The 72,089-nt window shown below is 41.8% G+C and overlaps 4 pseudogenes; 2 read left to right on the top strand and 2 right to left on the bottom strand.

Annotated features, from left to right (window-relative positions):
* Positions 1-12,841: 12,841 nt before the first annotated feature.
* LOC133754453 (histone acetyltransferase KAT2B-like) lies at positions 12,842-16,756 on the bottom strand (annotated as a pseudogene).
* A 521-nt stretch (positions 16,757-17,277) lies between these two features.
* LOC133754452 (SERPINE1 mRNA-binding protein 1-like) lies at positions 17,278-30,475 on the top strand (annotated as a pseudogene).
* Positions 30,476-32,762: 2,287 nt separating this feature from the next.
* Positions 32,763-61,640, bottom strand: LOC133754450 (serine/arginine-rich splicing factor 10-like; annotated as a pseudogene).
* A 1,087-nt stretch (positions 61,641-62,727) lies between these two features.
* On the top strand, positions 62,728-64,881 carry LOC133754449 (ubiquitin-conjugating enzyme E2 D3-like; annotated as a pseudogene).
* Positions 64,882-72,089: the final 7,208 nt, after the last annotated feature.

Genomic DNA, 72,089 nt, shown 5'->3' with positions numbered 1-72,089 from the left:
ATTTATATTATAGGTATTTCTGAAGCAGAAGGGAAGAGAAAAGATGTTTAAAGCCTCCCAAATCAAACAATAATTGAAAATTTTCCAGGTCTTGAAAGGGACATCAGGGCCAGCACTGTGATGTAGTAGGCTAAACCTCGCTTGCAGTGCCAGCATCCCATATGGGTGCCAGTTCAGGTACCAGCTGCTTCACTTCTGATACAGCTCCTTCTAATGGCATGGAAAAGCAGTAGAAGATGGCCCAAGTGCTTGGGCCCCTGAAATAGCTGGAAGAAGCTCCTCCTTATCTGTTTTGGATCTGTTGAACTCTAACCTTTGTGGCCATTTGGGGAGTGAACTAGCAGATGTAAGACCTCTCTTTCTGTCTCTTTCTCTCTCTGTAACTCTGCTTCTCAAATAAATAAATCTTTCTTTTTTTTACAGGCAGAGTGGACAGTGAGAGAGAGAGAGACAGAGAGAAAGGTCTTCCTTTTCCATTGGCTCACCCCCCAATGGCCACTGCAGCTGGCACGCTGCGCCCGGCACACTGCGCTGATCCAAAGCCAGGCGCCAGGTGCTTCTCCTAGTCTCCCATGGGGTGCAGGGCCCAAGCACTTGGGCCATCCTCCACTGCACTCCCAGGCCACATCAAAGAGCTTGCCTGGAAGAGGGGCAACTGGGACAGAATCCGGCATCCTGACTGGGACTAGAATCCGGTGTGCCGGTGCCGCAGGTGGAGGATTAGCCTAGTGAGCTGTGGCACCGGCCTTCAAATAGATAAATCTTTAAAAAGGAGAAAGAAATGTGGCTATCCAGATACAAGAAGCTCAAAGAACTTCAAGCAGACTGAACCAAAAAATATCATCTACAAGGCATATTGTTGTCAAACTGACAAAAGTTAAGGATGAGGAGAAAATACTAAAGCAATAAGGTTAAAATAAAAGTATCAAGTTATATATAAAAACTAATTTGGTTGACATCAGACTTTTCAGAAGAAATCAAACAGGTGAGAAAAGAGTGGGATGATATATTCAATGTCGTCAAGGAAAAGAACTTTCCACCGGGAAGATTGTATTGAGAGACGGTATCCTTAAAATGGAGGGAGAAATAAGCTATTTTTCAAATAAGAAAAACTGAAGGAAATCACCACTACCAGACAAGTCTTATAAGAAATTCTGAAATGAGTCCTGCATTAGAAGTAAACATCCTGAAAACATATGATACCACCAAATTCACTAACAGAGCAGGTAAAATCAGTACCCAATCAACCAAATGACAGGTGTTAATTCTTATTCATCAATACTATCATTTAATATAGATGGATTAAATTCAACAACCAAAGGACTTACGTTGGCTGGATAGTTAAAAAAAAATCAAGACCCCACTACATGTTGGCTACAAGAAACTCACTTCACGAATAAAGACACACATAGACTGAAAGTGAAGGACTAGAAAAAGATATACCAGGAAAATGGATACAAAAAATGAACAGGAGTGGCTATTCATATACGATAAAACAGACTTTAAATAAAAAGTGGTAAAGAGAGACAAAGAAGGACATTGTACTTTGATAGAAGGCTTGAATCTGCAAGAAGATATAGCAATCATAAACATTTATGCACCCAAAACAAGACCACCCAGATATATACAGCAAATAACATTAGACTTAAAGGAAAGAGACCCCAATACAATAATAGTGGGTGATTACAACACCCCACTCTCTTCAATGGACAAATCAAGCAGACAGAAAATCAATAAAGATAAATCAGAGTTGAAACATACTGTTGAGCAAGTGGACATAACAGATATTTACAGGACATTTCACCCACCAACTATAGAATAACCTTCTTTTCATTAGCGCATTGAGTATTGTCATAGTTGGCCACCTATTAGGCTACAAGTAAAGTTTCAGTAATTTAAAAAGACTGAAATCATACCATGAATCCTCTCAGACCACAAAGGAATAAAAATTAGAAACCAACAAGAAGATGCAGCACTCAAAAAGACACAGAAATAAAACATTTTGAATGATCAATGAGTCATTGAAGAAGTTAAAAAGAAAATATAAAACTTTCTTGAAATAAATTAAAATGAAAACACACCATATCAAAATCTGTGAGATAAAGCAAAAGAAGTTTTAAGAGAGAAGTTTATAATATCAAGTCCTTACATTTAAAAGAGAAAGTCTCAAATAAGTGATCTAATGATACATCTCAAAGATTTAGAGGGGCTGGCATTGTGGCATAGATGGTTAAGCTGCTGCTTGCAATGTGGGCATCTGTATGGATGCCAGTTTGAGTCATGGCTGCTCCACTTCTTTTTTTTTTTTTTTTTTTTGACAGGCAGAGTGGACAGTAGAGGGAGACAGAGAGAAAGGTCTTCCTTTTTGCCATTGGTTCACCCTCCAATGGCCGCCGCGGTAGGCGCGCTGCAGCCGGTGCACCGCGCCGTTCCGATGGCAGGAGCCAGGTGCTTCTCCTGGTCTCCCATGGGGTGCAGGGCCCAAGAACTTGGGCCATCCTCCACTGCACTCCCTGGCCACAGCAGAGAGCTGGCCTGGAAGAGGGGCAACCGGGACAGGATCAGTGCCCCGACCGGGACTAGAACCCAGTGTGCCAGTGCCGCAAGGCGGAGGATTAGCCTGTTAAGCCACGGCGCCGGCCCTCCACTTCTTTTTTTTTTTTTTTAAGATTTATTTATTTATTTGAAAGAGTTACAGAGAGAAAGGAGAAGCAGAGATAAAGAGAGAGGGCTGGCACTGCGGCTCAGTAGGCTAACCCTCCGTCTGCGGCGCCAGCACCCCGGGTTCTAGTCCTGGTCAGAGTGCCGGATTCTGTCCCAGTTGCTCCTCTTCCAGTCCAGCTCTCTGCTATGGCCTGGGAGTGCAGTGGAGGATGGCCCAAGTGCTTGGGCCCTGCACCCGCATGGGAGACCAGGAAAAGCACCTGGCTCCTGGCTTTGGATCAGCGCAGTGCGCCGGCCACACTGTGCCAGCCACAGTGGCCATTTGGGGGTGAACCAATGGAAAAGGAAGACCTTTCTCTCTCTCTCTCTCACTGTCCACTATGCCTGTCCAAAAAAAAAAAAATAAGACAGAAAGAGAGGTCTTCCATCTGATGGTTCACTCCCCAATTGGCCACAATGTCCGGAGCTGTGCCAATCCAAAGCCAGGAGCCAGGAGCTTCTTCCAGGTCTCCCATGAAGGGGCAGGGGCCCAAGGACTTGGACCATCTTCTTACTGCTTTCCCAGGCCATAGCAGAGAGCTGGATCGGAAGTGGAGCAGCCAGGTCTTGCATTGGTGCCCATATGAGATGCCAGTGCTTTGAGCCAGGGCATTAACCCTCTCCTCCACAGCGCCGGCCCTTGCTCCACTTCTGATCAGACTCCCCGCTAATGCCCCAGGAAAGCATCAGAAGGTAGCCTAAGTCCTTGGTCCGTGCACTCATGTGGGAGATATGGATGGAGCTCCTGGCTCCTGGCTTCAGCCTGGCCACAGCCCAGGCTTTGTGGTCATTTTGGGAATGTGGCAAATGAAACAGTGGGTAGAAGATCTCTCTCCCTCTCTTCCTTTTTCTTTCTCTCTCTCTCTCTCTCCTTCCCTTTATCTCTGTATCTCTTTCAAATAAATGAATAAATCTTTAAATCTTAAAAAAATGTATTTGTCTATTTGAAAGTCAAAGTTACACAGAGAGAGAAGGAGAGGCAGAGAGAGAGAGAGGTCTTCCATCAGCTGGTTCACTCCCTATCTGGCCACAATGGCTGAAGATGCGCCGATCCAAAGTCAAGAGCCAGGAGCCTCCTCTGATTCCCCCACATGAGTGCAGGGGCCCAAGGACTTGGGCCATTCTCCACTGCTTTTCCAGGCCATGGCAGAGAGCTGGTTCAGAAGTGGAGCAACCAGGACTCGAACCAGCACCCATATGGGATGCCGGTACTGCAGGCAGTGGCCTTAGCTGCTATGTCACAGTGCTGGCCCCAATTAATATTTTAAAATTAGAAAAGCAAAAACAAATTACACTCCAAATCAGCAGTAGGTAAGAAATAATAAGAGATAGGGCAGAAACAAATGAAATTGAAAATAAGAAAACAATACAATAAACAAAATGAGAAGTTGGTTTTTTGAGAAGATAAATGAAATAGACAAACCTTTAGCCAGACTAATGAAGAAAAAAGAGAAAAAAAACTCAAATAAATAAAATTAGAGATAAAAAAGGAGATATTACAACTGACACCACTAAAATACAAAGGATTTTAAGAAACTACTATAAAAACTGTATTCATAAACTGGAAAACTTCAAATAAATGGATAAATTCCTAGAAACACATGACTTAATATCAAGATTAAATCAATAAGATACAGATAATGTAAGCAGAACCATAGCAATCAATGAGATAAAGAATTAGTTAAAAGTTTTCCATGAGGGAAAATCTCAGAATCTGATGGATTTACTACTGAATTCTATAAAACATTTAAAAATGAACTAACTCCAATTGTCTTCAAACTATTCCAAAATATTGAACAGGACAGAACTCTGCCAAATTTTTTTCTATGAGGTCAACATCACTCTGATACCCAAACCAAAGACAAAATATGAAATGAAAAGTATACTAGATCTTTGATGAACATAGATTTAAAAATTCTAAAAAAAAAAAAACCCTAGCAGATTAACATCAAAAAGATCATACAACATGATCAAGTGGGATTTATCTCAGCAATGCAAAGTTGGTTCAATATTTACAAATCAATAGATGTCATAAGTCATATTAACAGAAAAAAGAACAAAAACCATATAGTCATCTCAGTCAAGGCAGAGAAAGCATTTGATAAGATTCAACACCCCTTCATGGTAAAAGCCCTCCACAAATTAGATTTAGAGAGAATATATTTCAAAATTATAAAGGCTATTTATGATAATTCAACATGCAATAAAATACTGAGTGGGGAAAATCTGAAAGCATCTTCCATTCAGATCTGGAAGAAGACAAAAAATATCTATTTTCACTACTTTTATTCAATATAGTACTCACAGTATTAGCAAAAGCAATTGGGAGGAGAAAGAAATAAAGGGCATCAAAATAGAAAGGAGGAAGTTAAAATATCCATGTTTGAATGTGACATAGAAAAACCCACATCCCTCACTAAAAAGCTCTTATAACTAATAAACCAGTTCAGTAAAGTTCAGGTTATAAAATAAACATACAGGGGCCTGTGCTGTGGTGCAGCAGGTTAAAGCTCTAGCCTGCAGCACTAGCATTCCATATGGGCACCAATTCAAGCCCTGGCTGCTTCATTTCTGATCCAGCACCTAGGAAAGCAGTGGGGGATGACCCAATTATTTGTGCTCCTGCACCCACATGGGGGATCTGAAAGAAGCTCTTGGCTCCTAGCTTCAGATAGACTAAGCTCTGGCCATTGCAGCTAACTGGGGAGTGAACCTGCAGATGGAAGAACTTTCTCTTCCTCTGTCTCTCTCTGTCTGTAACCCTACCTCTCAAATAAACAAATAAAACTTTAAAAAAGAATTATTTATTTGAAAGTCAAAGTTACATACACAACATGCAGAGAGAGAGAGAGAGAGAGAGAGAGAGAGAAATCTTTTATTTCCTGGTTCATTCCCCAAATAGTTACAATGGCTGTGGTTGGCCAGGCCAAACTCAGGAGCCAGGAGCTTCATCAGTGTCTCCCACATGGTGGCAAGGCCCAAATACTTGGGTTATCTTCCACTACTTCCCCCAGCCCATTAGCATGGAGCTGAATTAGAAGTGAAACAGCTGGGACATGAACTAGCAGCACTCATATGGATTGCAGGCATTGCAGGTGATGACTCTATCCATTATGTTATAACACCAGCCTGAAGCTATAGTAAGTAAAACAGCATGGGAGGCCGGCACTGTGGTTCACTAGGCTAATCCTCTGCCTGTGGCGCTGGCACACCAGGTTCTAGTCCTGGTTGGGGTGCCGGATTCTGTCCCAGTTGCTCCTCTTCCAGTCCAGCTCTCTGCTGTGGCCTGGGAGTGCAGTGGAGGATGGCCCAAGTGCTTGGGCCCTGCACCCACATGAGAGACCAGGTGGAAGCACCTGGCTCCTGGCTTCAGATCGGCACAGTGCACCGGCTGTAGTGGCCATTTGAGGGGTGAACCAACGGAAGGAACACCTTTCTCTCTCTCTCTCAGTGTCTAACACTGCCTGTCCAAAACAAACAAACAAAAAACAACAGCATGGGTGCAGGTGCTGTGGTGTAGCAGGTTAATGCCCTGGCCTGAAGTGCCAGCATCCCATATGGGCAGTGGTTCCATTCCCAGCTGCTCCACTTCCGATCCGATCCAGCTCTCTGCTGTGGCCTGGGAAAGCAGTAAGAAGATGGCCCAAGTCCTTGGGCCCCTGCACCTGCGTGGGAGACCTGGATGAAGCTCCTGGCTCCTGGCTTTGCATAGGCTCAGCTCCAGCCATTGCAGCCAATTGGGGAGTGAACCATCAGATGGAAGACCTCTCTCTCTCCCTCTCTCTCTCTCTGCCTCTCTCTGTGTAGCTCTGACTTTCAAATAAATAAATAAATCTTTAAAAAAAAAACAGCATGGTACTGCCATAAAAACTGACACATAGATCACTGGAACAAAAGAGAATCCAGAAATTAATCCATCTACAGACAACTGATTTTTCACAAAAGTGCCCAGACTATACAGTGGAATAAGGATAATCTCTTCCATAAGTGGTGCTGACATAACTGGATGTATGCATGAGAAGCATGAAATTAGATACATACTTCTCACCATATACCAAAAAATCAACTCAGGATGTATTAGAGATCCAAGTTTAATGAAGTTGCTAGAAGAAAGAGAAGGGGAAACACTCCAAGATATTGGTATAGACCATGACTTCTTTTGTATAAGACCCCCAAAACAAGCAACAAAAAAATAAACTAAATAAATAGGATTATATTAAAAGCAGAAGTTTCCACAGAGCAAAGTAAATAATAGAGTGAAAAGACATACAACAGAGTGGGAAAATATTTGTGAACTACCTATTTGACAAAAGATATCCAGAATATACTAGCAACTCAATAAACCAAACAACAACAAAATCCAATCCAGCTAAGAAATGGACAACAGACCTCAAAAGTCCTCAAAAGCACAAATAAAAATGTCAACAAATACATGAAAAAATGCTCAGCATCACTAGCCTTCAAGGAAATGCAAATCAAAACCACAATGAAATATTCCCCCACCCCTGTCAGAATGGTTATTATCCAAAAGACAGAGTAACAAATGCTGCCCAGGATATGTTGTAAAGGGAGCACTTCTACACTGTTCATTGAATGCAAGCTATTGCAGCCACTATAAAAACAGTATTGAGATTTTTTTTAAAAAAACTAAAAATAGACTTGCAAAAATAATCTATCATTCCTATTACTGGATATATATAAAAAGACATGAAGATGTTGTAGCAAAGAGTTACCTGAACCACCATGTTTATGACAGCACTGTCCATAATAACCAAAATATGGAATCAACAAGCATGTTCATTATCAGATGGATGAGATACTGCTGCTCTGGGGCACAACTATCTGGACAGGTTTTGTGTCTGCCTTAGCCCTCCAGTTACTGAGGCCAACTTGGTTCTGGGCAGAAATGGGAAAAATACTGCTCATGTCTTTGATGGGGATGTCACAGCAGGCCTAGAACCTGTCCTCACAGCTGCTGTGCACTTTGTGACTTGATTTGAATCAGACCATGACTGGCGAAAACTACCAACACAGGCACAACTCATGGCTTACCGTGGAAGCAACTTCTCTTCCAAAGCTGAGGCTGCCTTACTGGATAAGCATGGACAGATCCTCTTCCTCTAGAATGACTTCAATTCCAGGGCAGTCCTCATTTCATGCAAATAGACTCAGAACCAGGCTGTCCCCACAAGTCTCCAAACTCCCAGACTGCTTGAGGATGTCTCCAGGCTGAAATTAGGACCACATTTGGCACCGGAAAATTCCTTCCAAAACCTTAGATTAACATTACAAGCAGTAGCTCCACTTTGCAGAAGATTCCTAAGATTGCTCTAACAATGACCTCTGCTAGAGCATTTATGGTATGGGGCATCTCTGTATTCTGACCTTGTGCATAGAATTAGGACTCAACTGTTGGGGAAAGTGAGGCCATGCATTCTCTCACTGTTTCTCAAGCAGAAATTGAAGTCCTCTGGGGCACAGGGGGCTTTTAATTTGACATTGTAAATGGCAGTTGACTGATGGTTTTACTTTTATTGACCTTGGGTGTTGAGCAGCATAGATCCTCTAGGTGGAGCTCTCTGTCCTGAACTTAATGAACCCTCTCCCACACATCCCCGGGATAAGCCTCTGTAATGTGGGGTTGCTTTTGCTTTCTGGAAACTGGCTTCAAAAATTTTTAATACTTGAACTTGGTGACTCAATACATCATACAGCTTTATCTTTTCAGTGGAAAGTGTGTACCTGCTCCCCACTATTCTCAATGGCACCTTTGTTAGAGCCTAGGAGTTTTCTTGGCAACCCTGGTTCCCAGCTCTGTTGAGTGTATGTGCACAAACATTCACACACACACATCCACACACACTGTGGTTTGTGCCACCTCAGCAGTAGTCCACTGGAAGGCTTACAGGAGAACACAGGCTGTAATGGCTGGTGAACCTGCTACAAATGGGAGAGGCAGATGAATGGCAGTGTATGCAGAGGAGCAAGACAAACTGGCAGCTTTGCTTCTTGTCCTACCTGTGTAGGCCTGATTGTGTCCTCAGAGTAACTACTCTGCCCTGTCAGCATCCCCCAGAATTCATGCCTAGGCATGTCTTCCTACATGTCAGGGCAGTCAGTTTATTTTTTAAAAAAGGATTTATTTATTTGAAAGGCAGAGTTACAGAGTGGGAGAGGATTCTAGCATCACAAGTAGTGCCTTAACTTGCTGCAGCACCACACTGGTCCCCACCCAATTCTTTTTTTTTTTTTAAGATTTATTTATTTATTTGAAAGTCAGAGTTACACAGAGAGAGGATATATATATGTGTGTGTGTGTGTGTGTGTGTATGTGAGAGAGAGAGAGAGAGATTTTCCATCTGATGGTTCACTCCCCAGTTGGCTGCAATGGCTGGAGCTGTGTTGATCCAAAGCCAGGAGTCAGGAGCTTCTTCCAGGTCTCCCTCATGGATGCAGGGGGCCAAGGACTTGGGACATCTTCTTACAGCTTTCCCAGGCCATAGCAGAGAGCTGGATCAGAAGTAGAGCATCCAGGTCTCTAACCAGTGCCTATATGGGATGCTGGCACTTCAGGCCAGGGCATTAACCCGCTGAGCCACAGCATTAGTCCCCCCCGTCTCCAATTCTTATCCAGCTCTCTGCACCTGGGAGAGCAGCAGAAGATGACCCAACTACTTGGGACCCTGTTACATATGTGTGAGGCTCAAATGGAGTTCCTTTCTACTGGCTTTGGCTTCATGCAGCCCCAATCATTGTGGTCATTTGAAAAGTGAATCAGTGGATGAAAGATCTCTGTATCTCTCTTTCTCTCCCTCTCCCTGTCATTCTGCTCTTCAAATAAAAAAAAATTAAACTGTAGGTTGATAATCTGTTCTCTGTCCTTGTTTTTCTACATGCTGCATTACTTCCCCCAACTGCAGTGGGCAACCTCAGACATTTTAGGAGGGGCAACAATGCCTTGGACAACTCTGTATCACTTCCTCCTGATCTCTAGGCCTAGAAGAGCGTGTTCTGATTGCAAATGTTGGGAAGTCAGCTGTTCAGAATCTGGGTGGATGATGAAAAATGGCTTTATTTATCTTGAAGGGGCCTCACTTTCCTTGCTCCCCAGGCCCGGGGAGGTCATTCAAGCTGAGTGTCAATGCAGTCTCTTCTCCATCTGTGGGAAGGCCTTCTAAACTTGAGCTGTAGGATTCTCATCACAATTTGGAGACAGTTAATTTATTGTAATCAGTTATTTAAGTCATCTTTAATTCCTCCAAATATCTCGCTTCTGAGTTCAGTGTCATGGGCAGGAGCTAAGCACACAAAGCACTCTCTGGTCCCCTCTGCTCTTCCCTCAAAATTAAGGTTCTAAGAACCCACTGGAGAACATCACATGTGACGGCAAGATATACTTGCTTGGTGATGATGTTTTTCATCTCCATTCCTTGTTTCTTATCAGATTATTTCCTAGAAATAGAATGTCTTAGTCTCTCTAAGCTAAGTCTCATGTTTAGTTTTAGCAATATGAATATATTTAGCACATTTAGTCTTCATAGTGACATAATTTTTATGAAACTCTTTTTTTAGCTTTTTAAAATATAATTTAAAACTATTTTGTACCAGTACAATATATTAATTCTACAAATGTAAAATTTTATCAGCTGTTAAAACATTTGTAAAACTATACATTCTACTTCAGCTTTATTGCACAATATCTATAAGAAAATATTAATTTTAAATTAGAAAAGATAAAAATGTTTTCAGTATAGAAAAGAATCTCATTTTAAAGACAATACTCTATAAGAATGTCTACCAAGAAAATAACAAACTTTCACAGGATACCAAGCTGGACAGATGCATTGGCAGATCTGATACAAAGCACTATTAAAACCAGTCCAAAATAACTTAATCCAAACTGTATCATCATTTTTCATAGAAATCTAGACACAACTGAAGGTAGTTTTTTATATTAAAAAAGATGAGGGGCCGGGGCTGTGGCACAGTGGGATTAACACCCTGGCCTGAAGCACCGGCATCCCATATGGGTGCCAGTTCTAGTCCCGACTGCTCCTCTTCCAAACCAGTTCTCTGCTATGGCCTGGGAAAGCAGTAGAAGATGGCCCAAGCCCTTGGGCCCCTGCACCCACATGGGAAACCCAGAAGAATCTCCTGGCTCCTGACTCCTGGCTTCAGATGGACACAGCTCCGGCCATTGCAGCCTTCTGGGGAGTGAACTAACAGACAGAAGACCTCTCTCTCTCTCTGCTTCTCCTCTCTGTGTAACTCTGACTTTCAAATAAATAAATAAATCTTTAAAAAAATTGAGGCATTTTTCCATGTGAGCATTCTGAATATCTCATTTGTATCAAAAACAACACTTTTTTTTTTTTTTACGTCTAGACTTCATTTTTCTCTACATGGTATTTGATAGTACACGTGACTTTTATAATCAGAATTTTTTTAAAGCAAATATTATTTCATTTTGAAGGCATTTAGATTCCCATTTTTCAGTTAGATCTGTTTCCTGAATGTGTTCCTATTTGCTCATTAGCTATGAAGCAGGAAGTCTTTCAGCCTCTGTTTAATTTTCATCAAAGATGGCTTGTGAAAAGACGCATTGGTGATCTGGAAGGCATTCTTACACCGAAGCCTACATCAACAAAGACTCCTGTTTAAAAAAACAACACTTTTAATTTAACTTAATAGCCATTTGTAGGGTTTTTTTTCTTCACAGACTATCACTGGCAATGGTTTTTAATGACTATTGCTGATCATTTAAATTTATTTATGCTGATAGAAAAATTAAGATAAATACACTTTTTAAGCTCCATCCTTTACATAAACCAGTTAATAAATTTGCATCATAACAATTAGTGTAGAGACTATCAGGATGGCCTTTATTTCTATGATTGTATATTAGTTGATTTTCCCAGATTTGGGATAGCAGAAGTCCCACTTTTCTTTGTAGCATAATTAGAAAATAAATTGATGATAGGTTAATAAGATTGGCTGTATAGTGTAGTTTAGTGAGATGTTACCTTAGACCTATATAGCAATATAGGTATTAAAATACTGACAGAAAATCTTGGTTGGAATTTAGTTCACCACTGACAACAAACAAAATTGAGAGATAAAAAATAAAAAATCCTCATGTATACTTTATAAATGGTGTTCTGTATACCAAAGAAATAAATCTTTATTTTAGAAAAGGATTCACCATATTGATATATGTGTAAACTATAAATCTTTTCCTATTAAAATGCGTGGATTAAATCTTAAGTGTTTTCAAGTTTATGCCTTTGTGGCCTGGGAAATTACCTTTTGGTACTTATGGCTTGCATAAGCAAAGTCAAATATATATCAAACTTTTATGTAGAGAAAAGAATTATTAAAATAATGGTTATGAACTCACAAGTTTGTTGTAGGTAGACAGAATTATCAAAACTCCAGACATAGAACATTTGACATAGAACATTTTTATTTTATGGAATAGATTTTAATCCATTTAGTACTATTAATGTAAATTTTCTATGGGATGTCCATTAGACAACCATAACAAGATGAATGGCCAAGGGTTTTCTCAAAACCTGTGTATGAGGAAATTGAACATATGAGGAAATTGCTTATAAAATGTTACATTATTTAAATTTTTTCTTAGAAATCAAAGCAGTTGCTTTTGCAAAGCTGCATTTTTCAGAACTGTTCAAAATATCTCATTTAAATGAGTGTTTTAAAAAATATATATAAGGTCTACAATGAGACTTCAAATGTATTTCACCTTTTATGGGTTTTTAAAAATCAGGTATCCTTTCTTTAAAGTTCTTCAGAATAAAAAATAAAAATAAATTCTCACATTCCATTAGAAAAATGTGGAAACATTCATGGTCTGAAATTTTCTAGACTCCCCAAATCTCCAGAAGATGTGCAATTTCCTCATATACAGGAATTATTTATATATATATATATATGTATATATATATGTTCTATGTCAATTTATATATATATATAAAGTTAAAATGAGGTTTTTTGTTTCTTTTTCAAAAGTGCTAATTATTACATGTCTCTTCAACACATTTTGTCCAATTCTTTGTCCAACTTAACCACCTTGCATTAGGCACACTGCTTGAATTTCTAAGAAGCAGAGGGGGAAACATCACTTGTCAATTAATCCAGCTTCCTTAATTTTACTGAAGAAGAATTTCTCTACAATATTGGCACATTTGCAGTGTTCACTCTCAGGGGGGTTGTACTCTTTAGAATTGGAAAAGACTCACTCTAAGTCTGCAATGAATAATTTCTTAGATATGTGGTACCAATTCTTGAGGCATTCACTCATGGTTTTCAGATCCATGGGAAACCTTATAACTTCATAATATCCCAGAGCTTCTGTTCTCTTCACCAGTTCCATGAAGGGCCAAGTGCTTTGATGGCTCTTCACCTGCTGAAGGATGTTCTTCAGCATGCTGTAAAGCTGGTCAGGGTTTTTGGGTTCCTTACTTTTATCCTTTCCACTTGGTTTCCAGCCTGTCTCTCTAATTCCAGGAATGCTTTCTATAGGAATTTGCCAAACTCTATCTTTAAAACATGAAAGTCCAGGGTAAACTTTCTGAACCTGGGCCTGCTTTCTATCAGCTTTTTTTAAAAAAATATTTTTATTTATTTATTTGAGAGGTAGAGTTACAGACAGTGAGAGGGAGAAACAGAGAGAAAGGTCTTCCGTCCATTGGTTCACTCTGCAATGGCTGCGACAGTCAGAGCTGTGCCAATCCAAAGCCAGGAGCCAGGTGTTTCTTCCCAGTGTCTCATGTGGGTGCAGGGGCCCAAGCACTTGGGCCATCTTTTACTGCTTTCCCAGGCCACAACAGAGAGCTGTATTGGAAGAGGACTAGAACCAGCACCCATATGGAATGCCGGTGCTGCAGGTAGAGAATTAACCTACTGCACCATAGTGCCAGCCCCATCTATCGGTTCTTAAATTATCTCTTTCTGCTTTTTAATTATGACAGAAAATTCTGCATATGGTATCTGAGAATTTAGCTCACATTCCATTAAAGTGGCTCCTTCCTAATCCTTAATATAGCCAACATGTTTGGCTTTAGGTATTTTAATTTCTTTGGAGAAACCGTATTTCTTAAAGTACCCAACTGCATATTCATTCGCATATGTGAAGAAGTTCAGGATGTAATGTTTTATATGATATTTTTTCAAATGATTCATCACATGTATTCCATAATCCTTGACTTGTTCATTTGAAGTTACAGCACAGAAAACAATCTCTGTGAATCCTTTGGGTTGGGAACATATGGAAACATATACCACCAATAACATGGCCATCTTTAATTCAAGTGAGGGTTTTGTGTTTCGGATCACAGACAAGTCACATGATATACTCTTTTGGCATTCGGGGCAGCTGATGGAAGAACACATTCTGCAGGCCTATCAGCCACATCAGGATCCTCTTGTTTGATTTTTGGTTCAGGGAATTGCCAACCAGGTGAAATTCAATCCTGTCCCTGTGCTCTTCCAGCCTTGCTGCCTCATCCCTGGCTGAATGGGCTGACAGAAAATTGGTCTCTGGTCCAAGCATTGCTACAGGGTCCATGATGGTGGACATCACCTCATGGATTAACTCCATCAGAATATCCCCCATTACTCAGGGTTTCTTGGCCTCCTCCAGAACATAAGAGTCATTCATTTTCCTCTTTTCTCCTGGGTTTGCCTCTAGCCCAGAAGAAGCTTTGCAGGCAGGACTGCTACTCCTGATCCCAGGGAAATGAGTGAGGATCAGAGTTTGTTTCGCAAGAAGCAGTTTGTCTTTTTCCTGTCTTGCTTGTTCCAGGAGTTGTTTCCTCATAACAGTGAAGACTGAGCAAAGCAATATTCTCCCAAACACGTGGGTGGTTTCATACTGAGGTAGACTGTCATAGAACTGTGGGACATTGTGGTAACACAGCCACCTTGTGTAGTTCTCTTCATATCCAGAAATATCAACATTGGGAAATCACAGTCTTCATTGAGATGGTGCCTCAAATGCCAATTGTTGATGTGGTTTAGGAACATTTTTGCCAACTCAACTATTGTTTGTCTTTCTTTTGATGGCAGGTGACTAACTTTATATTGTACAAAGGTATTCATAGCCTGTTCAATACTAGGCTTTTCAAATGAGGGTTTCTTCTCCAAGGAGCCTTCAACCACAGGCTTTCCTCTTTGTAAAATAAACTGTCTCAGGAGCTTAAATAGGTAGAAATAACCTTGCATGGTATCCGCATCTTTCTCCTTCTGGACACAAGTAAAGAGATGCTCCATATCCAACACTATTCTCAGGAATCTGTTCATTTCTTCCTCTGACACATTCTCCAGGTGAGAAAAATGAGCAGCTAGGGCATGGCTACCACCCTGACAGGATTCCATTAGACTGACGATTATTTGCTGCAGATGGGCTCTGAGGGGAGTGGGAGAGGGGTTGGGGTTTTTCCAGCCTGCTGTGGTCCAGCCTCGGAAGGTCCAGGAGATCCTGAAGGAGGGGAGGCATTAGCAAAGAAAGGAAATGAAGGGATGAGGTTTAGGTGGCAAGGGAAGGCATCATTTTGCCGTTCCTTCTTCTAGCTTTATCTTATACTCTTTTTACATGTACTTTTGATTAAGCCTTCTTTGTCCCAAGTCTCTCTTCTTTCTGGGAAAGAACACATCACAAGTGATCATCTATGCGTAACTTTCTCTATTAATCTTGTTTTGTTTCGTTTTCCTTTCATGGCCTCATCATAAGCTTTCCACTAATTTTTTCTCTATTCATAGTGGGTATGTTAGCTATATGAAACTTGCTTAACTTATCTAAAGGTGTTAGACAAAATGTCTAAGATTTTATATGTTAATAGATTTATTTTAAAGGGTTAAAACTGTATAGAGAAAGTTCTAATGATTATATCCTATTTTTCTAAAGGTAAACCACACCTCCAACAACTGTGTTTTTTATAAAACCTACTTCATTGCTTAATGTAAGTGTTCTTTGTTCCTTTGTTCTACATTTCCAAGCAGGGGCATAAGGTCTTAACCTTTGTAAGAATAAGGTCTTAACCTTTGTAAGAATAGTAGTGCTTGTTCATCCTTCCATTTGCTGTAATATTAACTACGTACCTCCCAATCTCATCATATACTCCTGTGTAAGGCAAAGGGGAGGTCTGTGGGAACAAGCACCTGCATGCTCTTTCTGTTCTATTTTCTCATAAAACTCATTACTCATGTTTCTAATAATATTTTACTCTATACAAATTTTAGGGGATTCTCCTCATTTCTCCAGTCACCTCCTGTAACTCATTTTTTTTTACAAGAAACAACAATTTTGCCTAGATTGATATCCATTATTCTCACACTCAAACCCAATGATTACATCATTATTAAGCCTAATAAAAACAACAGAGAAGATGGCTTCAATTCAGTCAGGGGCTTCCTGCTTTGCTGAGTTCTGCCTCCCGCAGCTGTGACTTGGTCATACAGCATGGGTGACATCGCCTCCGCCACCAGCCATTACATTTACAGGACTCCTCAGCCTTGCAGGAGGAGTACACTCCAAGCTTCTCCAGTTTCTTCGCCCGCGGAGCGGAATGCAGCTGTGCCTTTTTCTGGGCGATCTGAGCCGAGCCACGGCCTTCCGGTTCTTGGGCCGTGCCCGCCGCAGCCACAGCTGTAGCCGGACCTCAGGAGCCCGAGCCAGCGGCGGGGGCACCCGAGGAGCCCTACGGCGGCGCGGGCGGCGGCGCAGGGGCCTGCGGGAACAGCGGCCCGGGTCTGGCCCCGCCAGCCTCGGACAAGCCGCCCTCCTGCACGACAGAAGGTGCCGAGTGTCAGGCGCCGCCGCCAGGGTCTCCCGCTCGGGTTCTGGTCGTCAGGAGAGCGAGACCCTCCCCGCACGCCCGGCCGCCCCTTCGCCCACCCTTCTCCCTTCCTCCGTCCTCCGGAGCGCTGCCCGCCCGGCTCGCCCTGGCCTTGGCCCGCGCGCTGGTGGCGGTGCTGTTCCCCCAGGAGGGAGGGAACTAGCGGCTCCAATGCCAAGGCCGCTGTCGCCGCACATGCCCTCCCTCGGCTCTCCTTCCCCAGGCTCGAAATTCTTTTAACATGTTGAGCGCTCTATAATTCTGAGACATTGAGAGTTTTTATTCCTGAAGAAGACTCCACCTGGTCTGATATGAAATGCTATGAAAAAATCGAGATGGATGTAGGTTGTCAAAGAACAAAGGTTGTTTCTTCAAAATAGTGAAGCCATGTGTAACTATTTATGTGTGTGTTTGTGTGTGGCACATTACAGAGTCCTTGACTCATAGCCCTTTCATGAACAGTTCCCAAAAGGTGATTCTCTCTTAGTGTAAGGGTGACCTTAAGGGTCTTGATCGACCAGGAAGCCTGGACTGGCCATGTTGTCACTTTTCTGCCAAGCCTCTAGTTCCTCCTTCGCTGCTAGGTCTCCACAGTGCTCCATGTCTAAGCTGTAGTATTGTGATCCCAGGGACCATGGAATGAGGCCTCTGATCACTCACTAGGGTGTGATCACTCACTAGGATCATGATTCTTGAGTGCTACTTTCCTGTGGGCGAGATGGGGGAGCATGAAAGGTGGAGACAGGCGGGAAGACATGGCTAGCTTCACTAGTTGCAGCTTGGCAAGAGATCAAGATGAATGGAAATGGTTTCTTATCCCCAAAGGGTTTCTCAGAGACTTGGTGCCTGAACAGTTGCTGCAATCTGTCCCAGATTCTTCCAACAAAGAAGCCATCATAGAAATTCCTTCTCCATGTTAAGTTTCCTCATAGTGTGTCCAAGGAGACTAGTGAAAATGCCAGCTGTGTAGTCTGGGGCAGCTCAGTTGTCATGAAGACATTTGGATCCAGGGCTGTTTCTGTCTGGTATTGCATTACCACTCAGTCAGTCAATTTTCAGGTCCCACTGATCTTATTGAAAGGTTAAGAAAGGGCTTGAAGGACTGGTACTGTGGCACAGTGGGTTAAACTGATGCCTGCAATGTTGGCATCCCATATGGGTGCCAGTTTGAATGTTGGTTGCCCCACTGCTGGTCCAGCTCCCTGCTAACACACCTGGGAAAGCAGCAGAAGATGGCCCAAATCTTGGGCCCCTGCCACCCATGTGGAAGTTCTGGATGAAGCTGGTGCAGCCATTTGGGAAGTGAACCAGTAGAAGGAAGATCCCTTTCTGTCTCTCTGTCACCGCCTCCCCCCCCCATAATTCTGCCTTCCAAATAAATAATCTTTAAAAAAGAGGAAGAGGCTTGGGTTTTATGACATCTAACAAAATCATTGGCTGGATGTAGGGTTTCTCTGAATGTGGTGGAATGAGAAGGCCATGCCAAGATGGCCACTGGCAAGTGAGTGTCAGTTACTCAAGAATGATTTCAAAACCCACATGACAACAGAGCCTGCCTCACAACAGGCTGTGGTCGGTTAGGGCATAAACTGCCCCTTGACCAGATTGTCTGCCTTGGCTATATAAGCTACTTTACCAACTGAAATAAATGAGTCTGCAGGATGATCGCCTCTGGTCCACTTTCACCCAGCTCTCAGGGTCTGTGTGGTGACTCTGCCTCTTGCCCCCACTGTGCTTCTCCTCTCAGAACAAATCCACAGCAACATATGGCCCCCAATGTGACTGAGAGAGACAGCGTGTTGGACTTGGCAAGGTCCCCTCTTGATTTCGACAAGTAGGCCCTTCTGTGTTTTGTGTGCTGTTTGGTTCTGTGAGGGTGAGCACAGAACCCCCTCCTGTACCCCTTTCTTTGTCCTTGTCCTCGGTCTAAGTGACCCCAGGTTAGGCACACACTGCCCAGAAGCATAATGCCACTTCTCCGCTCCTCCTTTTACTTTTGGTTCATCTGGCAAATTTACATAATGGACTGATCATCCTAGAATTCAAAACCAAGTCATCTTCCCTCGCTTGAGAGAGGTGATGCTCTGGAGACACTGTGTGGGCATATGGCCTTGACCTAATGAATCAAGGAAGTCTCCCACTTAGCACAGGCCATACTTACGATCTGATACACCACTGTCTGTTCGTCTAACATAGGGAACCCCTTGCATAATGCCATCAGCAACTGAGGTGCTAGGATTTGTTTTGTTATGGCAGCAGTGTTGTGGGTGTCTTTCTTTTGGCTAGAATCAGTGTGGTGTGCCACTATTAAGCACTCAAACATGGGAAACATATCACCCTCTCAGAAACCCACACAGATTACCAAACATAATGAATCTGTGAGTGATAAGAGCCTGTCACTCCAGGCCTCATCCTCACAGGCAAGAGTTGACGACTTAAGGAGAGAACTCCCACAGTGAAAATGACATGACAGCAGACAATGCAATAATGCCTAGTCAGCAACCCCCCAAACATCCATGGGATGAACTTAGATGACCTCAAGGCAATAACCCATGCAAGGTCATCCCATCTGCACCTAGTGAGGATCCCCACATTTGTGGCAGTCCCCGGGCACCCCAGGCTCTCAGGGGAGCTGCTAGATCCCATCCCACCCACATGTTTTCCGTTAATGTAGGAGTGGACGCAGAATTCAGGCCTTGGATTGCAATACCCATAGATGACCTTATTATGCCAAAAAAGGCTTCTCAAGAGTAAGATTCTGACTCCCTGCTTTGAACAGGTGCTCATACAATGGGCAGCGAATCTTCAAACTCATTTTGACTGGGTTACACTGCTCAAAGCATATCTGTCAAGACCACAGTTCTTACAGTCAAAAGCCTCCTATGAGGAAGCGGCTGTAACCGTGGTGAGGAATAATGCTGCCTATGAAATAGCAGTAACCTTTGATATGCTTACAGGCAATGGTACCTACATATATTCTCATGAACAGGCCTGCATTGGAGTAGTTACCTATTTTGATCAGGTCAGAGATTTGGCACTTAGAGCCTTAAAAAATATAAATCCTCCTAATTATAGTCAGCTCTTTAGAAACCTAGTTCAAGGCCCAGGTGGATGGTTTCCCAATTTCCTTACCAGAGTCTTGGAAGCAGTAGAGAAAAGATTATTGCTTGGCCCCAATCAAGAAAATCTGGTCAAACAATTAGCTTGGGAAGGCGCTACCAGAGGCAAAAGCTGCAATTGCCCCAGTCCATAATGAAGACCTTTCTAAATGGATAGTAGCTATAAAGGAGGTAAACTCTGCTGATACACCCATACAAGCTATACAATCCCTAACTGCAGCCATTAACAGACTGAACACAAGGAAGTCTAATGACCCTCCAGTTTATTGGGGATGTCAGGAAACAGGACACCTACAGCAAAACTGCCCAAACACTGACAGACGGGGCAAGCCCAAAATGGTGTGGCCGAGATGTAAAAAAGGCTTTCATTGGACAAAAGATTGCAAGACCAAGCCTTTAAACACTCTCAGCGGGGCAGCCCTCAGCCCAGCAAATAAGAGGGAGTCCCACCATCATTAACTGGTTGATATCTTTAATCTGAGGCCAAAATGGACCCTATACTTAGATGACTTTGCCTTTGTGGGTTTAATTGATACAGGGGCAGATGCCACTGTCTTAAAAGCTAGGGACACAAGAAAAATGCAACTTTGGAAGATAGCGCCCAGGCCCGACCTCCAAGGTGTTGGAGGATTAAAATTGGCTGATCATGTCATCATGCCTATAATGTGGCAAGATAACAGCAGAGATACAGGAACCATCTTTGCACTAATTGCTGAGGTTACCATGACCTCATGGGGGAGAGATGTGCTGTCACAAATGCAAATGGTCCTTACTACAGATCACAAATCTCCACAAGCCAACCGCTTTAATGGAGAGCCTACAAGTAAGATTCACCCCCAATTCTAGCAGCCACTGCTCACCTCATACAAAAGCCAGGCCCAATCCCCATTAAATGGGAAAAAAACAGGAAACATCTGGGTAGAGAGAGCAGTGGCCAATATCACAACCCAAACTTGGCATCCTTACAGAATTGGTACAGGAACAATTGGAAAAGGGACACATAGTGCCTTCCACTAGCCCTCACAACACACCCATTTTTGTGATAGCAAAGAAACAGGGAAAATATAGGCTACTACAGGATTTGAGAGCCATCAACAAAATCATAAAAAAGATGGGAACATTCCAGGCTGGCATTCCCTATCCAGGGGCCATTCCTAACAGATTCCACATAGTTACCATTGATATCAAAGATTGCTTCTTTTCCATTCCCATCACAGAGCAGGATAAGCCCTACTTTGCCTTTACAGTATGGGAGCCCAATTTCTAGCTCCTCACAAAAAGATTTCAGTGGACAGTAATCCCACAAGGCATGAAAAGTTGCCCTGCCATTTGTCAAAGACACATTTCTCATGCAACCAGCACACCTAAAGATCAGTGGTTGGTCATACATTATGTGGATGATATGTTACTTGCTTATGAAAATGCAGCAACTCTGAAGGCCTGTCTAATTGAGACAATAAAAAATTTACAATTCCTGGGTTTGTCTATTGCCACAGAATAGGCACAACATTTTCCTCCTTTTCAATTCCTGGGTTATCAAATCTCCTCCCATATATCTCCAATGGGCCCAAATCTAAGTCAAGCATAAGTATTCTCTTAATGAACTTCAGCAACTATGTGGCCAACTCAATTGGTTGAAGCCCTTCCTTCCCTTAACACCTACAGAGCCTAGATCACTATTTGACTTACTAAGGGGGACAGCCCTTCCTCAAAAATCACATTGACATCAGCAGCCAAATCCACTATAGAAAAGATCAACACCCAGTTGTCAATTTAAAAACCCTTAGATATGACCCTTGGGTGTCTCTATTTGTCATAATCATATCTACCCTCAAGGCCCCCTTAGATACTGGGTTACCTGGCTTTATTTTCCAAGGCAATGAAAAGGTTGATCATCTTATCTCTGCAATATGGCTTCCATCAGACACCTACAACAAGCGCATATTCTACACCAAAAATTTCATATGTCAGCAAGCAACATAAAATTGCTTTGCCCAGAGCTAACAATGATTCAATGCAAACACCTAGTGTGCTCTTGCAAGAATGGTGTCCCACTCGCCCCATTAGGCCCATTGCAACAAGCAGGAGTGAAATCTCGAGGCCTTGCTCCTAATAAGCTCTGGCAAGTGGACGTCACCCACATTAACTCCTTTGTTAAACTTAAGTTTGCCCATGTGGTGGTAGATACTTATTCAGAGGCTGTATTTGCAACAGCCCCCAGGGAAAAGGCTAGTAATGTGATAAAGGTGGTTAAGTCAGCCATGCTGGTCCTCTTTATCCCCTGGACCATAAAGACATAATGGGTCACCATATACATCACAGGAAATTAATTCATTCCTGAGGTCCTGGAACATACAATCTGCTACAGGTATCCCATACAACCCACAGGGACAGGCAATCATTGAAACAGCTCATAGGACTATTAAATATCTCTTACAAAGACAGAAAAACAATCTCATGCCCCCAGATGCACTGTTTGCTTTGACTGAGGTTCTTTTCACTATCAATTTTCTTACTTTTGGTTCCCAAAGGGTCAGCCCAGCTTATAAACACTGGAGATCCTTTCCATCCCAGACCTCAACCCCTATGGTTAGGTGGAAAGACCCCCTGACAGGAGAATGGATGAGATCACACCCTCTGCTAACCAAGGGCCAAGGATATGCTTCTTTCCAGAGAAAGTGGGGCAGCCCATTTCGGTACCAGCCAGAAATATTGTGCCTACAACTGACAGTCAACTAGAACCAGCTGAATAAGATTGAGAGTCTGCCTTGTTAGTGGATGCACCTGCTATCAATTGTCAAGCTGCTGCTTTATCATCCTACCCTGAGGAATTGCCCACAGCCACATCTGTGATTGCTTTATACTCCACTAGCTCTGGTCAGCCACTCAAACGACCCACAGCCTGTATGCAGTCACTCTGTTCCTGACTACCATTGTTCCTCATTCCTACCTCCATCTGAGCAAGAACTCCTGTGTTCTCCCATTTTGAGGGCTGGTTAGTCAATTATGGGTAAGATCCCCTGGGGGACAACCTAAGACTGGCACAGCCATGTATAGAGACCACATGGAAACATGGTCAACAATGATATGACTAAGGATCATGCCTCTCATTGCTCAAATATAAATGAAAAGGGGCAAATGTGGTGGAATGATAAAGCCATGCTAAGATGGCCACAGGCAAGTGAGCGTCAGTTACTTAAGAATGATTTCAAAACCCACCTGGCAATGGAGCCTGCCTCTCAACAGGCTGTGATTGGTTAGGGCATAAACCACCCCTTGACTGGATTGTCTGACTCATCTATATAAGCTGCTGTACCAACTGAAATAAATGAGTCTGTGGGCTGCTCACCTCTGGCCAGCCTTCACCTGACTCCTGGTGTCTGTGTGGTGACTCCACCCCTCTTACCCCCACTGCACTCCTCCTCTCAGAAATAGTCCACAGCAACATCTGAAGTAGACTTTTAATTTTAGTAGCATCTTTGGTTTCTCATATTGTGTGAGTGTTGACAGATATGAGTTATGTGAAAAAGAAAAACTGGAAGATTTGGGGCAAGATAATCTCCCATCTCAGAATTCTATTACAGTGATGCTCTCCAAATTCCCTCCAAGCCTGACTGCTCAGTGGGTCTTGGACTTGCTACACACAATGATCCTGAGCTTATTCATTGTTTTAACTGAAAGGCAGAGTTACACACACACACACACACACAGAGGGAGAAGAAATCTTTCCTGCTGGTTTACTCTCCATATGGTCTCAATGGCTGGAGCTGGGTCAGTCAAAAGCCAGAAGTCAGGAGCTTCTTCTGGGTCTCCCTCATGGGTGCAGTACTTGGGCCATCCTCCATTGCTTTCTCAGGTACACTAGCAGGGACCTGGATCAGAAGTGGAGCATCTGGGACTTGAACTGGCACCTATATGGGATGCTGGTGTCACTGGCAGAAGCTTTACTGACACAGCCTACCCTTTTTAAAAAATATTTTTTATTTTATTTTAAAGGCAGAGACAGAAATTTTTATCTGCTGGGATATCCACAAATACCCACAAAATCCAGGGCTGGACCAGGCTAAATCCAGAAGCATGGAACTCCATCTGGGTATGCTATGTGGGTGGTAGGAATGGAGTCATCATTTGCTGCTTCCCAACATGCACATTAGCAGGATGTTGAAGTGGAGTCAGATTAGCCAGGACTTGAACCATAAATGCAAGTGGAGATCATTATACTTAGTAAAGTAAGCAAGTCCTCAAAAGACAAATATCATAGATTTTTCCTGATTTCTGGTAATTAATATACAGAGTACAAAACAATATAATGTATATGAATAGTGTTGACATTTTAGGATTTGATTTTTAAAAAAGATTTATTTGAAAGGCAGAGATACAGAAAGAGGGGAGAGAGGGAGAGGGGGAGAGAAAGAGAGGGAGAGAGTGAGTGAGAGAGAGAAGGAGAGAGAACCTTCCATCCACTGGTTCACTCCCCAAATGGTTGCAATAGCAGGGGTTGGAACAGGCCGAAGCTAGGAGTCTGGAGCTTCTTCTGGGTCTCCCACATGGGTGGCAGGGGCCCAAGAACTTGGCCATCTACTGCCCTCCCAAGCACATCAGCAAGGAGCTGGATCAGTAGTAGAGCAGCCAGCATCCCATATGGGGTGCACTGTGAGCAGCAGCTTAGCCTTCTATGCCACAATCCTAGCCCTCATAGATTTGATTGTTTATAGTCCTATATTCCTTGTCTCTACTCCTGAGGAACAGTGGTTATTCTACTTACTACTTGTTGAGCCTTTTATTTAGTGGATGATTAAGCTTGTGATTATAAAGTAAATTAAAAGTTTGTCCATAGCAAACCTTAAAATATGAAAGGAATATGAAGGAGGAGTGTGGATGGAAGTATCATTATACTCTTAAAACTATATATATGGGTCGGCGCCGTGGCTCAACAGGCTAATCCTCTGCCTTGTGGTGCTGGCACACCGGGTTCTAGTCCCGGTCGGGGCACCGATCCTGTCCCGGTTGCCCCTCTTCCAGGCCAGCTCTCTGCTGTGGCCAGGGAGTGCAGTGGAGGATGGCCCAAGTGCTTGGGCCCTGCACCCCATGGGAGACCAGGATAAACACCTGGCTCCTGCCATCGGATTAGCGTGGTGCGCCAGCCACAGTGCGCCTACCGCGGCGGCCATTGGAGGGTGAACCAACAGCAAAGGAAGACCTTTCTCTCAGTCTCTCTCTCTCACTGTCCAATCTGCCTGTCAAAAAAAAAAAAAACTATATATATGAAAAACATGAAATTTGTTGCCTGTCCTTCAAGTTAATTTTTCAAAAGAGTTATCTATTCATACACCACTGATTCTCTTCAATTGCTGTTGCCATACATTTTCCATATGGCACCAGTTGTTTAACCATTCTTCCACTTGAGTTGCACCATCAATGTGGAGTTTTCTCTGTGTTTTCAGAATTTATGTTGCATTATGAGCTCTTTTGAAATTGTTGCCTTATATATCCTAGCACTTCAAACTACAACCTGTTCAGATATGTTATAATAAGTTAATATGAGTTTATTTTAAGGCAAAAATATCAAAATTTATGCACTGTTTTTGTAGTATGCATTTCCCACCAATGTTCTGAAGACCCCTTTTATTATCATGGTTTCTCTCTGCATAGTGGACTTAGAGTGTCTTGAGAACTTTGCCTTTTTCATGCCAAGATATAGCATATTTCAAGCACTTGGTTGGAACTCAGCATTGATGTATGAGTGACAGATGGGAACTCCTTGCAATTGATATCTCAGAAATAATCATCAAAGTTAAAAAAAAAAAAGCTTAATTCATACAATTTGTGTGTGTGTGTGATTTTCAAAACTGTTTTTGAGAAACAGAGAGAGAGTGCTCCCATAAACCGGTTCATTCCTCAAATGTTTGCAGTGGCTGCAGCTGGGTCAAACATTTGAGAATTGCTTTTATTTCACTTTCCCGATATGAAGATATTCTTGATAGACTTGAAAATGCAAACTTATGTTTTTCACAGGAATTTCTAATCTACCATAGATTCTTTTTTTTCTTTTTGACAGGCAGAGTGAGAGAGAGAGACAGAGAGAAAGGTCTTCCTTTTTGCCATTGGTTCACCCTCCAATGGCCGCTGCAGCCAGCGCATCTCACTGATCCGAAGCCAGGAGCCAGGTGCTTCTCTTGGTCACCCCTGCGGGTGCAGGGCCCAAGCACTTGGGCCATCCTCCACTGCCTTCCTGGGCCATAGCAGAGAGCTGGCCTGGAAGAGGGGCAGCCGGGATAGAATCCAGCACCCCAACCAGGACTAGAACCCGGTGTGCCGGTGCTGCAAGGCAGAGGATTAGCCTGTTAAGCCACGGCACCGGCAGCCATAGATTCTTAATGTTTAGTTTATGGTGTTTTTGCCTTGAAGAAAGTTTTGATTTATGTGACTCAGATTTTATTTTATTTCTTTTGTGTCTTCTAGATTTTATGACTTTCTTTGTAAAGGTTTATTTAGGGGCCATATTGTGGCATAGCAGGCCAAGATGCTACCCACAAAGCCAGCATCTAGTATGTTCCCAGTTACAGAGGGGAGAGTAGTTACTGGATTGAATTCAGTGGTTTCCTTTCCTTAGCCCAGTAAAGAGAAAAAGCCTGGAAACAATGGCAAGTGAATAGAAACTTTATTGCTTCTTTGTTTTGCAAGTGAAAGTGAAGCAGCTCATCTGAGAGGTGAGATGGGGTGCCAGAGTGGGACACTGGTTTTCCAAAAGTGCACTGGGTTTTTAAGGATTTACTATTTTCTTATTGGGACATCTTACAGGCTTTCCCATTGGATGGGGGTTTCACATACTGTATGCTCATTGGCTTGGAGCCCATAATAATAGTGGTATTTTTGTTGGTGACAGCCTGAATGTGAATTTCTAAATACTAACTTCCTCTTTTGGTGGCCTCAGCCCTCTCTCTGCTAGTTCTGAGTGAAAAATTGTAACTAGCTTGAAGACGTGGTCCAAACCACAGGCTGTAGCACAGGATGCTACAATGGGGAGATGTATGAGCAAGTCTCAGAGCAAACCACACTGTCACAGCCTACAGCCTGCATGCTAAAGACATTCTGCTAAAGCCCGAGAGGCCCACAGATGCCCAGCCCAACTGAACAGGCTCACCATATGGGCACTGGTTCATGTCTGACTGCTTCAATTTTCTTTCCTTCATTTTGTTTTTATTAAAACATGTTTGCTTAACTTACAGCAAGTAGAAAATAGGCTGGGTCTTCTTTTGATCCCAACATTGATGTTTTAAAGGTTGTACACAATATTTTTTTTAAAAAGGACATATAAAAATACAATATTAGAAGATCCCATAAGAAAGAAAATACAACTTTTAACCCCACAACTTTTACTTTTTCTAGAACTGAAAAACTACTGCTAGTAGTTTTATTTTTAAAACTACAGTTTTAAGAAGTAGAGAGAGAGAGAGACAGAGAGACAGAGAGGTCTTCCATCTGATGGTTCACTCTCCAGTTGGCTGCACTGGCTGGAGCTGCACTGATTTGAAGCCAGGAGCTTCCTCCAGGTCTCCCACATGGGTGCAGGGGCCCAAGCATTTTGGGCCATCTTCTACTGCTTTCCCAGGCCATAGCAGAGAGCTGGATTGGAAGTGGATCAGCTGGGTCTCAAAGCAGCACCCATGTGGGATGCCAGTGCTTCAGGCCAGGGTGTTACCCCACTGTGCCACAGCGCCAGCCCCTAAAACTACAGTGTTAAGTAGACTCCTTCCCCCTGAGCTGAATCATCTTGTGGGAAGAACTGAAGCAGGAGCTCTTAACTCAAGGCGACCCATAGCAGTCTGTGGAGAAAAGCACCGCTGAGCCACAATCAGGGCTGGGCACCCACAGGAAGGCTTCTCTGCATGGTTACCAACCAATTCAATCAGTTATTTGACATCGAATCTGATCCATTCCAGATGCTAAAGGAGCAGAGACCAAGAGAAAAAGAAGCCGGCCGAGGCCGGGCTGGGGGTGGGGAGTGTTGGAGTCCCTGGGGCAGATAACGCAGCTCAGGCAGAGGCCCAGACCAACTCCAAAGCAGCAGGCAAACAGCCATAGAAAGAGTCCCAGAAAGACCAATAAACTCACTGCCAGATTGGCCTGGTTGACAAGAAAGAGAAGGTGCAGCCACCTGTGGCGTTCAAGAAAGAAGGAATAAGACATGTTGGAAAAAGACTGATCAACAGCTTCAGGGTGAAGGAAAAATAATTGAGAGAGGACCAAAAGGTGACCACTTCTTGAATGAATATTTGCAAAACCGCTTGAAGAAAAGGGTGAAGAAGCAGGTTTTCTTTTCTTTCAAACACTGAAAAACTGCTATTTATTTAAAAGAAAACTTTTCAATACAATAAAGAAATGTCAATAGCTGGTACATACATTAAATCAAAATATTTTCTTTAAGCACCAAGTAGCATCGTTCTCATTCTTTTCATTAACAGCACCTTTATTATTAAAAGACTAATACTATTAAGTTTTTAATCAAGAAATTTAAAGCTGCCAATCAGAGCTTCTAATTAGTTTGAGATGACTGGGTAAACCTTCTTATAGTGTGAGCAAAAATGACTTATAAAAACTTTGTTTAACTATAACTGAAGGGATTCACTGGCTTCAGGCTGAGAATCAGTGCCAGGGGCTAAACACTACCCACAACAGAAAAATGAGTAATGAGTACCACGTGTCAATGATAAATGATACATGGTTTCTGCCTAGTGAAAGGACTAATACCTAACTCTAATAGGTCTTAAAGGATTGACCCATAGGGACTGATTCAAATTCTTAACCTTCCAGGGTGAACAAGTCAAGAACAAGGAAAGAGTTCTTGTTGAAAGTCCTACACCCTGGGTGGCAGGGGAAATTGCAGCAAAGACAGGTGGGGAACATCAAGGAGTGTTTAAAGGCCAGGGAGAACAAAACAGCCAAGACTCAAACCCACTAAAGCACCAACTGCTCAGAAGGCACGTTTTGGGAGGAAGGACGTAATCCACTAGGAGATTATATGCATCTTGGAAAGGAAAATGTCATTCAACAAGAGAGGGAAGATGTCTCTCCTAGCACAGAGGCTCCACAGCTGTTTGGGGGAGCTCTGAGGCTGAGGGTCACCCTGGGACCCAGTCTACATTCCAAAGCCATACCCCCTTGTAATTAAGTCCACAAACCAAAACCTTTATTAATGGAAACTGCTCCAAAAAAATGAAACACAAACACAAGCAAAGAAAACAAACTAAAGGGCCATTAGGGTAAGCTTTAATCCCTGCTACTATCTTTGCCCTGCAAGAACAGGATCTGCCCTGTTATTTCCATTGATTCATTTCTGCACAGATTGTCAAATCCAGCATCTTACTATTCCTGCTACATCCTCTCCTAATGAAAGCAAATACTATGCAAAAACACAAACACACCACAAATAGAAGCCAGTATCAACTTAATGACCCCTTGAATATTTTAATCATCTCTGACTTATTCACAGAATATCTGCTTCTGTAATGTTTTGTGAGCATTGCAGACTTGGTTGCATTAGATTCCTCTTCTTGAAGTAGTTCGAAGTTTGAATGCAATTTAGATATTTTTCTAAATTACCTGAGGGGAAATTATCCTAAAAGGCCCAAGAAAAATCCCCTTTCCTCTATTCTCAGACTCCAGTAATTCTTTTTTCTCAGATCATAAAACCTAACCTAACAACTGGAAAGAGGACAAAAAGTCATACAAAAAATAAAAAAAAAAAAGAAAAAAAAAAGAAAAGAAAAGGGAACCAACATCATCATAAGGGATAAGGGTTTGTCAGTGTCATCACACTATCTCAACATTGCACAGGACAAAAAAAAATGGTACTTTGTTTAGCAAAGTTATAGTCATTTTGTAAAGTATGCAAGAAATCAACAATTTATAAAAATAGGGGAAAGTTTTAATTGGGAACATAAAACTAAAATGTCATTCTCTGGCAAAGAGTGCTTCCCAACACCAGGTCTACCAGTGGAAGTTGAGGCAGAACTGTTGGCCCAAGGCTGCCTCAGGTCTGCTTCAGAGGGGCAGGGATATTAGCAGATGAGAGGTGAGTTTTCTGTTGATACATTTATAATTGACTGACCTGAGGTAGTGGTGGTCTTAGAAGAGGTCAGGAGGCCATGGATGTGGAATGGGCCTAGGAGATGGATTTGGTTCTCATGGCAAATGTGAATTTGATAGACACAGTAAAAGCAATAGATCTGTATCACATTACAGTGGTCTAAAGCAGGTAGACAAATGTGGAGGTTGTGGGTCTCACAAATGGGAAATTTTCAAAGATGAATTAACTGACTGATTCATCAAATGTGACTGAGGAAACACTTGAAGGTGAAGAACATCCAGTGGCCAACATGGAAAATAGGGAAATGTGAATGGAAAAGGTAAAAGAAGAGAGTACAAATGAGATTACTTTGGATGAGTGGAAGACAATTCATAAAGACAGGACAAAACTAGAATTTAATATTTGAAAATCAAATCAAGGTGCTGACTGGCAATGAAAGGATTTGTTTTTCATAAACAAGGTGTGAAGAGGCTCATGCTGAAGATTCTATTTTGGCCTATCATTTCTGGAAACCAGCAAATGATATAACATCTTAGCTAGAGATCAACTTTGGAGACCTAGGCCACCTAGGACATGGTGGCAGAAGAGGGCAGAGGTAGATGTGGACATGATGGATGTCATGATGGATGACTTAGTCCAGCAGGACCAAGTCAAGTGTTTCTGCATCTGATATGAATGATCCAGAGGCATTTCTAGCTATGGCTTAATGGGATGTCCTAACAACCTTAGTTCCTTTGTGGACTCTCCTGTGCAATGTTTTTGCATGCTTAATGATCCCAAAGGACTAAGAAATTGAAAAAAAAAAACAACAGCCTGACATTGATGCCACCCACACCTAAAGATTGAATTTTATCTGTTTTGAAAATGAGCTTCTCATTTGATTATGACAGAGTCATAGTCAAAGTGGAAGTTCTCTCCTCCCTTCAGAGAAAGGTACCTCCTACCTTGATGGCCCCGTTCTTTCCACTGGGATCACACTCACTGAAATCCTCATTTAGGTCTTCTTCTTCATACAAATATGGTAGTCACTTTTGTATTTAGGAATGTATTAGTAGCAAGGATGTTTTCATAATTTTCATAGATTGTGAATTATTCATGTACACTTTTGCATGGCTGCTTGCAAACTTGAAATACAGGTGTTAATAGTGTGTAACAGTTTAATAAAAAAATGACTTTGTTGTTTATACATCCAAAAAAATCTTAAAAAGTTAAAGAAATGTGCATAACATGATTGTATAGAAAAACATGAACATTAACTGCAAATAGTAAATAAATGAAAGCTAGAAATACTATCCAATAAATAACAGTCCTAGAATCAATCCCTCAAACACAATCCACAAGCAGTATCTAAAAGCCATTGTCTTGTTCTTCACAGGCAAAACCTAGGTTTCCAAAACAAAATTGGAAAGAGTACTCCTCTGAAAGAAATTTTTTCCCCACAATATTACCTAGATCTACAAGTAAACAATCTGAGATTTTAAAAAGATGTTAGCTTCTTACTCTGAAATGAGTTTGGATATGTCAAGTCACTTTTAGTTCTGCAAAGAAATCTTTCAGAGAAATTACAGAAATTATAAATGGTTAAGGATTTTATTTCCTCATTTTTAGCCAGCTACATTGATAACTAAAGCTGAGAGATGACTCTTGCTTAGAACGGATCCTTTTCCTGAAATATTTTAAACTTCACAACACAACCTCACCTAAAATGGGAGTGTTGTCTCTCAGCTTGCCACACATTAAATAAAACTGAAGTGTGAAAAGCAAGCCTCCCTCATAAATAGGTAGGCACATTTTGATACAAATACACACTCTAAGTGCTATAAACATCACAATTTAGTTTACACAATGCACACTCACACAAACAAAACTTACTTTGAAACAACTTACTTCTAATGGCACTAAGATAATTAGTCAGCAATGCTCATTAAACTTCAGAGTAATTATGTGAGAACATTCTTTCCCACTTCAAATTATTTCTGCCATCAATGATCTGCTCAACTTCTAAGGTGAGATTTTTGTATATTCCAAATCTGTACAGAAGCCAGAATAAAAGCAGTGAAGGCTCTGTGTTTCAGCTAAAATCTCAATCACCCTGAAAATGCTGTTTAATCCAGCCAGGGTTGGGGAGCATTCCCCCAAGTACTGGGGTTAACAAAAACTATTCTAAACTGTGTCATAAATAAACTTTTTTAAAGATTTATTTATTTATTTGAAAGTCAGAGTTACACAGAGAGAGAAGGAGAGGCAGAGAGAGAGATGTCTTCCATCCAATGGTTCACTACCCAGTTGGCTGCTATGGCTGGAGCTGCACCCATCTGAAGCCAGGAGCTTCTTCTGGGTCTCCCAAGCAGGTGCAGGGGCCCAAGGACTTGGGCTATCTTCTACTGCTTTCCCAGGCCATAGCAGAGAGCTGGCTTGGAAGTGGAGCAGCCGGGTCTGGAACTGACACTCATAATGGGATGCCAGCACTACAGGCAGTAGCTTAACCCATTACACCACAGTGCCAGCCCCATAAATAAAATATTAACATGGGACTAGACATCTTAACAAGACATAAAAGTTCACCATGAACCTACTGTGTTTGAGCAGTCAGTGTTATACTGTGGCTACTTCATTTTGTATTAATCTATCTTATTAGCAAGCTACAGCTCTAGGTTTCCAGTTCTACCAAATATGGATATGAAATTTCATTTTTAGTAAGACAATGTTGCAAATTCAAGCCAATCAACATCTTTTCAATGAATACTTCAAGCATAATGAGAATCTTTGAGAAAATTGCAGACCCCACAAATTTGTACCTGTCCATGACATTAAGTAAATTGGACTCCTCAGAGTGGCTTCTTAATAACATGTCATTTTAATTATAACCTGATACATGGAAAGCTAACAAGTATTTCTAAAGCATCATTACAACATTGTACTTCTGATAATTTAAGTAAACCAAACTATGATAAATTAATGATATATGCCTAAAGATTATCATGGTTTATGTTATCAGTGGCCACTGGACTTAGGACTAGTCTAAGATCTTGATCTAAATTTTGACCTAGACCTAGACTGTGATCTTGACTGAGCTTTGGATTTAGGTAGTCCTTTTCTCCCTGATTCCTTTTCATTACTTGAGCCAGACTTATAATGTGTTTTGGAACCTGTTTTAGAGGTACCTCTAATTTTTTTGTGAGTTGCAGACCTAGAATGTGATTTAGTCTCCAATTATTTATTGGGCTGGGATATCACAATCTTTGGTGTTTGAATCTAACAATGTTAGAACGGCTTCTGCTACCATGAAGTCTTCTAATTAGTCTGCTCTTTCTAGGGCTATAAGACTTAGACATGTAATTAAAAGACTGACTTCTTGCTCTCCCTTCATAACACTAGATTCTAGAACATCTATATTTGTCAAATCATGATGACATGAAGAACTCTACACATTCCTCCCTCCCTTGGCTTTCTTCTGATTTGGTGTCTTCTGATTGCCCTGTGCAAATTGTATTTTTGATGCCCACAAATCTATTTTCTGTCCAAGTTATGTAAAGCATTTTTGGAATCATGAGCATCCTCAAATTGAATGTAAGCAAATCCTCTTGGATGGAGAATGTAGAAATCAAGTGGAACATACACATGAACTTTAGGATCATAACAACAAAATTTTCACCATAAGTCTTCAGACCTGGTGTTGCCCACTACGTTCCTGACAGAGATGTGTTTGCAGGGCACAGGTAGTGGCGTGAATCTTGCTCAGGGTACTAATAGGCTCAGCAAACCACTTGCAGCCAAGTCTGACACAGACACACAACTTCTTTTTTTAAGATTTATTCATTTATTTGAGCCGGTGCCATGGCTCACTTGGCTAATCCTCCACCTGTGGTGCTGGCACCCCGGGTTCTAGTCTCAGATGGGATGCCAGATTCTGTCCCGATTGCTCCTCTTCCAGTCCAGCTCTCTGCTTTTGCCTGGGAAGGCAGTAGAGGGTGGCCCAAGTGCTTGGGTCCTGCACCCACATGGGAGACCAGGAGGAAGCATCTGGCTCCCGGCTTTGGATCAGTGCAGCACACAGGCCGTAGTGGCTATTTGCAGGGTGAACCAATGGAAGGAAGACCTTTCTCTCTGTCTCTCTTTGTCTCACTGTCTAACTCTGCCTGTAAAAAAAGTGATAATCAGGTGGATATACCTTCTTCAAAAAAAAAGGGAATTATTTATTTATTTGAAACTCAAAGTTACAGAGAGGGAGAAATGGGGAGACAGAGTGAGAGCAAAGGAGAGGGAGAGGGAGAGAGAGAGGGAGAGAAAAAGCAAGAGATAGATAGAGGGAGATGGAGGGTGGGAGGGAGGGAGAGAGAGAGAGAGATCTTTCATCCACTGGTTCACTCTCCAGATTTCTTCAAAGGCCAGTGCTGGGCCATGCCAAAACCAAAGCCAGGAGCTTCATCCAAGTGAAGCAGCCAGAACAAGAGGTAATGTCCATGTGGGGTGCTGCCAATAACAGTGGGTGACTTTACCCACTATGCCACAATATTGGCCCTGAGTCTGCTCTATTTCTGATCCAGCTCCCTGCTAATGCACCTGGAATAGAAGCAGAAGGTTGTCAAAGTACTTGGGCCCCACCACCCATGCAAATGATCTAGATGACACTCATGTCTCCTGACTTCTGCTGGGCCTAGTTCTGGTCATTATAGCCATTTGGAGTGTGAATCAGCATATGGAAGACTTCTCCTCTATGTCTTTTCCTCTCACTCTGTACTCTTTCAAATAAACAAAAATAAATCTTAAAAAAGTGAAAGGGGCTTATTTAGCCTACACATACATGTTAAGGATTTTTTGAGTAGGAAACAATAGGTTTTAAAATATTGGCAAACACAGACTATGATTCATGTGACACAATGAATTACTTTTGCCCTACCCTGATATAAACACACATACTGGCTCCTGGTTTTGGCCTGGCCAAGTCCCAGCTGTTACAGCCATTTGGTGAGTGAACCAGTGGGTGAGACAAATATCTCCCTCTCATTCTGCCACTGTGTCTTTCAAATAAACTTTTTAAAAAAGATTTGAACTCAGGGACTTTGAGATATTAATCAAAATGCTGAATCAGATACTCCTCTCAATATGTCTTCTGTGGGCCATCTCCCCATGTGTGACTTTTTTAACTCTCTAAGATGACTTACAAATTTATGTCTGTAGCCTCTGAATTAGAAACAATCTAGTGGACATTTCCACTTGGATGGAATTTAGCATGCTTATATCATATACTGGAAAGATCAGACTGCTGTTTCTCATAATGATTGGTAGGAAAGGTTGGAAATTGAAAGCATGGGACACTTAAATTCAGATACTCTATACCTAAGGTTGATGCCTTTCTTCAGTGACTCAGGTTTAATTCACCAGCACCTACTACAGACCCTGGTACCTGACCTGAAAGAATTTTCATTGATTCAGCTTTATTTGCATGTCATTTTTGGAAGGTGATTACCTTTATCCCACAAGTTCAAAGTACTATAATTTATATTCATGATGAGAATATTTTCTAAGAGTGAGCAGGGATTCTACTCAGAGACTAATCATCTCTGAAAGCCTGAACCTATGTAAATTCCCTTAGAGTCTTGCTTTAATCCATTGGAATTAATAATCACAAAGAACTCAAGGTAGCACATTAAATTTAAAGCAGTTCAATTCAAGCAAGTAAAGGAAACTTGGACTGAAAAGAGAAATCTTTACACCAACAGATTGGGTTTTAAGATTGAAATTGACAACAGTCTCTATAGGACGTGCATTGCCATTTTCAGTTCTTTAGAATGATAATTTTCTTTTAAGGTTTCCATTAAATAAAATATATAAAAGTAACATATGCTTATTGGAACTATGACAATACTACAAACCCCTAGAGGTGACTGCTATTAATAACCCACAGTGCATTTCTTATGCTGCTACAGGCTCAAAAACTGGATACCAATAGGTTTCATACATGAATAGTGTTGAATTATCTATTTTCTTTTTTTTGATTTTATATCATGTTTATTCAGAAATGTACAGTGTTTGAAATGCTATTTTTTATCTTTTATTTAATAAATATAAATTTCCAAAGTGCAACTTATGGATTACAATGGCTTCCCCCCCACCCATAACTTCCCTCCCACCCACAACCCTCCCCTTTCCCGCTCTCTCTCCCCTTCCTTTCACATCAAGATTCATTTTCAATTCTCTTTATATACAGAAAATCAGTTTATTATATATGAAGATTTCAACAGTTTGCCCTCACATAGCTACTCAAAGTGAGTAAGTACTTTTGGAGTACTAGTTATAGCATTAAATAAGTGTACAGCACATTAATAACAGAGATCCTGCATGATATTTTTTTTTAAAAAAATTGATTAATTTTCTATGTAATTTCCAATTTAACACCAAGGGCTTTTTTTTTCATTTTCAATTATCTTTATATACAGGAGATCGATTCAGTATATACTAAGTAAAGATTTCATCAGCTTGCACCCACACAGAAACACAAAATGTAAAAATACTGTTTCAGTACTAGCTATATCATTAATTCACATTGGACAACCCATTAAGGACAGATCCCACATGAGACGTAGGTACACAGTGACTCTTGATGTTGATTTAACAATTTAACACTCTTGTTTATGGCATCAGTAATCTCCCTAGGCTCTAGTCATGAGTTGCCGAGGCTATGGAAGCCTTTAGGGTTTGCCAACTTCGATCTTATTCCAACAGGGTCATAGTCAAAGTGGAAGTTCTCTCCTCCCTTCAGAGAAAGGTACCTCCTACCTTGATGGCCCCATTCTTTCCACTGGGATCACACTCGCTGAGATCCTCATTTAGGTCTTCTTCTTCTTCTTTTTTTTTTCCCAGAGTGTCTTGGCTTTCCATGCTTAAAATACTCTCATAGGCTCTTCAGCCTGATCCGAATGCCTTAAGGGCTGATTCTGAGGCCAGAGTGCTATTTAGGACATCTGCCATTCTATGAGTCTGCTGTGTCTCCCCCTTCCCATGTTGGATCCTTCTCACCCTTTTTGGTTTTATCAGTTAGGATTAGCAGACATTAGTCTTGTTTGTGTGATCCCTTTGACTCTTAGAACTGTCAGTGTGATCAATTGTAAACTGAAATTGATCACCTGGACTAGTGAGATGGCATTGGTACATGCCACCTTGATGTGATTGTATTGGAATCCCCTGGCACCTTTCTAACTCCATCATTTGGGGCCAGTCCGATTGAGCATGTCCCCAATTGTACATCTCCTCCCTCTCTTTTTCTCATTCTTATATTTAACCGGGATCACTTTTCAGTTAAAATTTAAACACCTAAGAATAATTGTGTGTTAATTACAGAGTTCAACAACTAGTACTAGAACAAAAAATATACTAAAATTGATAAAGTATTACATTGTACATCAACAGTCAGCACAAGAGCTGATCAAGTCACTGTTTCTCATAGTGTCCATTTCACTTCCACGGGTTTCCCCTTTGGTGCTCAGTTAGTTGTCACTGATCAGGGAAAACAAATGATATTTGTCTTTTTGGGACTGGCTTAATTCACTCAGCATGATGTTTTCCAGATTCCTCCATCTTGTTGCAAATGACCGGGTTTCATTGTTTTTGACTGCTGTATAGTATTCTATAGAGTACATGTCCCATAATTTCTTTATACAGTCTACTGTTGATGGGCATTTGGGTTGGTTCCAGGTCTTAGCTATTGTGAATTGAGGTGAAATAAACATTAATGTGCAGATGGCTTTTTTATTAGCCAAATTAAGTTCCTTTGGGTAAATTCCAAGGAGTGGAATGGCTGGGTTGAATGGTAGGGTTATGTTCAGGTTTCTGAGGAATCTCCAGACTGACTTCCATGGTGGCTTAACCAGTTTGCATTCCCACCAACAGTGGGTTAGTGTCCCTTTTTTCCCCACATCCTCTCCAGCATCTATTGTTGGTAGATTTCTGAATGTGAGCCATTCTCACCGAGGTGAGGTGAAACCTCATAGTGGTTTTGATTTGCATTTCTCTGATTGCTAGTGATCTTGAACATTTTTTCATGTGTCTGTTGGCCATTTGGATTTCCTCTTTGGAAAGATGTCTGTTGAGGTCTTTGGCCCATCACTTAAGTGGGTTGTTTGTTTTGATGTTGCGGAGTTTCTTGATTTCTTTGTAGATTCTGGTTATCAACCCTTTCTCTGTAATATAGTTTTCAAATATTTTTCCCATTCTGTCGGTTTCCTATTCACTTTCCTGTTTCTTTTGCAGTACAGAAACTTCTCAATTTGATGCAATCCCAATAGTTAATTTTAGTTTTGACTGCCTGTGCTCCTGGGTTATTTTCCAAGAAGTCTTTGCCTATTCCTATATCTTGCAGGGTTTCTCCAATGCTCTCTAATAATTTGATGGTTTTGGGTCATAGATTTAAGTCTTTAATCCATGTTCAGTGAATTTTTGTGTCAGGTGAAAGGTAGGGATCTTACTTCATGATTCTGCACGTGGAAATCCAATTTTCCCAGCACCATTTATTGAATAGACTGTCTTTACTCCAGGGATTGGTTTTGGATCCTTGATCAAATATGAGTTGGCTGTAGATGTTTGGGTTGATTTCTGGTGTTTCTATTCTGTTCCATTCATCTATCCATCTGTTTCTGTACCAGTGCCATGCTGTTTTGATAACTACTGCCCTGTAGTATGTCCTGAAATCTGGTATTGTGATGCCTCCAGCTTTGTTTTTGTTGTACAAGATTGCTTTATCTATTTGAGGTCTCCTGTGTCTCCATATGAATTTCAGATCATTTTTTCCAGATCTCAGAAGAATGCCTTTGGTATTTTGATTGGTATTGTATTAAATCTGTAAATTGCTTTTGGGAGAATGGACATTTTGATGATGTTGATTCTTCCAATCCATGAGCATGGAAGATTTTTCCATTTTTTGGTATCCTATTCTATTTCTTCCTTTAAGGTTTTGTAATTTTCATCGTAGAGATCTTTAATGTCCTTGGTTAAGTTTATTCCAAGGTATTTGATTGTTTTTGTAGCTATTGAGAATGGGATTGAACTTAGAAGTTCTTCCTCAGCCACGGCATTGTCTGTGTATACAAAGGCTGTTGATTTTTGTGCATTGATTTTATATCCTGCTACTTTGCCAAACTCTTCTATGAGTTCCAATAGTCTCTTAGTAGAGTTCTTTGGGTCCCCTAAATAAAGAATCATCATCTGCAAAGAGGGATAGTTTGAGTTCTTCCTTCCAAATTTGTATCCCTTTAATTTCTTTTTCTGGCCTAATAGCTCTGGCTAAGACTCCCAGAACGATATTGAAGAGCAGTGGTGAGAGTGGGCATCCCTGTCTGGTACCAGATCTCAGTGGAAATGCTTCCAACTTTTCCCCATTCAATAGGATACTGGCCATGGGTTTTTCATGAATTGCTTTGATTGTATTGAGGAATGTTCCTTCTATACCCAGTTTGTTTAGGGTTTTCATCATGAAAGGGTGTTGTATTTTATCAAATGCTTTCTCTGTGTCTATTGAGAGAATCATATAGTTTTTCTTCTGCAGTCTGTTGATGTGGTGTATCACGTTGATTGTTTTGTGAACATTGAACCATCCCTGCATACCAGGGATAAATCCCACTTGGTCTGGGTGGATGATTTTTCTAATGTGATGTTGCATTCTATTGGCCAGAATTTTATTTAGGATTTTTGCATCTATGTTCATCAGGGATATTGGTCTGTAGTTCTGTTTCAATGCTGCATCTTTTTCTGGCTTAGGAATTAAGGTGATGCTGGCTTCATAGAAAGAATTTGGGAGGATTCCCTCTTTTTTGATTGTTCTGAATAGTTTTAGGAGAATTGGAGTTAATTATTCTTTAAATGTCTGGTAGAATTCAGCAGTGAATCCATCTGGTCCTGGGCTTTTCTTTGTTGGGAGGGCCTTTATTACTGTTTCAATTTCTGTGTCAGTTATGGGTCTGTTTAGGTTTTCTATGTCTTCCTGGTTTAATTTAGGTAGGTTGTATGTGTCCAGGAATCTATCCATTTCTGATAGATTTCCCTGTTTGCTGCCATATAAGTCCTTGTAGTAATTTCTGATGATTCTTTTTATTTCTGTGGTGTCTGTTGTTACGTTTCCTTTTTCATCTCTGATTGTATTGATTTGGGTCTTTTCTCTTCTTTTTTTAGTTAGTTGGGCCAATAGGGTGTCAATTTTGTTTATTTTTTCAAAAAACCAGCTCCTCGTTTGGCTGATTTTTTGTAATGTTTTTTAGGATTCAATCCTGTTGATTTCTTCTCTGATTTTAATTATTTCTCTTCTCCTACTAGCTTTGGGTTTGGTTTGCTGCAGATTTTCTAGATCCTTGAGATGACTTGAAAGCCCATCTATTTGGTGCCTTTCCAATTTCTTGATGTAAGCACCTATTGATATAAACTTTCCTCTTAACACTGATTTTGCTGTATCCCATAGGTTTTGGAATGATGTGCTGTTATCCTCATTTACTTCCAGAAAATTTTTGATTTCTCTTTTGATTTCTTCTATGACCCATTGTTCATTCAGGAGCATGTTGTTCAATCTCCATGTGTTTGCACGTGCTCTAGGGATTCCCGAGTTGCTAATTTCCAACTTCATTCCTGTATGGTCTGCGAAGCTGCATGGTATGATTTTAATTCTTTTGAATTTGCTGAGACTTGCTTTATGGCTAGTATGTGGTCAGTCCTACAGAAGGTTCCATGTACTGCTGAGAAGAATGTAAAATCTTTAGATGTAGGATGAAATGTTCTGTAGATATCTGTTAGGTCCATTTGAGCTATAGTGTCGTTTAAATCTACTGTCTCCTTGTTGACCTTCTGTCCTGTTGATCTGTCTATCTCTGAGAGTGGAGTATTGAAGTCCCCCAGTACTATTTTATTGGGGTCTAAGTCTCCCTTTAAGTTCCTTAACAAGTCTTTTAAATAAACCGGTGCCCTGTAATTAGGCACATATACATTGATAATCGTTGTATCTTCCTGTGGAATGTATCCCTTAATCATTATATAGTGCCCCTCTTTGTCTCTCCTAATAGTTTTTGTGGTAAAATTTATGTTATCTGATATTAAGATGGCTACGCCAGCTCTTTTTTCATTTCTGTTGGCATGGTATATCTTTTTCCAACCTTTCACTTTCAGTCTGTGTGCATCTTTGTTAGAAAGATGTGTTTCTTGTAAGCAGTGAATAGATGGGTTTTGTTCCTTAACCCAATGAGCCACTCGGTGTCTTTTAACTGGATTGTTCAGGCCTTTAACGTTTAATGTGACTATCGATAAGTAGCAATTTTGCCCTACCATTTTTGGGTTTCCTGTGATCTTTTGCTGTGAGGTTTCCTTCCTTTACCTTCTTTCATATTGATGACCGTGTTTCTGTGTTTCTACGTGTATCACATCTTTAAGCATCTTTTGCAGGGCTGGACAAGTGGCGATGAATTCTTTCAATTTCTGTTAGCTGTGAAAGGTCTTTATTTCACCTTCATTCACAAATGAGAGCTTTGCAGGATATAATATTCTGGGCTGGCAGTTTTTCTCTCTTAGTACCTGGGCTATATCTTGCCATTCCCTCCTCCCTTGTAGGGTTTCTGATGAGAAGTCAGCTGTGAGTCTAATTGGGGATCATCTGAGGGTGGTCTGATGTTTCTCTCTTGTACATTTTAAGATCTTTTCTTTATGTTTCACTGTGGTGAGTTTAATTACAATGTGTCGTGGTGAAGATCTCTTTTGATCATGTTTATTAGGGGTTCTATGAGCTCCCTGTACTAAGATGTCTCTGTCCTTCTCCAAACCTGGGAAATTTTCTGCTAGTATCTCACTAAAAAGGCCTTCTAATTCTTTCTCCCTTTCCATGCCTTCAGGAACTCCTAGGACCCGAATGTTGGTTTTTTTTTTAATACTATATTGTAGATTCCCGACAATATTTTTTAGATTTCTAATTTCCTCTTCTTTTCTTTGATTTGCCTGTTTCCTCTCCTGTTCTCTGTCTTCTAAGTCCGATATTCTCTCTTCTGCTTCACCCATTCTGTTTTTAAGGCTCTCTAATGTGTTTGTCATTTGATCTATTGAATTCTTCATTTCATTATGGTTTCTCGTCACTATCACAGTTTCTTGTTCTACTAGTTGTTTCATTTCATTTTGATTCCTCCTTAATATTTCATTTTCACGAGAAAGATTTTCTATCTTGTCCATTAAGGATTTCTGTAATTCAAGAATTTGTTTTTGAGAGCTTCTTAATGATCTTACCAATTTTTTGAGATCCGCTTCTTGCATTTCTTCTATCTCATCATCTTCATAATCTTGAATTGGGGTGTCTTTTTCATTTGGGGGCATCATAGTGTCTTCCTTGCTCTTGTTACCTTGGTTTTTATGTTTGTTTGGCATCTTGGAGGTGTGGCCAAAGAGGTCTGTTTGGTTCTTCAGGGTTAAGGGTGTGCCCAAGGTGACTCACACAGATTGTTATCTGGCTTGCTCTCTTGCTCTCTCTCTCTCTCTCACTTTTTTTTAGACTCAGTTGGGAAGAAATTCCACACAGCTCACCGTGTTGCCTAGGTTATGGAGTTTGTTTTACATATGTAAAATGGTGCCTGCTCTTTGTCTTGCTCATCTTTGTAAGCTGAGTGGAGAGAGAGGCTAGTGACCCTGTCGGTTTCCCTTATTTATTCACTTTTTTTTCTCTCCTCCAGTCAGCCTGGTGCAGTTTCCCCCCGTGGGGTCTCAGACCACGCTCTAACCTTCCCATCCAATGTCTCAGGTTACCTTTCCTTCCAGCGCTGGGGCTCAAATTCTGTGGCTGGGCTTCTGTCGCTGGGCTCGCTGGGTTCCCCGCTCTTGTGGCTCCGATCTCGCGGCTCCGATCTCGTGGCTTTGCTCCCGCGGTACGGCTTGGCGGGGCAGTGGGACACCTTGCTCTCCCTGTAGGTCTTCTGTGTCACATCTACTAGATCCAGAAGAGTTTCCTCTGCAGTTTTTTTTCTGAGTCTCTTCCTGATGGTACAGTAACTCCACTTTTGTTAAACTATCTTTTCCCGGACTGTTGGTGCACGCCCTCACTCTTCCGCCATCTTGGCTCTGCCCTGAATTATCTATTTTCTTATTTATTTTATGTCTTCAGTAATAGAACTATAACAGCTTGAACTATATGTTTGCTTATTTATTTATGTCTTCAGTAATGGAACTATGCAATGTATATTACTCTGCAACTTGCGTTTCTCACTTAATGCTATAATACGGACAGCTCCTCAGTCAGTTAACATAGCCTTCCATTTTGTAAATAACTTATAATATGGGCTGCTCCTCAGGAAGTTCATTTAAATGCTCACTATAAAAAAAGTATGTGTGGATTTAAAAAATCTGCATCAAAATAAACTCATAGTAATTTGTAACAATCTGTTTGCCCAAGATCTAGTTTGGGGCACTAAGAAGGTAAAGACATCAATTTGAAAAAGCCCTTATCAGAGCAATATAAATTCTGCAGGAAAAGAAGAATGAACACTATCTTGATGGTGCAGCATGGATGGGAAAATTGTAACCCCATGGATGCTTTGTGGCAATTTTATGCGGACAAGGCCTCAAGGAAATCAGCAATTTATGAGTGGTAAATTTATTTAAGAAGGGATGAGGTGATGTTAAAGATAATTTCCACAGTGGCAGACCATCCACATCAATCTGCAAGGATAACATTAGGCTTGTTCATACCCTAATTGAAGAGGACTGATGAATAGCAACAGAAACAATAGCCAACAGTACAGACATCTCCACTGTTCAGCTCACATAATTCTGACTAGAAAAACTAAAGACTAACATTTTTGCTCAGTGGGTGTGCAAAAACTGTTGTTCCCAGAACAGCTATAGAAATATTCAGTTTTCAATAGAAAGATTTTTAACTAAAAGCACTTCTTGCAAACACTGCAATAATATGAGGAGTTACACTAGGTAACTCATTAGGTCATATCCCTATCAGAGTGAGAAAGAGACAAAAGCCCTTGAAGAGTGGACAAAGTGCGTGCTTCTCCCTGGAAGCTGTCTTAACCACACTTAGTTTTATGCCAAGAGAAGACTATACAGCATTGTAAGCCTTGCTCCTGATTGGTTGGTTATTCTAGTCTTCTAATTGTTACCCTCCCCCTCTGGTTGCTATTCTACCCTTCCGATTGCTTTTTATCCCTGCTTTGTGATTGGCTGTTAGTCTACTCCTCCCTGATTTGCTAAATCTAGGAATGGTTTTCAGAAAGGAACCAGAGAGAGCAACTATATGTATAAAATGGCTAGCCCTCACAGGCTTAACTGGGAGATGCTCTCTTGGAACCACACTCCTCACTGCTGCAACAAGGGGTTTCTCACTTGCAATAAATTTTGCTTTGCTCACTGTCCCTGTCTGCATGGAAATTCTTCTTTAATGTGAGATAAGAACTGAGATGGCTTTCATCATCCTGCAACAATGCGAGATGAAACATGAATTTACCAGTATGATTCCTAAGTCAAAGCACATCAAGACAATGGCTACCAAGAGATGGAAGTGGTCCAGTCAAAGCAGAAACAGAGAATGATCACATCTGAAAGCTCCAGCAGAAAAACCCCTGAAAAAGCTTCACCAAGGAGTATTTCTGCACTACAACAATGCATTGGTCATTTAGCTCATCAAAAAGGGGTAAGTTTGTGAGAATTTCCATGGGATATAGCTAGGCATCTATACCATAATTCTGTTTGGGCTCCCTATGACTTCTTTATGTTTTATAATCTTAAAACTTTTTTTAAAGACATGCAGTTTTCTTTAGTTACTAATGTAAAAATCCAGCAATACCATGTTTAAATTCCCAGAAACCTCAGTTCTTAGGGATGAATTAAATGGCAAAGTATCGTGATTCACAAAAGTGTCTTGATCTTCATTGAAATGTGAAGAAGTAAACTTTTTAAATTTAAATTTAATTTTTCAATTCCATTTTTAATGAACATTTTGTGTATATCTTTTTATATAATAAAGCATTTATTTTTGAAGAAGCATTTCTTTCCATCACTAAGATTTCTGAGTTACAGAGAGGACAAGTTTTTCCAATTACCTTAATAAATGAGCAGAAGAAGGGAAAAGGGAAGCCACATATTTCTGTCTGCCAGATACTATAGGAGGTACTTTCCATAAGTGGTATACTTTGATCTTGTTTGCTTATTTCTAGCCCATCCTCAATCCATTCTCTAAACACAGAGGAGCATGTCAGCCTTTGCTCAAAGTCTCCTCCTCCCCAGCCCCATTGTTCCCATGTTCTCCATGATACAGTACTAACTGATTAGTAATACAAGCTACTAACCTGGCCCACAGGCCTTCCAGTTTGCTCTGACTTCCCTCTTCTGTCTTCCCATGTCCCCACCCTTTCTCTTTGTATCCTAGCTCACCTGAACGACCTACAGTTTCCCCAATTTCCAGGCCCTCTCAATCCTCAGGGCCCTTGTACTGCCTCCTTCTGTTCTCATGGTCATTCTTCACCTCTTCTCCTGGCTGTCATTCCACTCACCAGTGAGTACTCACTGCTCTTTGGCTTTTTCAGAATGTCTTTTGCAGGGCGTTTGTGAATTAGTGAAGCAAGAGCATGCTGTAGTCATTTACAACCAATAACTCTTGGTAAATTAACAGAAGTTTGTCACTTAGCCAGTCAAATTTGGCTGCAGGTCTGGGTTATTCTCTTGGGCAGCTCCTCTAAAAGCTCTGCAGAAGCAATGGGTGGCAGGCCTATTAATGGCTGATCTGTACAGTGATCTGCCCTCAAGGAGACCCAACAGGCCAGTCCACTGCAGTGGCTTTCAATGTGGTAAGCCTGGGCTTCAGCAGAAGTCAGCTTGTGAAGAGCCCTGGCAGCTCTGCCAAGAGTTGGATCACTGGAAATGGACCTGCCCTGGAGTCGAAGGATGCCCAGGTCAGAGCCACAGATCTTCTTGGCTCTAAGCTGAAAAGCCCTTCACTCAGCCCAACTTCCAAAGTGACCGCTGCAGCTGAGGGGATGGTCAAGTAGGGTCAGCAACATTGCAGGCAGAACTGTAAATTTCTTGTTAGAGATGCCCCCTGCCTTTACCTGGCCAGCTCTCCTCCCAGGCCAGCCAAGTAATGAAAGTCAACAGAGTGCCTTCCCCTAGGAGGTTCACACCTCCCTTAGGATATACCCCATGTGAAGAGATAGATAGGTCTGGGCCTCTGAATTTACAAGGCCTAAAGCCCACCAGATTATTATCAAGCCCCTTCTATCAGGTTCTATTTGCCTCTCAATCAGAAAACTTAATTGTAGCTTAGACAGCACCTTTCTTAGCTCCTCTAATAATGACTCTGTCCTTTGTTCTAGGCCCTGTCTAGTGCACTTGGGCCTCATTCCTTTGTAATCATAACCTCTACTCTACCACCAATGGCTCTACTCCCAACATGTGTGTACTGATGGTCCTCTTCCCCACTTAATGCTGTATAATTGTTCAAACCTGGTAAATGCCACTCTTAGGATCATTGGTTACTATCCTCACTCTGTCTTTTATGACCTTGTCTAAATATGATCAGAGTCGGCAAACTTGGAAGGCTTCCATAGCCTTGGCAACTCATGACGACAGCCTAGGATGGTTACTGGCGCCATAAACTAGAGTGTCAATTTGTTGGGTCAACAACAGGAGCCACTGTGCACTTGCTCCTCATGTGGGATCTCTGTCCTTAATGTGCTGTACATTGTGATTTAATGCTATAACTAGTACTCCAACAGTATGTTTCACTTTGTGTTTCTATGTGGGTGCAAACTGTTGAAACCTTTATACTAAATTGATATTCTGTATATAAAGAGAATTGAAAATGAATCTTGATGCAAATGGAAGGGGAGAGGGAGCGGGAGGGGAGGGTTGTGGGTGGGAGGGAAGTTATGGGGGGGGAAGCCATTGTAATCCATAAGCTGTACACTGGAAATTTATATTCATTAAATAAAAGTTAAAAAAAAAAGCTCTGCTGATGGAGTTCGTGGAGTCTCTTCCATCCTGTAATTGCACTATCCACAGCATTTGACTTCCTTGGCTATTGTGGCAGTAGAAGAGAATATAAATGGTGACATTCTGGCCATGAGATGTATTGGTTTCAAAGTGCCCCTGATCCCCCTACTCTCAAACTTCTACTAGCACTGCTACATGGCTCTGATTTCAGAGGCCTAAGGTCTGATGCAAGTACAAAGCCAGAAGGAAAGGAGAAGTGGACATAAAAGAGCCTGCAATCTCTGCCACAGGTGTGATGACAGCAACCACTTCTGTCCAGAGGGATTACTGTGCAGTATTAGAAGGATGGTGTAGATGGCTCTCACCCACTAGAGTGTGCATTTTGTGAGGGTGAAGGCTTTTATATTATTCATTTTTATGTCTCTGGAATCTGGCAGTGTCACCCACACAAATCTATTCATCCATATTTCTAAGTGATCCAAGTTTCTTTTTTCTTATTTGACAGATAGAGTTAGACAGTGTGAGAGAGAAAGAGACAGAAAGAAAGGTCTTCCTTCTGTTGGTTCATCCCCCAAATGGCCACTACAGCCAGAGCTATACTGATCTGAAGCCAGGAGCCAAGTGCCTCCCTCTGGTCTCCCATGTGGGTGCAGGGGCCCAAGCACTTGGGCCATCTTCCACTGCCTTCTCGGGCCACAGCAGAGAGCTGGACTGGAAGAGGAGCAACTGGGACTAGAACCTGGTGCCCATATGGGATGCTGGTGCCACAGCAGAGGATTAACCAAGTGAGCCATGGCACCGGCCCTGATCCAAGTTTCTAAAAGGTTTATTATTTATCAAAAGGCAGAGTTACAAAGAGAGAGAGAGAGAGATCTTTCATCCACTGATTCACTCCCCCATATGGCGGCAAATGCTAGGTCAAAGCCAGGTTCCTGAAATTTCACCCTGATCTCCAATGTGAGTAGCAGGGACTCAGTGCTTGAGCCATTTTCCACTGCCTTCTCAGGTGTATGTAGGAAGTTGGATCAGAAGCAGAGCACCTGGACTTGAACCAGCACTCTGATATGGGATGCCAGCATAGCAAGTGACAACTTAACCTGATCTGCCACAATGCTGGCCCCTAATCTATGTTTTATGTATGGGGAAACTAAAGGCTAGAGGGGTCAATTAATTCACATGGCTAGAAGGTAAGCAAAGCACGATTCAGATCCACATTTTTCAGATATCCTAATCCACAATTTTAGGAGGGGTTTTATAAGTTATGATTCTTAGATCTTGGGGCCAATACTGTAGCAAAGCTGGTAAACCTACAGTTTACCTGCCACCTACAGTGCCAGCAACCCTTTATGGCACTGGCTTGAGTCCTGGCTGCTCCATTTCCAATGCAGCTCTCTGCTATGGCTTGGGAAAGCAGTGGAAGGTGGCCCAAGTCCTTAGGCCCCTGTACCTGCATGGGAGACCCTGAAGAATCTCCTGGCTCTTGGCTTTGGATCAGCACAGCTCTGGCCATTGTGATCATATGGGGAGTGAACCAGTGGATGGAAGACTTCTCTCTTTCTGGTAAGGATGGGAGCTCTTTCTTTCTCTTTATTCCTCTCTGTGTGTCTCTGCTCTCAGATAAGTAAATAAAAAGTTAAAATAGATAAATACATAAAACCTCTACTTTCACACATATGCATGCTAATTTCATGCCCTATAATGTTCCAAATGCAAGAAACTTCAGATAAATGCTCTACCTTCCTCATACTCCCATAATTTGTGCTATCTTATCATGTTTTGTGTCAGACTTGCAGTAGCATTCCTTCTATAGTGCTGTTTTATGTTGTTAAAATGTTATTAAAAGGGGCTGGCATTGTGTCACAACAGGTTAAGCCACAGCCTGAAATGCCAGCAACCCATATGATACCAGTTTGAGTCCTGGCTGCTCTGCTACTGATCCAGCTCCCTGTTAATGTGCCCAGGAATGCAGTGGATGATGACCCAAATGCTAGGGCCTCTGCCACCTGTATGGAGTCCTTGGCTCCTTGGCTTCAGCAAGGACCAGCCCTGGCAGCTGTAGTCATTTTGGGAGTGAACCAGTAGCTAAAAGCATTTCTCCCTCTCCCTCTTCCTCTCTCTCTCCCTTTCTCACTCTTCCCCATCTCCACTGTAAGTTTTCCTTTTAAATAAATAAGTCTTTAAAGAATCAAAGACCGACATTGGAGTTATTTTTCCTTCAAAGTATGTTATTAAAGGACAACTACTTCCTTGAAGTCCAGTAAGAATACTATTCAATATAATCCCTGCACCTACTAACTTTCTTTACTTTACTGATTGATTTTTTGACAGGCAGAGTTAGACAGTGAGAGAGAGAGACAGAGATAAAGGTCTTCCTTCCATTGGTTCACCCCCAAAATGGCTGCCAAGGGCCGGCGTGCTGTGCTGATCCAAAGCTAGGAACCAGGTGCTTCCTCCTGGTCTCCCATGTGGGTGCAGGGCCCAAACACCTGGGCAATCCTCCACTGCCCTCCTGGGCCACAGCAGAGAGCTGGACAGGAAGAGGAGCAACCAGGACAGAATCTGGCACCCCAACCAGGACTAGAACCTGGGGTGCCAGTGCCACAGGTAGAGGATCAGCCAAGTGAGCCATGGTGCCAGCCTACTGATTGATTTTTTAAAGATTTATTTATTTATTTGAAAGTCAGAGTTACACAGAGAGAGGAGAGGCGGAGGGGGGGGTCTTCCATCCAATGGTTCACCCCTAGATGGCCACACCAGCTGGAAACTGCACTGATCTAAAGCCAGGAGCCAGGAGCTTCTTCTGGATCTCCCACGCAGGTGCAGGGGCTCAAGGACTTGGGCCATTTTCTACTGCTATCCCAGGCCATAGCAGAGAGCTATGTTGGAAGTGGAGCAGCTGGATCTCGAACCAGTGCCCATATGGGATGCTGGCACTTCCAGCCAGGACATTAACCCACTGTGCCACAGTGCCAGCCCCTAATGATTGATTTTTTTAAGGGAAAGAGTTTATTGGGGGAATCCCAACATACCAGTGGGAAGGAGCAAAGAAGGAAAGGAGGGAGAAGAAGAGTATAAGAGAGAGACAGAGATCAGGACACGGAGAGAAAGAGAGAGGTCCTTTTAAAACTTTGCCAGGGGGCAGGCAGGGAAGTAGGAGCAGCAAATCCCATTAGGATGGGGGTGGAGCTTGACACCAGTGGTTGAGCCATGTGGCTACCTGGCTTCCAGCAATGGCAGTGGGGGCTAGAGCCTAGGATGGTGTCAGGGTGTAGTTCACACCATAGATAAGATTGCACCATTTTACTAACATCCTCCACTTTTAGTTTTTTATGAAGCAGGAGTTGTATGGGATTACATTAGTCCCAAAAGTCCAGGAGGGTTAGAGGGACAATGATCTGTCTTTAGAGCTACTTCCTGCTGGAATGGGGCAAGGAGATACTCTTCACTGTCATGGGGCATTGTCTCAAGCCACTATCTCCTGGGTGGGGAGTCAAGTATATCCCTGTAGCAGCAACAGCATTTGGTTGACTGCCTGGTTGCTGAATGCCTTGGTTCATTCCATTATTAACTCCTGTAAACACTTAAACAGACACTGTAGTATAAAAGACAGGGTAAGAATAGAAACCAATGATCCTAAGAGTGGCATTAACCAGGTAATGAGAAGATTTTATAGAGGAGAGGAAATGATGGTGGTGGTGTCTCTGGACCCTTGTGAGGACTGTTTGATAAATGTGGTTTAAAGCTGATCCCAACCAAGATCAGGAGAAAGGCCACTCAACTTTTTCAGGTAGAGGTGTTTGTCTGTAGAGAAATTCTGGACAACCATACAACATTAAGTAGGGGAAAGGACCATCAATACACAGAGGTGGGGAGTAGAACCCTTGATGTTAGAGTAGAGGCTATGATTACAAAGGAATGAGGCCCTAAGTGGGCTAGATACAAAGGACAGAGTCATCATTAGAGGACCTAAGAAAGGTGCTGTGTAAGCCAAATAGAAATTGACAGTCTGGCTGTTGTGGCCAACTGGGGAGTGAACCATCATATGGGGGACCTCTCTATCTCTCTCCCTCTGCCTCTTGTCTCTCTGTGTAACTCTGACTTTCAAGTAAATAAAATAAATATTTTAAAAAAAGGAAAGAACTGACAGAAGGGGCCTGATAATAATCTGGTGAGCTTTAAGGCCTTGTAAGTTATGAGGCCCAGACCTATCTATCTCTTCACATGGGGTACAGCCTAAGGGAGGTGTGAACCTCCTTGGGGAAGGCACCCTGTTGACTTCCATTACCTAGCTGGCCTGGCAGGAGAGGTGGTAAGGTTAAGGCTAGTGGCATCTTCTGCCTGCAATGTTACTGACCCTGCTTGGCTGTACCCTCAGCAGTGGTGGTCACTTTGGAAACTTGGCCAAGTGAAGGGCTTTTCAGCTTGTAGCCTGCAAGATCTGTGGCTCTGACCTGGGCATCCTTCGACTCCAGGGCAGGTCCATTTCCAGTGATCCAACTCTTGCCTGGCAGAGCTGCCAGGGCTCTTCATAAGCTGATTTCTGCTGAATCCCAGGCTTCCCACATTAAAAGCCACTGTAGTGGACTGGCCTGCTGGGTCTCTTTGAGGGCAGATCACTGTACAGAGCAACCTTTAATAGGCCTGCCACCTATCTTTACATTGCTTCTGATGCCTAGCTTTCTTTTCTCCTGATTTTTCTTAAAGCAGACCACAGGATGCAAGTCAAGGAGGTGCTCAAGTCCCACCTCTAATTTACTGATTGATTTTTATCATCACATGTTCCACTCTCTGAGATTACGGTAGTTCCAATTTGCCTGTGTGTTCATTTTCTCTCCCACTAGGATGGAAATTCCTGGGAATGTGGATTTTGTTTATTCAGCACTATATATCAGTTTCTATAAAAGTGCCCACTACATAATAAATTTCAAAAATACTTATGGAATAAATGAAGACATGGATATTTAATAAGGCTAATCAATTCACATTGGGAATTCTTTCTGAGATGTGCAATGCAAGAGTTAATCTGACACTACTGATTCAGTGAGCTGTAAATGAGATGAACTCACAAATTTGAATCCCTTTTCATTTGAAAATGACTCTGAAGTTCATCAATGATCAAGCAAATATAAGAAGTCACTGGTTTATAGCAAAGATCTATTTTAATTTTTTATGCAGAAATAGAGCATAAAGTGGAAGTGGAACTTGCCACATTTTCTGGTGTTTGTTTATCTTCTTTTCTTTTTTTAAATTTATTTTTTAAGGAATACAGTTTCATGAGTACAACTTTAGGGATGTTTTATTATTTAAAATGCTTTAAAAATTCTCTGCTGGAGCCAGCATTGTAAAGTAGTGGGTAGAACGGTCACCTGTGATGCTGGTATTCTGTATGGGAGCTGGTTCCAGTACTGGCTATTCTACTTCCTATCAAGGCCCCTGCTAATGCACCTGAGAAACCAGCAGATGTTCCAAGTACTTGGGCCCCTACATGCATGTGGGAAACCTGGCTCCTGGCTTTGGACAGGCCCAGCTGCAGCCATTATGACTATTTGGAGTGTGAACCCTGGCTGGTAGATATATCTCCCTCTCTGTAACTTTGCTTTTCAAATAAATAAACAAATTTCTTTTTAAAAAATTCTCTGCTAATGTACTAAAATTTCCCTCCTTTCATATCCTTTGACCTCCAGTTCCACTTCCTAGAAGTGACCTAAGTATTCTTGAAATTTTGTCCAAGGTACTTGTGGGTAGTGGGCCACAGACTGACTCATTCCCTACATATGGATATACATACTGCAGCTTCTCCATTTACTCTGATAGGCTATCTTTTTTCTTGTTAGTGCTCCCTCACTATGCACTTTGACTTAATGCCTTTCCAGAGACTGCTCCATCCTTTAGCACTCCTTCTCAATACAGCCCCATGAGGCACTTAACCTGGCTCTTACTTGTGCCTGTGGGATGGGTATGGCCATATTTTGTGCCCTTGGTCATCCTGCTGGTGTCTGCTTTTAAAGCCTGATGCCAGTATACCTGAGGCTGTACTCCCCTGGCTGGGTCTAGCCTGGCTCAGCTGCAGTTCCCTGTGACAGGGCTGGATAATCCTTTGCCTCATCTTTCCCCACACCCCATCTTTGGAAGATGCCCTGGGAAACTAAGCACTCAAGAGACATAGGGACCTAAACACCCCCTTACCATCCTGCGGCTAGGGAGAACTTGCCCACCAATCTGGGCTGTTTGTCTCAGCACACCTCATGTGCAGTGTACCACAGGCCATGAGAGACAGTGTCTTCAAGTCAGTCAGAAAAGGAGCAAGAGCCTCCAGGGAGGCAGAGTTTTCATCATATACATCCAACCCTCTGCCAACTCAACAGCTCTCTCTTCCTCCCACAGTCCCTCAACCCTGAGGTGAGGCTTTCATTTCCTTCCTGTCTGCTAAGGACTTCTACTATGGCTAATCTTTCCCCTGTCTCAACTTTGCTGTTAGCTCTTAATCTAAGTGCTGAGTACAAGTTCAGAGACAGAAGCATTTTTATTGGTAAAGGAAGATAAATTGGGAAATACATTCAAAATGACTTACTGTTACAGATTTTATGTATAAAATTTACTGTATAGATTTTATGTAGCTTAACTAATCAATAGTGATGTTGTGTTCCATATAACATTCTTTTCTTTTTGATGCAATATTTGTTATAGTTGTTACCACAGCCATACACACATCTCTATCTTATTACTTTCTAGGACCACATAGTTTTGCATTGAAAAAATATTTTGCCAGTCTCTTAGTCATGGGCATTTAGGTAATTTCCAGTCATTTTCTTTGCAAGCAATGCTATAGTAGGCATTACTAAACACAGTTTGAGCATTATTTTTTATTTTTGTGTGAATATATACTTTAGCTACATCTCTAGAAGTGGGGCTGCTGGAAAACTGGTATGAAAACAAGATTGACTATAAAAGTGTTTATCTATTTCATATTGACATGAAGTCACAGGATGCCCTTTCAGCATTAGTTTGGATAAATATGTCAGTGATGACCAGAACACAAGAATCCATTTTGAAGATAGAGAGGAGGAAATTGGAAGGAGGTGAGTCACTTACTGGACACCAGTGCAATATGGGCATGGGCTCAAGGGCTTGGGAATCACATAAACTGTGTGGGAATTCTAGCTCTGCCATTTTCTGGCTGTATGACCGGTTTCCTCATTCATGTGAACAGCTGTGAAGGTAAATAAAACACTTGCACAGTATTTAGTAATGAAAAATGTACATTTTAGCACCATTATTATGTATCTAGTACTGTGCTAGATGCTTAACAAATAGTGGAACTGGTGAGCACATAAGAGGGGGTATTAAACTTTATTTCTGTCTAGTTGGGAAAATACAACATGCCCATCAGAAATCATCAAGTAACATCCATCATTCACAAACTGTAAATGTTCTGTAAGTCCAGACACACTATACATGTGAATTTAGATGTTTGATGCTTTGAAGAGCTCTCTTTAATTTCACATGGCTTTATTGAAAGCAACAATATGTTCTATGATGGGTTGAGATGTCAACCTTATGTTTTAAAAGTTTAATTGCATGTCTTAAGGTTTCTCGAGTCAACATACTAAAATATTTTAAGTAAAGGTTACTGCTATTTACGTTAAAATAGTGTCATTGTAGAGTTGAGGGAGATTTGATTCTTCTGATGGATTTCAAAAATAAATTTTAGACTTGGTTTTAGAACTTTTCTATTTCATAAACTGTCAGGGTCCTGTGAGTGCCTCTGTTTGAAGATGTTTTGGTGTCCACCCTACCTTGTTATGATATGTCTTAAAAGTATATAGTTTGAAGCACTAACAAGAATAGACATCAATTTGGAAAAAGCCCCTATCAGAGCAACACAAATTCTGCTAAGCTTGAGCAAAAATAAATATCAAATTGGTGGTAAATCTTGGATTTAAGAATGGTGAAATCACTGATCATTTGTTAAAAAAAAGTGTATGGGGACAATACCTCAAAGGAATCAACAATTTACAAAAGAATAACTTGTTTTAAGAAGGAAAAAGACAATGTTGAATGTGAACCCTACAATGTCAGATCACCTATATCAATTTATGGAAAAACCTCACCTTGATCATGACTTAAAAGGGACTGATGATCAACATTAGAAACAATGACCAGCCAGGGCCATGGCTCTCTTGGCTAATCCTCCATCTGTGGTGCCAGCACCCTAGGTTTTAGTCCCAGTTGGGGCACCAGGTACTAGTCTCAGTTGCTCCTCTTCCAGTCCAGCTCTCAGCTATGGCCAAGGAGGGCAGTGAAGGATGGTCCAAGTGCTTGGGTCCCTGCACCCACATGGGAGACCAGGAGGAAGTACCCAGCTCCTGGCTTCAGATTGGTGCAGCTCCAGCCATAGTGGCCATTAGGGGAGTGAACCAATGGAAGGAAGACCTCTCTCACTGTCTAACTCTGCCTGGCAAAAAGTTAAAAAAAAATTAAAAAAAGAAACAATGGCCAACACTGCAGATATCTCATCTGATTCATGTTTCACAATTCTGGCTCAAAAGCTCAAATAGAAGATTCCTCAGAAACCTGAATATAGCCTTACCACATGACCCAGCCATCCCACTCCTTGGAATTTACCCAAAGGAAATTAAATTGGCAAATAAAAGAGCTGTCTGCACCTCAATGTTTATTGCAGCTCAATTCACAATAGACATGGAATCAATCTAAATGCTCATCAACAGAAGACTGGATAAAGAAATTATGGGATATGTACTCTATAGAATAATATACAACAGTAAAAAAAAAAAAGAAATCTGGTCATTTGCAACAAAATGGAGGAATCTGAAAAATATCATGCTGAGTGAAATAAACCAGTCCTAAAGGGACAAATATGTGTTCTCCCTGATCGGTGACAACTGAGCACCTAAAAGGAAACCTGTTGAAGTGAAATGGACACTATGAGAAACAATGACTTGATCAGTCCTTGTCCTGTCAAGGAACAACTTACTATTTTTATTTCTTTTAGTATTTTTTTGTTCTACTTAATATCATTGGTTGAACTCCTTAATTAATACACAATTATTCTTAGGTATTTAAATTTAACTGAAAAGTGATCCCTGTTAAATATAAGAGTGGAAATAAGAGAGGGAAGAGTGTACAGTTCAGCACATGCTCACTCGGACTTGACCCTAATGATAGAGCTAGAAATGTGCCAGGAGATTCCAAATCAATCTCATCAAGGTGGCATGTACCAATGCCATCATACTTGTCAAAGTGATCAGCTTAAGTTCATAATTGATCATAAAGATAGGATTAAGTGTCAAAGGGATCATGTAAACAAGACTAGTGTCTACTAATAATAACTGATAGAATTAAAAAGCAGAAAATGATCCAACATGGGAAATGAGATACACAGCAGACTCATAGAATTGCAGATGCCCTAAACAACACTCTGGCCTCTGAATCAGCCCTTAAGGCATTCGAATCTGGCTGAAGAGCCCATGAGAGTTTCTCAGGCCAAGACAATGGAAAGCCAAGACACTGTGGGAAAAAATGACCTAAATGAAAGATCTCTGTGAGTGAGATTCCTGTGGAAAGAACAGACCATCAAAGAAAGAGGTGCCTTTCTCTGAAGGGAGGAGGGAACTTCCACTTTGATTATGGCCTTGTCTACATAAAGTTGGAGTTTGTGAACTCAAGAGGCTTCCATAGCCTTGGCAGCTCGTGACAAGAGCTTCAAGTAATTACTGATGTCATAAATAATAGTGTCAATTGTTAAACCAACAACAGGAGTCACTGTACACTTACCTTGTAGGATCTCTGTCCTTAATGTATTGTACTATATGAGTTAATGGTAAAACTAGTACTCAAACAGTACTTTATACTTTATGTATCTATGTGGATGCAAACTGTTGAAATCTTTACCTAGTATATACTAAGTTGATCTTCTGTATATAAAGATAATTGAAAATGAATCTTGATGAAGGATGGGATGGCAGAGGGAGTGGGAGATGGGATGGTTGTGGGTGAGAGGGAGGTTATGGTGGGGGGGAAAGCCACTATAATCCAAAAGTTGTACTTTGGAAATTTATATTTATTAAAAGTTGAAAAAAACCAAAAAGACAAAAGTTGTACTTTTGAAATTTATACTTATTAAATAAAAGTTAAAAAAAAAGCTCAAATGGAGCAAACACTCTTTGATGTGTTCTAAACTTGATGCACTTAGATCAACTTCAGATAACAGTAGAATTTTCTACAGAAATTTTCAGTAGTCCCTGAAGTATTTCTTGGAAGAATTTTTAAGAAGAGATGAAATATAGACTTAGCAAAATGATCCTGAAGACAAAACCCAATGAAGAAATGGCTAACCAGAGTGGGAGATGGTCGAGACAAAACAGATTTATCAAGAGTAAATGTTATGCAAATGGTTTTTCAGATGCTCAAGGAGTCTTGCTTGTTGTATTTCTGGAGTATGATCATTGAGCATGATAACATCACTTACTTGGAAAGAGCTTCAAGAAAGTCAGCCAAAGCTTTAGCAGGAAAACATGTGGGCAATCTTCACTAGGCAGTCCTTCATCATGACAATGTTTCTTCATTTCTTTCATCAAACAAGAACAATTTTTTGACTATTTCTACAGGAAGTAGTTATGAATCTATATCACACACCTCATTTGGCCTATTCTGAGTTATTTTTGTTCTATAATCTTTTTTGTGAAGATTCACTTTATTTATTTGAATGATTTACAGAGAAAGGCAGACACATACACACACACACATAGAGAAACAGAGAGAGAGAGAGAGGGAGGTCTTCCATCCATTGGTTCACTCCTCAAATAATTGCAATGACAAGGGATGAGTAGGTCAAAGCCAGGAGCCAGGAGCTTCTTCTGTGTCTCCAAATTGGGGTCAAAGTCTTTTTTTTAATTTTTTTTTTGACAGTGGACAGTGAGAGAGAGAGACAGAGAGAAAGGTCTTCCTTTTTGCCATTGGTTCACCCTCCAATGGCCGCTGCAGACAGCACATCGCGCTGGTCCGAAGCCAGGAGCCAGGTGCTTCTCCTGCTCTCCCTTGCGGGTGCAGGGCCCAAGCACTTGGGCCATCCTCCACTGCCTTCCCGGGCCATAGCAGAGAGCTGGCCTGGAAGAGGGGCAACTGGGATAGAATCCGGCGCCCCAACCGGGACTAGAACCCGGTGTGCCGGCACCGCAAGGCGGAGGATTAGCCTATTAAGCCACGGTGCCGGCCGGGTCAAAGTCTTAATCACTCTGGTACTTTCTGAGGCACATTAGCAGGGAGCTGGATCAGAAGCAGAGCAAGCAGCTAGGACTTGAAATGGCACCCATATGGGATACTGGCACTGCAGGCCAGGGCTTTAACCCACTACACCACAGCACCAGCCCCTGTTCTAGAATCTTAAAAATCTTTAAAGAACATTCAGTTTTCTTTAGTTAATAATGTAAAACCCTGCATTGACATGGTCAAATTACTAGGAGCCACAATTGTTTGCAAATGAACTAAATGCCAAGTATCACTGTTTTAAAAATGTCTGGAACTTCATGGAGCTTATGTAAACAAATAACATTTATATTTGTACTTGATTTTTGAAGTTGCCTCATATGTTTTCTTACTTTTTTATCATAAGGTATCTTCTCTATTACATCTTGGCCACCTTCCTTTGATATTTTCTTTTTTTCAAAATTTATTTGACAGAGTTATAGACAGTGAGACAGAGACAGAGAGAGACAAAGAGAAAGGTCTTCCTTCCATTGGTTCACTCCCCAAATGGCTGCCATGGCTGGCAGTGTGCCAATCTGTAGCCAGGAGCCAGGTGCTTCTTCCTGTTCTCCCATGTGGTTGCAGGGGCCCAAGGACTTGGGCCATCCTCCATGGTCCTCCTGGGCAACAACAGAGAGCTGGACTGGAAGATGAGCAACCAGGACTGGAACCCGGTGCCCATATGGGATGCTGGCACTGCAGGTGGAGGATTAACCAAGTGAGCCATGGCGCCAACCCCCCTTGATATTTTCTAATGTGACTGCATCATATAGCAAATAGCAAGGGCATTATGACTTTAAGAATGAGAAGTGGCCAGTGCCATGGCTCACTAGCCTAATCCTTCACCTGTGGTGCTGGCACTCTGGGTTCTAGTCCCAGTTGGGGCACCGGTTCTGTCCCAGTTGCTCCTCTTCTGGTCCAGCTCTCTGCTGTGGCCTGGGAAGGCAGTGGAGGATGGCCCAAGTGCTTGGGTCCTGCACCCGCATGGGAGACCAGGAGGAAGCACCTGGCTCCTGGCTTCAGATCAGCACAGCGCATCAACCATAGCGACCATCTGGGGGGTGAACCAACAGAAGGAAGACCTTTCTCTCTGTCTCTCTCTCACTGTCTAACTGCCTGTAAAAATAAAAAAAAAGAAAAAAAGAATGAGAAGTGCTTAATAAATTAACCATCTTTTCTCCTTTGCAGAACTTCTGGGGAACTCCCTCTGATCAAGAATGCCAGAGAGATAGATTTAGACTAGAAGTATAGACTGTTTCATGGTTTTCACAGAGGGTTGACTCTGAATAACTTAGAAAAATAAAATTATAATCTACAGTTATTTATAGTCCATTGAATTCTTTTATTTACCCACAATAATTTTAGCATCAAGGTGTTCCCCAAGATGTTTGGGCTGATCATTTCACAGATTTCATAAATCATAACAGTAAATTGCTTCAAACTATAACCTATAATTAGTAAAAGTCTAAAATTGGTAGATTTTAAAGAAGATTTGTTTCATTTGTTTGAAAGGCAGAGATAATGGCCAGGGCTGGTCATGCTGAAGCCAGGAGACAGGAGCTACTTCTGGGTCTCCCACATGGGTCCAAGTACTTGGGTCATCTTCCATTGCTTTCCTGGGAGCATTAGCAAGGAGCTGGGTCAGAAATGGCACAGTCAAGACTTGAACCAGCACCCATATGGGATGCTAGTGTCACTGGCAGTGACTTTACCTGATACAGCACAATGTCATCCCCTAATCAGTAGATGTTGAATTCCATGGTATAGGGCATTTAATATGTTCATGTTGAATAGGCCGAGAAAGATATTGGCCTGAGATAAAAGTGAGTGGGAAGGTTTTGAGATCTTTCTAGGGATAGCTGGGAGCATCCACAAGAACCAGAAAGTTTTAACTGGGGACTAGTCAAGATATGGCATGCAGTGAGTGAATATTTAATGCTTAGTAAATATAAGACATCCTTACTGTGGAGATGATATACATATTTGTGGTTTAATAAGGGGAAAGAAGCAATCTGCCAAGTTCTCTTTTTCTCTGATTAATGTACACATTGGATTCTGTCTACCTATTAATTAGGATAATCCAATGGTCTGTCACACCTTTGAAAAAAGAAGCATTCAGGGCTGGAATTGTGGTATAATGGATTAGGATGCCACCTGAAATACCAGCATCCCAAATGGATACCTATGTGGGTCCCAGCAGCTCCATTTCTGATCCAACTCCTTGTTAATATGCCTGGGAAGCAGCAGGAGATGGCCTAAGTCCTTAGGCCTCTACACTTATGTGGGAGATCAAGAAGTTCCTTGCATCTAGCCCAGCCCTGGCCATTAAAGCTATTCAGGGAGTGAGCCAGTGGATGAAAGATCTCTGTCTCTTCCTCTCCTGCGTAACTCTGACTTTCCAATAAATAAATAAATAAATCTTTAAAAAGAAGTTCATCTACATATTATAGTAATTGAGTCTCTGTGGAAGGTTGGAACTCCTCCAGAACTTTCCTATCACCTGGCCAAATAGATTTGAGGCTTCAGTAATGCTTCATGGTAAATATTGGAATCTGGAATCCCTCCCTCTGTTACTCCTGGTTCTGTAACATCCATTTACAGTTTTAGGAATTCCCTTCTGTATTTCACTCCTAGTTATTTGTTGAAATTTGGGATTTCCCCACCTTTTGCAAGAAATATTCTGATCTAATCTCTCTTTTTAACTGTCTCTTCTACAGTGCAAATCATAAATTTTACTTTTTGTTTTTACTCTTTTGAAAAATTTCTGTGCTTCTCTTTATCTTTTGCATTTCTTTGGTCTATCAAGCCAGCTCTTAATTACAAAATTAAGAAAACTAGAGCTTGGTATATTTAATCTTCTTTTTAGAAGATTTATTTTATTTATTTGAAAGACAGAGTTACAGAGAGAGGTAGAGACAGAGAGAGAGGTCTTCCATCTGCTGGTTCACTCCCCATATGGCTGCAATGGCTGGAGTTGTGCCAATCTGAAGCCAGTAGCCAGGAGCTAGGAGCTTCTTCCGGGTGTCCCACGTGGGTGCAGGGGCCCAAGGACCTGGGCCATCTTCCACTGCTTTCCTAGGCCATAGCAGAGAGCTGGATCAGAAGTGAAACAGCCGGGACTAGAACCGGCGCCCATATGGGATGCTGGCACTTTGGGCCAGAGCTTTAACCCACTGCACTACAATGCCAGCCCCAAGGTATATTTAATCTTCATCTGAGCCAAACTTGGACCAAAAGACTGAGGGTTCATAAATTGGATCTTTAAGTCAAATAAAACATCAACACTTAATCATTGTTTTGCTTTTCTTTGTTCCTGGTTTGAGAGGTGTTCCCCCAGGACTCCAAAATTCTCCCCAGTGGACTATCCAGGGAAATGTCAGAGGGAGCCTCCTCAGTTCTCCTTTCCCTAGACCTAGAATTTTTATTTCCCAGTTTGACCAATCTCTGTGTATGAGTTTTCCTGTGTGCTCAATGTCCCATAATGGAGATTTCTTGGACATGTGTATTCAGTCTCCCATAGGGGAGCTTTCTTGCACACCACCTCAAATTTTTCTTGAGCTCAAACCTCTGTAGTGGAGGTTTCCTTCACATCTTGGGATCCAACTGCTCCATGTCCAGTTGTTTCCCTTGAAGGAGAATGGAACTAAAATGGGACTCCATACTTGCCTCATACTTGGGATATGTGTCAGTGACAAATGCTTGACCTCCAAAAATACCCAAATACCAATGCAATACTTATACTCTAATTTTTCCTACTTGGCTCACATGTGAGGTTGTTTGGTTGCTGCAGTACCTGCTTTTTCTTTTCTGTGGCACCTCTGCTGTCCTCCAAATAACAAGTCTCAGGCTTCTGGAGTGAGATAGGGCACCCAGATAGAGCAGGCCACATGCAATTGGATGGGATGTGTCTCCCCCTCTATTAGAGCCCCCACTCCATGCAGGTACAGAGATCCCCGATGAGCCCCCAAGTTGTGAGAAACAGCCTCACCTTTCCACTCAATGGATGTACTCAAGACACAGGAAGTGCATCGAGAAGGGAAACTATGAATGGTCTTGCAAGATGGGGTGCCTGGTGGGACTGCACACTCAGCGTGTTTTACAGCAAGCTATTTGTTTCCTAGCATGCAGGTCCTTACTCTGGTTCCTCCTTGGCTGAGTAACTACAAGATTGCAATCTTCCCAGCATTTGCTTCAGCTGTTTTGGCTACTGACTTCCTGTTTGCCTAAGAACGTTCAGGTGCATACCTTAGTTTGAAAATGAACCAAATATTTGCTTGTCACACTGAACCAAGTGTGCAATTATTTGTTATTTCTTACCCTTTGTTGGTTGACATTTCTTTTCAGAAAACTGAATTGTGTCTTTCTCACTAAACCTCAAACTCCATGTCAGAAGGCATCCTGACTTTGATGACTTTCTGTTTCTATCAGACCTACAATCGCGATATAGCATAGATGCTCAGCAGACACTTACATATATCACTTCCCCAGTCCTCTCGGAATGCTAGAAAGAATTTACCATTCTCAACCCACTTTGTAAATCAGGAAACTGAGGTACATCATTCAAGTAATTTCCTAGTCATTAGTGGGTCAGAATTGGAGCCTAATTACTTGAATGATTGGATTCTTCTGCCACATACAAATGTTTGGTCAAGGAAATGATGCTCCCCAGGACCAGGATCAGAGCAGTTTTGGTTATATGACACATGAGTCAGCCAAACAGACATGTTCAAGGCTTCAGTGAGCCAGAATGTCTCATAATGGTGTGTCTAAACTAGGAGAAATGAGGAGAGGTGAGAAGGCAGACAGGGGAGGCTATGCTAAGTGGAAGGAGGTTGTCTGGTCAGTGGCAATTTAAGAACAAATGAGGCTTTATTAGGCTGTCCAGTGGGGCTGGGGGTCTGTGAGTCTCTCAGATGTGGGTAGAATTCCTTCACAAGCAGACTGCCATCTGTCAGTGGAAAGCTTGTTTCCAGACCAGCTGGCATCTCCCCCACTAATAGCTTCTCAAGATGCATGTGTGATCTTGCAGCTTTAAATCACACTTTCAGTGTGGTTGCAATCTTTCACCCTGAGCTAGCAGAAGAGGGGTTTGAGCTTCTAAGGAGGACACAGACTGTCTCCAGGAGACCCACACAATCTCTGTGAGCCCCAAGCTAATAAACATTCATATGTGAAACCCCTGCCCAATGGACACCCCCCCCCCAGAATGATCCAATTGGAAAAAAAAGTAATGCCTTAAAAACCCTGGGCACTTCCTGAAAGCCGGTGTCCTGCTCTGGCACTCTGCCTCATCTCCTCTTGGACCAGATGCTTTTGTCAAATAAGTGTTTCTGCCTCTTAGCAAATTGTTGCCTAGCTTTTTATTTCAATACTAAGCTTTGGAAAACAATTCTCAAAATTCGCTCCTGCAACCACCATCCCCTCTGTGACTGCTACCACTTATCTGCTTCTTTTTCTCTGGATGAGCAATTAAGATCTAGGTGGGATCTCTCCGCAGCAGTAGACGGCCTATGGCCTAGGTGTGTGGAGGACTTCTAAGGGCTCTGAAGCCACATATGCAGCTGTGAACTTGCAAATTGTAGTAGTGGGGCCTCTGGTGCCATTGAGAGGAACTAGAGAGGGTAACAGATTCCAAGAGGTTCATTTCAGCTGTACCATGCTCTTTTCAAGTATTTTTAAACTGGATATTTTAAAAGATATATGTGTATATATTTGAAAGGTAGATTTGCAGAGAGACAGAGTTTTTCCATCTGCTGGTTCACTTCTCAAGTGACTACAATGACTGAATCTGGACCAGGAAAAAGCCAGGAGCATGGAATTTCATCTGTATCTCCCCTATAAGTCACAAGGGCCTAATCACTTGGGCCATCCTTTGCTGCTTTTCCATGTGCATTAGTAGGGGACTGGGTTGGAAGTGGAGCATCTGGGACTTGAACTGGTGCTCATATGAAGTGTCAGCATCACAGGCAAAGGCTTAACCTGCTACACTACAATGCTAATCTCTAAACTGGATCTTTAAAAGATTTCATTTAAGACAAGGTCTTTACAAATTATTCACAGCTATGACTTTTAAATTAAAAACCAATTAGTATGAAAGTATAAAAAATGAAAAGTAAAAGCAGCCTTGTTTCTATGTCTCCATCTCTGTATGGATTCATCTTTTTCTCACATAAATGGAAACAGACATATATCCTGAATATTTATTTTTTTAAAAGATGCATTGAGGTTGGCTCAGATTTGCTAAGCCCTGCATGTGGGCAATAAAGTGTTCCCTGCTATCCTTAGCTTCGTCCCATGCTTGCAACGGCCTTGTTGGCGGACTGATACAAAGCGGTGAAGAGGCACCTGTGTTTGGCAGAGCCGATGTGAGACCAAGAGACAATCCTTCCCTGCCCCCTGGATAATCAAAAGTTTTGGCCAGACTTCTGAGCACACACTGAGAGAGGAACCGGACTGAAAGCACAGACTATAGTGCTGAAATGGATTAATAAGGAATTTAGTGATTTGGCCCGTGACCTTCTGGCATGATATTCTGCAGGTCCAGTTTGGGATGATATGCTTCACTAGCAAGTCACAATTACGGGACAGCTCATATCATGGAAGTGTATTCTTTTTGGCAATTCATTTTCCTACAGACTACCCCCTTCAAATCACTTAATGTTGCATTTACAACAAGAATTTATTATCCAAATGTCAACAGTAATGACAGCATTTGTCTCGATATTCTAAGATCACAGTGGTCTAATGCTTTAACCATTTCTAAAGTTCTTTTATCCATTTGTTCACTGCAATGTGATCCAAATCCAGATGAACCCCTAGTGCTAGAGATTGCACAAATCTATAAAAAAGAGATAAATACAATAGAATACCTTGGGAATGGACTCAGAAGTATGCCATGTGATGCTACCTTAAATTCAGAATAATCTGCATATAGCTGAAATAAACTTTAAATTACTGTTTCTTTTTTGATTTTCTTATCTGGTGGCTTCCCTATTAGATCTAATCTTCTAAAATTTTTTTAACTCCCTTCATTCATTCACATATTCATCTGAAAATACTTAAGTTCTTACAGCTTTGGACAATAACTGCTTTTGAAACTGTAAGGTAGGGGCTGGCACTGTGGCATAGTGGGTAAAGCCATCGCCTGCAGTGCCGGCATCCCATTTAAGTGCTGGTTCAACTCCTGGCCTCTCCACTTCTGATCCAGCTCTCTAGTATAGCCTGGGAAAGCAGTAGAAGATGGCCCAAGTCCTTGGACTTCTGCACCCATGTGGGAGACCCAGAAGAAGCTTTTGGCTCCTGACTTCAGATCAGCACAGCTCCAGCCATTGCAGCCAATTGGGGAGTGAACCAGTGGATGGAAGACCTCTCTCTCTCTGTCTCTCTTTATCTTTGTGTAACTCTGACTTTCAAATAAATAGATAAATCTTAAAAAAAAAAAACATGCAAGGTAGTTGCAACTGAACAGTTTCCCAAGATTCAGAATTTATTTTAAAAAGTGAAGCATGTGTATTATGTGGCAAATGTCTTCACTCTAACTTGGTTATGAGTCTAAAAATCATTCTTCACTACTCTAACACGCTGAAGAAATCTGAAAGGGTGGGAGATGGATGCTCAGTTGTCACATCAAAGGAAGCACCATTATTATAACAGCATCCATTCTTGTTTAAGCCTTCCACTGTTAGAAATTTGAGGTTAAATGATGTACTTTATGCTCATCACTGATGCAGTTAGAGAATTGATATTGAATTTATAGCATCAGCAGAACAAAAAAATGTGGTGTATTTTATGCATACAAGTAAAGGAATGACCTGTTTTTGCCCTACAGGGAATAGAAATTAGAAGTCAAACACCCATTGTATTCCAAAATAGGGTCTCCAACAATTTGTGATTTTCATTTAAATTGTTAGGAGGCTTGGAACTATTAGTTAATCTATCTTCCAATACATTGTTTAAGATAGCACTGAATGAATGATGCAAGTTGCCAATGGATGAGTGATCAGCTAACAAGTCTGCTAGTAATTAATTTATTTTCTTCAATAATGTTACATAGACCAAAACAAAAACCATGTGTCTATTTGGGGAGAGTGATTTTGGGGATAACATGATAGCTTGATCACATAATTTTGCTGTATGCCACAAACTTCATGAAAAATATGCAAGAATTTTTAAAAGATTAAATTTGAAAAATAGAGTAAGACAGAGGAAGCAAAAGTGTAGAAAACTGTGGAAGCAGAAGGTGAATGTATAGTCAGTAGACCCAGAAAAGTTGGACCTACACTGGCCAAGGAGATAACTGAAAATAACATGCTCTGCCTCAAGATGTTCAGAAGCTCAACAGTTCTTCATTGGAGCTATGTGCCTTGGGGAAGGGATACAGGGGAATGGGAGATGAAGGCAACCAAGTCTCCAGCTTAACAATGCAAGGGTTTGTTCTGAGAAGACGTGGATTGATGAACACACACACATGTTGAAGATTTCCCCAAGGAACTCCTGCATTCAGCACTCAGGACTTCACCCTCCATGTAGAGGCTAGAAAAACACACCCTGGGGAATCTGATCTGTATAAGCACAGAGCATAAAGATATAAACACTGTACAGTGGTCTTCACTGTATAGTGAAAGCCAAGTCAGTGAGCCCCATCCTCAATTTTCACTTTCAATCTAGTATATACACTTTAATCATGAGCAACAAGCCAGCTATGATAGGATAGTTTCTACATGAGAAAGATAAAATCAAACAGAAAAGAAACTTGTGGGAAGCATGCAGGTGGAACAAAATCTGACATTTATAGCCTCAGTGAAAATGTTTGCACTATGAAAGAACAACAGTATGCCATAAAAATCTCTGGGAACAAAAAATAGTCCTTGGGTATTAGAAATGTAGAAGAAATGAAAAATTCAAAAGAAGAATTGAATGAAAAAATTTCCCAAAAGTAAAGCAAAACAAGAATAGAAAGTAGGAAGGAAAACAGAGGAAAATTAGAATTTGGGTCCAGGAGGTTTAACAACCCAGCAATTAAATCTTAAAAAGAAAAAGAGAACATGGATGACGGAACACTTTTTAGAACCAAAGGATATGTATTTTGGGATGAAAGGGACTCAATCACAGTCCAATGAAAAGGACAAAACAAAAACTTCCAGCATAATTGTGAAGTTGCATTATATTTGGAATTAGGAAGAGTCCATAAACTCCCAGAAAATAAAACAGTTCACACAGAAAGGATCAGCAACTTCCTAATGGCAGTACTAAAAGCTAGAAGACAATGGAAAAGCCTCTAAAAGTAAAAGAACATTGATTTCTATAGCAACCCAAGCTATGAATCAAGTTTGATGAAAAATAGACAGTCTCAGGCAGGCAAATCTAAATAATATTTCAGAAATTTGCCTTCTTAGACAGTTCCTGGAGGATATACTCCATACAGATGAGTGGAGAAGCCAATGCAGAGGAAGACTGGGATAGAGGACCCTGTAGGAAGGGAGGGGATTTCCTGGAGAGTGATACAAAGAGACCCAAGGATAACAATTTTACCTCCAAAGCAGAAGTCAATCAGTACAGGTGGGAAGTGTGCGATTCAGCACATTGTGATCATATGGGGAGTGTACCAGTGGATGGAAGATCTTTCTCTTTTTTTTTCCTCTCTGTCTCTCCCTCTCTGTCTGTAACTCTGCCTCTCAAAAACAAAACAAAAAAAGTTATAGCATCAATCTTTTGCATGTGAGTATATTGTTTTCCCACCATCATTTGTTGAAGAGATTATTTTTCTGCACTGAATGGTCTTGGAAATCTCACCAATACAATTTTTTAAATTCTATTTTATTGTTCTGTATATTTGCTTTGATGCCAGGGCCCTAGTGGTTTGAGAATTGTACATGTGTAATTTTCAAAATTATTTTTTAATTTTTTTTTATTTGAGAGGTAAAGTTACAGATAGAGGAAGAGACAAAGAGAAAGGTCACCCATCTGCTGGTCAATTCCACAAATGGCAGCAATGGCCAGAGATGAGCCAATTCAAAGCCAGGAGCCAGGATCTTCTTCAGGGTCTCCCACAGGAGTGCAGGGGCCCAAGCACTTGGGCCATCTTCAATTAATTTCCCAGGCCATTAGCAGAGAACTGGGTCAGAATAGGAGCAGTTGGAACCCAAACTAATGCCCACATGGGATGCTAGTGCTGCAGTCAGAGGTTTAGCCTACCATGCCACAGCATCAGCTCAATAATGTTTCTAAATCAAGAAATGTGAGACTTACAAATCTATTTTTTCAAAATTGTATTGGACATTTGGAGTCCCTTGAGGTTCTGTATGAATTTTGGAAAGGTTTTTCTGTTTCTGCCAAAAAAAAAAAAAACACTCATAGAGATTTTGATAGGATATATTGAGTCTGTAATTCATTTTGATAATGTGAACATTATACCAGGCTTTTTTTCCTTACGAGTATAAAATTACCAAATTGTGAATCTGACCAAAATGAACAAATGAAACAGGCAAATGACATATGGGAGACCAATGCAAACTGAAGATTCTATGATGGAGCTGACCAGCAGAGCACTATACTGGAAGGCCATTGGAAGACAAGGAAGAGTTAGATTAAAAGACACCAAGACTCTGAAATTAATAAAAAGAAGACAATTATAACATTCAGGATATATATATAAGAAAAATAAGAAAGGAAGCACTGCCATAACAAAATGCATACTTAGCTACATTTTTATGGACACATGCATATAATATAAATGTTGAATATTGAATCACAAGTATGTAAATCTTGTAAAAAATGCAAGAAAGTTCAGTGTTAGGAAAGCTAGATGTTTATTTACCTGTAAGAGTTGTTGTGTCTGAACACATGTTGACAGAGGAGCACCACACACTGATAAACTTTGGAGTCCTTTATTGCCAGTGGCTGAGAATAGGCTCTGCACTAAAAAACTTTGGACCACTAATCTCAAAGCAACAGGGTTTATAAAGGCAAAAACCACAAGGAAGGGAGAGGGAATACATGGTTGTTAGGGTTGGGGAGAATACATAGTTGCTAGGGTCAAGCTGACCTAAGGCCTATGCAAAACTAATATCAATTACAATCATGAGAATACCAATTACAATCTTAACAATACTAAATACAATCTTGATATTAGTCCAGGTATTGACCTAAATCATATTTGGGATATGGACAAATTACAATCCTAACATTAATCCAGGGGCCAGAGCTGTGGCACAGCAAGTTAATGTCCTGGCCTGAAGCCCCAGCATCCCATATGGGTGCCAGTTTGAGATCCAGCAGCTCCATTTCTGATCCAGCTCTCTGCTATGGCCTGGGAAAGCAGTAGAAGATGGCCCAAGTCCTTGGGCCCCTGCACACACATGGGAGACCTAGAAGAAGCTCCTGACTCCTGGCTTCAGATCAGTGCAGCTCCAGCCATTGTGGCCAATTGGGAAGTGGACCATCAGATAAAAGACCTCTCTCAGGCCGGCACTGAAGATGTTTTGATGGTTTTTATTTTCTGCCCCCCTCCTTCTCTTTCACTGCCATGTGCCATGTTCTGCCATGTTATGAGACAGCAAGAAAACCATTGCCAGATGCAGTTCTTACAACTTGGACTTTGTAGCATCAAGAACAATAAGTTAAATAAACTTATATTGTTCATAACTTACTCAGTATGTGATATCCTATAGTAGCAGCAGAAAATAATTGAAAACAGACATTTCACAGTTTTTACTACACCTTCAAAATCCATGGTGTAGTTTACACTAATAATGCATCTCAATTTGAACCAGTTACATTTCAATTTCTCAATAGTCATATGGGACTAGTCACTACCATATTAGATATAATAGCTCTAATTGAAGTATTCTTCTATTTTTTGATTGGTGATTGACTTACTCTGAAGTGATACCTTGACAGCAGGGACTCCATTTTAGAGCAACTGAGACTCTATCTTGAGAAAGCACCCCCCCACACCATGAGACTATGGTCTGAAACTAACTATGGTCTACAACTTAGAGTACAGGCCGGCGCCATGACTCACTAGGCTAATCCTCCGCCTTGCAGCGCCGGCACACCAGATTCTATTCCCGGTTGGGGCGCTGGATTCTATCCCGGTTGCCCCTCTTCCAGGCCAGCTCTCTGCTATGACCTGGGAAGGCAGTGGAGGATGGCCCAAGTCCTTGGGCCCTGCACCCGCATGGGAGATCAGGAGAAGCACCTGGCTCCTGGCTTTGGATCAGCGAGATGCGCCAAGCACTTGGGCCATCCTCCATTGCCTTCCAGGGCCACTATGAGGTGCCACTATGGTGAGAGGTTGGCCTAGAGTCAATTTATCCGAGTCTTTCACCAGAACTGCCATGGCCGCTATCATGCGGAGGCACGGAGGCCAGCCGGCCGCTACATTGTCTAGCTTTTTTGAAAAGTATGCCACCGGCTTTTTCCAGGGTCCAAGCATTTGTGTTAGCACTCCCTTCGCCACTCCCTTGTTCTCATCCACGTATAATGTGAAGGGCTTGGTCATATCAGGGAGGCTCAGGGCTGGGGCTGACAATAGGGCCTTTTTTATGTTGTCAAACGCCCGCTGTTGCTCTTCTCTCCATTGAAAGGGAGCATTGGACTTCGTGAGGGGGTACAATGGGGCTGCCAGCTCCGCAAACCCAGGAATCCAAAGGCGGCAGAATCCCGCACTCCCGAGGAATTCCCGCATCTTTCTGGCATCGGTGGGGGGTGGAATTAGAGCAACCACCCTTTTTCGGCTCTCTGTCAGCCACCGTTGCCCTCCTTCTAGGAGGTAGCCTAGGTAGGCCACCTGTTTCTGACATATTTGGGCCTTTTTCGCGGAGGCTCGATAGCCCAATTCCCCCAGTCTCTGTAGCAGGGCCCCGGTACCTTTTAGGCAGTCCTGCTCAGTTTCAGCGGCAAGGAGGAGGTCGTCCACATATTGCAGGAGGACCAGGTCCGGATGATTGACTCGGAAGTCGGCCAAATCTAGGTGCAGAGCTTCGTCAAACAAGGTAGGCGAGTTTTTAAATCCTTGGGGCAACCTTGTCCAGGTGAGTTGTCCTGAAAACCCGGTCTCTGGGTCTTTCCACTCAAAAGCAAAGATGGATTGGCTCTGAGGGCTCAGTCTTAAACAAAAGAATGCATCTTTTAGATCTAACACAGTGTACCATACGTGGGTCGGAGGCAAGGTACTTAGCAGATTGTAGGGGTTGGGCACTGTGGGATGCATATCCTCCGTTCTCCTGTTAACCTCCCGCAAGTCCTGTACCGGGCGGTAGTCACCCGTACCAGGCTTCTTTACTGGTAGTAGGGGGGTGTTCCAAGGTGAACGACAAGGTTTTAAAATGCCTAGGTGTAACAGTCTCTGGATATGTGGCCGGATACCTTCCTTAGCTTCCTTGCCCATCGGATATTGACGAACTGACATGGGAATGGCCGTGGGCTTCAGATCTATGATCAAGGGAGGCCGGTTGACGGCCAGCCCTATTCCCGCAGTCTCTGCCCAGGCCTGAGGAAAATCTGTGAGCCACTTGGGGTCCAGGGGAGCCATGGTGGACGAGGGCCTCTCGAATAATCGGTGTTCGTCCTCCAAGCGTAGTGTTAATACCTGGAGGGGCCGCCCTCCTGAGTCTGTGATGGTAGCTCCTTTCTCATGGAAGTGAATTTGGGCTCCTACCTTCGAGAGTAGGTCCCTGCCCAGGAGGGGGTAGGGGCAGTCTGGCACTAGTAAGAACGAGTGTGTCACAAGTCCTGTACTTAACTGGACCTCTCGATTGGTTGTCCAGCGATATAACTTCCCTCCAGTTGCCCCCTGAACCCAGGAAGTCTTGGAGCTTAAAGGCCCTTTTTCTGAAGTCAGTACCGAGTGCTGGGCTCCCGTGTCAATCAGGAAGGTTACCGGTCTGCCCCCCACTTCAAGGGTTATCCTGGGCTCAGGGGGGGGCTCCTGGCCCTGACTCACCTAGTCGTCTTCTTCCAGGGACAGGATTGGAACTGGTCTCCTCTTTGGTCCCTGTGTTTTCTTCGGGCAGTCTTTGACCCAGTGTCCTCTTTCTTTACAATAGGCACATTGATCTCTTTCCACCCGAGGCTTTCGTTTGTCTCCCAAGTCCCTATTCTGTCCTG

This window comes from Lepus europaeus, unplaced genomic scaffold, assembly GCF_033115175.1.
Source record: "Lepus europaeus isolate LE1 unplaced genomic scaffold, mLepTim1.pri SCAFFOLD_106, whole genome shotgun sequence".
In the NCBI taxonomy this organism is placed as follows: Eukaryota; Metazoa; Chordata; class Mammalia; order Lagomorpha; family Leporidae; genus Lepus; species Lepus europaeus.
Note: the sequence above shows the minus strand (reverse complement) of the source record. Positions and strands in the feature narration are given on the sequence as shown.